The 60,948-nt window shown below is 37.1% G+C and overlaps 1 protein-coding gene and 1 pseudogene across 4 annotated transcripts; both read left to right on the top strand.

Annotated features, from left to right (window-relative positions):
• The first annotated feature begins 276 nt into the window (after nt 1-276).
• Nucleotides 277-56,166, top strand: TMEM144 (transmembrane protein 144). Of its 4 annotated transcripts, XR_004682410.1 has the most exons (15): nt 277-826; nt 4,991-5,162; nt 7,333-7,455; nt 9,401-9,500; nt 11,134-11,214; nt 17,378-17,459; nt 19,368-19,444; nt 21,425-21,543; nt 23,937-24,056; nt 25,143-25,240; nt 28,500-28,553; nt 51,066-51,140; nt 52,747-52,796; nt 54,021-54,801; nt 55,700-56,166. XR_004682410.1 is itself a non-coding variant. In XM_035022830.1 (14 exons), exons 3-13 carry the CDS (start codon nt 7,335-7,337, stop codon nt 52,771-52,773), a joined length of 954 nt encoding a protein of 317 aa, XP_034878721.1. In that variant the 5' UTR covers nt 5,074-5,162; nt 6,644-6,755; nt 7,333-7,334; the 3' UTR covers nt 52,774-52,796; nt 54,021-56,166. The 4 variants fall into 4 exon arrangements, 3 of the variants coding, with proteins under 3 accessions (XP_034878719.1, XP_034878720.1, XP_034878721.1); XM_035022830.1 differs by lacking the exon at nt 277-826 and adding an exon at nt 6,644-6,755 and having other exon boundaries at nt 5,074-5,162; nt 54,021-56,166; XM_035022828.1 differs by lacking the exon at nt 52,747-52,796 and having other exon boundaries at nt 54,021-56,166.
• Nucleotides 12,882-14,339, top strand: LOC118022477 (annotated as a pseudogene).
• Nucleotides 56,167-60,948: the final 4,782 nt, after the last annotated feature.

Below are 60,948 nucleotides of genomic sequence, written 5' to 3'. Positions count from 1 at the left end.
CAGCTGGTCGGCTGTGTGGTCCAGGTGTTTGTATTTTAAAAACTAAACAAAACAGAAAATCTCAAGTTTCAGAGGCCTAGAATATATGTTCTTACATGGTACTCAGTACCTATTAGATAAATACACAGAAAAAAGGGTCTGGGTGCATTTAGAAAGGATTAGCGATTACAAGTGAAATCCTGTGATGGCACAGAGATGTTAGTGACATTAGTAGTTCAGATCAATCTCTTGATGGTGATCACAAGTTCAGCTTTAGACAGCCTTTTATGATTGTACGAAATTCCCTGGCCTTTTGATTCATCCATCAACAGTACAAACACTACCTAGCTCTGTGACATTTAGAGGGTGGCACGCACGGAGCTCCCTGAACAAACATCTCTTCAAATACACAAAAGCCTTTCTAGTTTGCTGATTGATTGACACACGGTCTGAGGACGCCTCCTCAGGGTCACGTGAGTCACAAGACCAGGCACTCCTGCGCTGCAGCTGGAGGAAGGCGTTTCTCAACCTGCTGCCCTGGCCTCCAGGTCTCCTTTATTGTAGCGCTCCGCCTCCTCCCGCAGGTCTGTCCGTAATTGTCCCCGCAGGAAATAATGGCTTGCCGGGCAGCCAGGTCGCGCCGAGGCACGACCTGGGTCACAGGTGCTAGATAGAGCCCTCCCTTCTCCCACCCAGTCATAGGTCATTTGTCCCGGCAGGAAGTAAAGGCCGACCGGGCTGTCCCAGCAGCTGGGGGAATAGGCGGGTGCAGGCTCCGCAGCGGCGCAGTGGAGACTGATCGAGTGGGTGCTGAGCCCGAGGAAGTTTCAGCGTCAGCCCGAGCGCAGTGAGTACAAGCAACTCAAAGGAAACCCAGTAGCTTTGCAGCGGAGTGTCTCGTGATCTTTTTCAGAATGCGCTGATGATTAAAAAGAAAAAAATCAAAGCTCAGAATAAGTATATTCAAGCGCTGAGAATTTTAGCCAAGATGCTGGCAGAGGTTGCCAGCAGAGTTGAGGAAATTAACATGAAACTAAAACTGAAAGTTGCCTTAGAACAAGCATTATTGATCAGAACGTGCCAAGTACTAACAAAAAAAGTTCTACATAGAAGTTTAAATTGACAGGAAAAATTGAGAGAAAAAAACATTTACTAATAAATGAAATAAAAGTACAAAAATAAAAATGAATGAATGTAGTTTAATAAAATCTCAGAGGACACTTGAAAGCAAGCCTTTCAAAACTACTTTTATTTAAGTGATTTGAGACTTGTTAGTTCAACAAGTCCGCACTAAAAAGAATTGGGAGTGATGCGCTAAAAGTGATATTGCTTTACTTTTGCATATAAATTTTATTGATTTAGAAAGATAGATTCTTCTTTAAAGGTAGTGCATAATGCCAGCTTGCCAGCCCACACTGAAATTAGATCACTTGCTTTCTGAAACATACCAGAGCTATATGCAATAAATTTCATTTATTTACTGGTAATAACTTTAATTAACATTGATAATGTTCAGTCAGCAGGCAAAATGCAGTTCATGCACTCTGATTAGCACTTCAAATTATTACTTCAATTGGAATGAAATCTAAGAGGTTTAGGGCTGTCAATAGTCTTTAATAAAGCCATCTTTTCACTAAAATAATTTGCCACTTCTGAAAGTTAGGCATTCTCTTATCAGTGTGCTTATACAGGTTTTGTTTCACTCTGCTTATTCTAATTTAAACGAAAAAAAAAAATTTCTTAGCTATCACTAAATCATGTGTCTTCTTAGTCCAGTGATATCCTTCCCAGATAACTCCTGTTCCTCTGACCTACTATAGTTTTGATATCTTAGCACCAGTACACCCGCTTGACTCTTGAGCAATAGTCCATGTGCAGGGCTAAAACTTTCTTTGCGCCTAACAGTAAGACTTATTTTTATTGAAGTAGTAGTATTGTGTCAGCGTTTCAATATGTCTCAGAGTCTCTTCCTCAACTACATCCCCAAAGAGGATATTGTCTGACTAGCATTTGTTTTGGTTTGTTTTAAGAAAGCACATACAATTTCAAATAGATGTTTTTCGTACGAAGATTTTTTGAGTAATTTTGATGTTATCCCTGTTTTCAGTTAAATTGTTCTTAATAATGCCAAAAAATATGTATTGTAGGTAGTTCTATATTTAATATTCTCTGCAAGAACACATAAGGAACAAAACATGGAAAAATGAAACACCTTTATTTTTTTAAGATTTATTTATTTATTTGAGAGAGAGAGAAAGCGCACCAGCGCGAGCATGGGCAGGTGCAGGGAGGGGCAGAGGAAGAGGGAGAGAGAATCTCAAGCAGACTCCCCACTGAATGTAGAGCCCCATGCAGGGCTCGATCCCAGGACCCTGAGATCATGACCTGAGCTTAAAACAAGAGTCAGACGCTTAACTGACTGAGCCACCCAGGTGCTGCAAAATACCTTTAAAGTAAATATTGCAAAATAAAATAACAAGGAAAGGTGATTTCAGATGTACTTTATTCAACACACATCCACAAGAAGTCATCACAACATTAAATTTGGAGGGAAAAAAAGACTGGATTGATTATCTTCCATTCCGGAAGGCTTAAGGAGATGAAGTGAACCTAAAAGTCAATGTACAAAATATGATTTCAAAATGGTATTATGAAAAGACTCTGATTACCTCCTGTGATAAAATGACTCGTGTTATTTTTTTCTCATGTAGATTATACAACTAAAAGAGTGAATTTGTTCAATAGCCTTTTCTAATGTTATGAAAAATGTCTGATTCTTGGCTATTTGTGGTTTGGGTCCTTTTCTTCACAGGGAACCAGAACTTTTTAATAAGCTTAGCAGTGCTGTCCAATAGAACTTCCTGTAATGGTGGAAATGTTCTATAATCTGCACTGTTCAGATAACCACTGGCTATATGTGACTATCAAACATTTGATATTTAATTAGTTTGACTAAGGAACTGATTTTTTTTTACTTAATTTTTTTTTAAAGATTTTATTTATTTATTTGTTAGAGAGAGAGAGCATGGGCGAGAGAGAGTGAGCAAGAGTACAAGCAGGGGTAGCTGCAGGCAGAGGGAGAAGCAGGCTCCCCGCTGAGCAAGGAGCCCGATGCGGGACTGATCCCAGAGCACTGGAATCATGACCTGAGCTGAAGGCAGCCGCTTAACTGACTGAGCCACCGAGGCGTCCCTTTTTTACTTAATTTTAATGAAAATTTAGTTATCCACATGTGGCTAGTGGCTATGAAATTGAACAGATGGCTAACTGCCTCACATTGTTCTGCTGACCAGGTGATGGTATTGTGCATCATACCCACTGTCGATCTTGTACTTTAGGAGATTCCTTTTTTTTTTCCTTCCAAATTTTTATTTAAATTCTACTTAGTTAACAGATAGTGTAGTATTGGTTTCAGGAGTAGAATTTAGTGATTTATCACTTACATATAACACCCAGTGCTCATCATAACTAGTGCCCTCCTTAACGCCCAACCCCCATCTAGCCCATCCCCCACCACCTCCCTTCATCAACCCTCAGTTTGTTCTCTATCCTCAGAGTCTAGGAGAGGGATGCCTGGGTGGTTCAGTCAGTTAAGCACCTGACTTCGGGTCAGGTCATGATCCCAGGTCCCGGGGACCAAGTCCTGCATAAGGCTCCTTGCTCAGCGGGGAGCCTGCTTCTCCCTCTGCCTGCCACCCCACCCCTCTTGTGCTCTCTCTCTCTGACAAATAAATAAAATCTTTAAAAATATATATTAAAAAAAAAAAAAGTCTAGGAGATTCCTGAAGGGATACTTCAAGGACCTAAACCTTGAAGAGATTTAAAAAATTCTTGAAGAGATCTTTAATGGATTCTTCTATCTGTTCAGTTATTTTTCTTTTTAAGTCATAAAGATATAAGGTTTCACGAACTACTTAAAGTAATACACACCATGAGGGTACTACTGATGAGGAAAGTGCCTTTCCCTCTAGGTAATCCTGAGTATGTAGCAGCAATAAAATCTACATGTGCCCTTAAGCTCCTACCTGAAATTTTTAAAAAGCTTTTGCTTTTGAGGCACTGATAGTTCTTTTTTTATGTATTTATATAAAAAAGGGGTAGAGGGAGAAAGAATCTTAAGCAGTCTCCATGCCTAAGCAGAGCCCCAAGCTGGGCTCGATCTCATAACCCTGAGACCTGAGATCATGACCTAAACTGAAAGCAAAAGTCAGATGCTTAAACTGAGCTGCCCAGGTGCCCCAGACTGGAAGTTCTGAAAGTCTTCACACATGCTCTCTCATTTGATTGTCACAACAACCAATTGAAGTAAATTGAGTCCTGGTCAATAAATCTTTTCATTATACCAATCCACCTACACAGGAGAATTTTTTTATAATATAATAAGAATTATCTGCAGGGGGCCTGGGTGGCTCAGTTTGTTAAGCATCCAGCTATTGGTTTCAGCTCAGTTTGTGATCTCAGGGTCCTGGGATGGAGACCTGCGTTGGGCTCCGAGCTCAGCGGGGAGGCTGCTTAAGGATTCTCTCTCTCCCTCTCCCCCCCACCAACTTGTTCTCTCTCTCTCTCTCTCTCAAATCAGTGAATGAACCTTAAAAAAAAAAAAAAAATTATCTCCAGATCTTGGAAGAAGTTAGGTTTTCAAGCTCTGAAGACAAAGTTTGTTTTTGGGTTTTTTTAAATTGTAGATTAATGATCAAAAACTATTTGTTGGTAAAATAAAAGAAAAAACAAATGAATAAACATGGAGTGTGAACATAATACATAATTTCATAGTGTCCTAACATTTTACCTGGAAGAAGGAATCTTAGCATACTTTCAAAAAGCTCAATAAATATCATGTAGAAATCAGTTTGTTCACAGATTCACAACTTCTTTTTTTTAGTTTAATTATTATTTTTTAATTTTTTAATTTTACTTTTTTTATTTTATCATGTTATGTTAATCACCACACATTACATCATTAGTTTTTGATGCACAACTTCTTAATGGTTTTGTTTTTCTTTTATTTCAGAAGCTCTTGAAAAGGACATCAAGTGTAAAGTGAACCGGGTCACTCTCAGACAGTGCTGGAACCATGAGCAGTAACGGAACAGACCCAACTATTGGTTTCATCTCCTCTTCTGTAGCTGTCCTTTTGTTCGGCTCAAACTTTGTACCACTTAAAAAATACGATACTGGTGATGGTAATTATTTTTCCTTCATGGTTAACTTTAAATTACTTTTAAATGTGAAGTTCTCTTTTTTGGTGGTGGTCTTTCTTTTTTTTAATGATGGCTACAAATTTTCTTGTACCTGGCGCCAAATGAATAGAGCTTATGATAAATCATTCGATAATGCTCATGCCAGTTGATCTGAGATTTATTCAGTATGGAATAGTCTGAAGGTGTGTTTCATGGTAAAGCTGGGAGAGTGACTGTCAGGAAAGCTTATTAGCCTTACCTGTTATGTTTACAAAGAAGAAAGTTAGTTCTACTAATACACACTTGTTTTGAAAACATGAATTTCAAACACGCTTCGTATAATAAAGAACAGTTTGAGCACAACGTGAATTTTGTGCTTATGTGGCATTTTGACTCTGATACAACACTAGGTGAGCACAGACAACCACACCCAGATGAATAAAGATGCTTGGGAAAGCACGAGATGCGCTTGCACACACGCCCCTCAACATCCCGCAGCTCCCTCAGCACCACACCTGTTCACATCTGGTGTTAGGATCCCCCCATCCACCAGCTTCACAATAGCTCACAAGCTGCCACACTTCTGATTCCCACTCCCATAAGCAACCTTCAAGTCTTTTTCAGGTTGAGGGTGCCATATTTATTGTAACGCTTGTGAATTTCTTAACCACTTAGCCAGTGTAAAACGGTACTTTTTTTTTAAAATTAGGTTCCTGTCTTTTTTTTTATTAGGTTCCTGTCTTTTTTTTAAATATGTTGTTGATGAAATGTTTTTTGAGCGTTGTTCCCTTTTCCCCCATAAAAGCTCTGTGGTTTTTATTATGTGATTTTGCAAAGTGCGGTGCTTTTAGGAACACAAGTGACACATTATAGTTGACCTGACCATAATGTGAACTTCAGGGAAAGAGAAGCAAGAGGCTTTTTTTTTTGGTTTTTGGTTTTTGGTTTTTAATCCACCTGCCTATAATACGATAGCCAGGAGAAGGAGATGTTCCAATGTTATGCTGAACACCTGGTGGGAAGCAGTTACTTTATCACCTCATTTCCTTATATCTTGCTACTACTTAAACAATAGAATTACAAATCTTTTTCTTCCAGAGCCTTTCTTCTCTTTTTCTTTGGAGTTAGGATGGAAATGGAAACTACTAAAAGAAGAACAAAATATATACTAAGGGGTAGAGGAACTGGCTTTTAGGAGTCTCTCAACAACTGTGATCTTAGACAAGTCTTATCAGCTCTTTTGTTCTCAGTTTCTCATTTGTGAAATGGAGAACTTGTAAGATGAAGTTCGCTTTCACCTCTGTGATCTTCCTTTTTTGTCCTAGAGGCTGACAGCCATTTTTTTTTCCCTCTCGTCCACCATGAGATTGAATTGAAATAGGCAAAAATCTTCCACAGGTAGAGTCAGAAGTGCTACACTGAGTATTTCTTCCTATATCGACTTTTTCTTTAATCTTTTAATCCCTAAACCCTTGATGGAACAGAAGCCTCAGGTACACATAGACCTCATATCACCATGTCATCTTCAGCTAACTGGCAAACGGCAACCCGGAGCCCAGAAAGAAGACTGCCCTGACCCAGAATGCTAATTCTCAGGTTTGTACTGTCTGGCTCATCACAGGCATTCAACTCTAAGTGTGAGAGGTCTGCATGTGCCCATAAGTGGCTTTGTTTTTATCCCGAAGGTGGCATAAATGATCCCAAAAGGCTTAAATTACTCTTGTGCTATTCTGAAGTTCTTAATGCCCCATGTTTTGGTGAGAGATGGCGCTCGGTGTGGCATTCAAATAAAAATATATAGACTTGGTCTTGCTGGTACTCTTTGGTAGAAGATTCTAGATTTGTTTAATTAGTGAAACAAACAAAAGAACTTTAACCAGGAATGCACTATGCTTGGCATGCTTTGGAGTAAACAGCGTAGGTTTAAATTCCAGCTCTACAAACCGTTAGCTGTTGAGACAAGTTGCTTCATCTCACATTCATTTTCTCCATCTTTAAACTACGGTTGACTATGACGCATAGTAGTTGTAAAAATTATAGTAAGTGTGCAAAGTACCTGCATATAGGCTTTCAATAAGTTGTGACCATTCCTATAATAACTCTTTGGTACTCCTAAGCTTTAATTTACTCAAATCAGTTTGAACCACTGAAACCAATTTCTTTTTATTTCCAGGAATGTTTCTCCAGTGGGTGCTTTGTGCCGCCATATGGTTGATTGCCCTGGTGGTCAATCTGATATTACATTGCCCTAAATTTTGGCCTTTTGCAATGGTTGGGGGCTGCATTTGGGCAACAGGTAATGCATGATATAATTTATTCTGTAATCATTTAATACTATGGTCAAAATTACTGGTTCATAATAAAAGGAGATAGCACAAACAGCAATTCTGAATAATCCTTAGGCATAGATACTAGAAATTAGTTTAGTTTCTTTCATTCAGATGCTCGATAAGTATTTTGGGTACATTTCCTGACTTTTTTCTCTTAATGATTTCTTTCTTAGTTCCTGATAGAAAATTATAGCAAAAATGTTTCAGTTGCTCTCTATCTGTTCAAGCATAACTCATATATTAGTTTAAGTGCTCCAGCCTTTCTTTCTCTATGTTAATCGGAAAATATTTTTTAAATAGTAGTCTCTACTAATATAGTATTTAAGACGTGTTCTTAAAAGTAGGAAAACAGACACATTGTCATTTCAAAAGCACTGGCAAAAAAACAAAAGCAAACAAAAATCTTCCCTTTGTTGCTTTATCAATACCTTGAATTATATCACTAGAATTTATACCTTTGTTTGACTGGTCAGGATGGTTTTCCTTCTATTAATATAAATATATCCCAGGAGAATTCTGTTCTCTTTAGCAAAAAGAATTCCAAGTATCAAGGATTTTTAGAGGTTAATTTGATTAAAAGCAAATAAATTTTAAAATGTTAAAAACTTATTGGGTACCCACTTAATTTGAATCTCTGCAGAATTAAATGATTTAGTGAAGTCCTGACTTGGAGGACAAAAGAGTTCATTTTTAAATTTCCACTGGGATTTAAATTATTATACCTCACTTGGTATGATTATGTTTATCGTGTCTACTGGGGAGAGGGAAACAGAAAGCTCCATGTAGCCTAAGATCTTTATAACAATATAGTATTTATAATTACCCAGCAGATTCCATTGGGATTCAGTGGGGGAGGGCTGTAATTTGAGAAATGTTGCTATGGATGGATGCTATAGGTCATAGTAACTGAGTGGAAATGGGGAGTAGAGGGAAGGGAGCAGCCAATGATAATGTAGGGATTTTATCACTGAGGGATGAAAATAGAGAGAAGTATGTGTCCAAAAAGAAAAATGATGAGTTCAGTTTGGGATCTTTTGAGACTGAAGTTCCTGATGTTCCCACAGTGGGGGACATCTGGTTGGAGGTCTCTTGGTGGGAACAGAGCACTAAAACTCTGGAGAAGGTCCTGGCTAGAGCAATGGCACTGGGAGCATGTGTCTCTAATTGACAGCTGAAATCCTGAAATTAGGTCAAGTGCCCAAAGAAGACTATATATAGCAAGAGGAAGAATGTGTTCAAGGGAAAAATTTAGGGGGCACCTAAAATCCGGAGAGTATGACAAGAAAGAGTAGGCCGTGAAAGAGAGAGACAGGAGGGAATCAGGAAATGAAGGCATCTTGGAAGCCACCAGAGGAAACCTTTCCGGAGAAGGTTGTAGGACTGAGGCCAGACTGCTAAGAGGTTAAGAACTATAAAAAAATAATCATGCATTTGGCCTTGAGTGACCTTTCAGAGCACAAAGCAATGAATGCAGGGTTCTAGAAGATAAGTCAATGAGCATGGAAGAGCAAAGTCTGGGGCCATATTGGGTCAAAGACGTCTGTCAGTGCTTGGCTCTGGTTCAAGTCTAAGAGGACAGTCACTACTAATTTTATCATTGACAGTTTCTGCAAAAAGTTTTAGAATAGAGACCTATGTTAAGGATAAAGAGCATTGGTGCAATTAGGCAAAGAGCTAATTCATCATTTTTCTTTGTAGGATTTTGTTTTATGCCTAGTTCTTTTAGGAATCATAAACCTGAGTTTAATACCAAAAAAAAACGTAATTCTTTTATTTAAAAACTGAGGAATTGTGCTTTCCTAACTTTGTCCAAATCCCATAAGCTTCATTTGAAGTTAAAAATTAATTCAATTTATACATGTATTTTTGTATTAGAAATAACATATTTTTTCCTGTATGTTACATCTCCAGGGAACATTGCTGTTGTCCCAATTATCAAAACCATTGGTTTAGGCCTTGGAATCTTAATCTGGGGATCATTTAATACCTTAACTGGCTGGGCAAGCTCAAGGTAACACAAAACAATTTCAACTAAGATTCTCTACACTGATGTAAGGCAAGTCCTAGGGATTGGGTTAGCTGAGAGGAATACCCTGGTTTTTACCCTCACAGAGATTACAGCTGGTAAGACATACACGTGAAATATGCTACTTTTAATTATTATTTGCCCTAAATTCTAATATCTGATCTAGATATTTGGTTAAGATACAGTAAGGAATTATCTCCTTGGAACAGAAGAAGGAAGAGAGGAAGGGAACTGATGTGTATTTTCCCTTTTTATTGTGTGACAATTTGCTGGACCTGTTATATGCATCATTCTCCTCTCATTTTCACAAACATGAGGTAAGCACTACCTATAATTATAAGAGAGCTGAAAGACAGGGAGATTGGGTAACTTGCTGAATATCACAGAATGAATAAGCTAGGCTTCAAACACAGGTCTTCTGGTTCTAAAGCACATATTCCTCCTGGAGCCTGGGCCAGGGTCAGCAAAATATGGCTCACCTTCCCAGCCATTTTTGTAAATAAAGTTTTATTGGAACACAGCCAAACCCATCCATTTCATATTGTCTCTGGCTGCTTTTACACTACAGTGGCAGAGCTGAGTAATTGCAAGAGACCATCTGGCCCACAAAGCCTAAAATATTTACTCTCTGGCCCTTTAAGGAAAAGTGTGCCAACCCCAGCTCTAGGGGGGTCCAGCAAGTTCACCACAAGCCCCATGGTGTCCATTTATATTTAAAGTTACATGAATAAAATTTGATAAAATTAAACATTCAGTCCCACAGCTGTACTGCCCATAGATCAAGTGCTCAATAGCCATAGACGACTAGAAACTACCCCATTACACAGTGCACCACAGAAGACCCCCATCAGCGTAGGAACTTCTGTTTGACTGTGCTGCACTTGTTCAGCATGAAAATTAACATTCAAGTTGAGTTTGGGGAAAAGGAGTGGAAGGGAGGAGGTCACCCTTACCTTACTTTTTGGGCTCCTCTTCCCTCTCAAAGCATTATAACAACCTCAGTAAGGACAAAATGAACTAACCTCCGATCTGTTCTTTCCTGGCCTTTCCCCATGCTTCCACCAGCTTCTTACAAGTGCTATTTTCTTTTGCTTTTTCTACTTGCCTCTTTCATTCTTGCCCTGAATGGTTCACAGTAATTGTTAGTAACGATTGCTACAATGTCAAGGCATGAAAAAATATATATATATTTATAAGGTGATGCCGAAAAGTGGTGATCCTTAACCAAGCAGTTACTTAAAAGTCTGTCTCAATAAATACTATGCAAAATTGCAGCCAATTAAGTAGCATTCACTTAGCCACTAATCTATTTTGTCTTCCTTCTTCCTTAATAAGAAAGGAACACTCACAAGTACTTTTACATATACTAACTCATTTAAAATATCTTCATAAAAAGGAAGGGATATATATGTATAATAGTTATACCTATCTTATAGGTACCCCATTTTAAACATGGGGAATTGAGGCATGGTAAAGAGTTAACTTGTTCAAGTCACAATTACTAAGAGAGGGATTTAGGATTTGAATCCAGGAATCTGACCCTGAGTCCATGCTCTTGAACACTACGATGAACACGTTTTCAAAAGTACCTACTTTGATGTAACTTTCTCAATTCCAGGTTTGGCTGGTTTGGAATGGATGCAGAAGAAGTATCAAAACCGGTGCTGAATTATGTTGGAGCTGGATTATCAGTAGTGAGGTACAGAGTCGTTTCTGATTTAACTGTTCTTCCAAACATTTAGAAAACCTTTTAGAGATCCCAATGTGTTTACATTTTTTTAAACCCATATTTCATAAAAGTGACATGATTTGTCCTCAGATTCTTCATTTACATGCACAGATTTGGCTTTCAAGGACAAAAAGGGCCAACTCTGGGGTCCCAAGCCCTGGCTTTAGTTCTCAAAAGCTCTGAGACCCCCGGAAGACCGTTGAGCTGCTTTGAAGCTCGCTTTCATTTATCTGTGATCTTTAGAAAAATCATAGTACCTAGCTCATAAATTAGAATCAAATGGCACATTATTTTGCAAACTAAACAATACTGTGTAAAGAAATGTTATGCTGTCTCCCCGATGCCTCTGGAATAGCCCTTGATTCTCTCCTCTTATCGCCTCTCATTACGCACTTCCTCTTTGCCCGCCAGTTTCCACATTCCTATCCCCTCATCTCTTCTTCTTATCCCAGTCAGATAACTACTCTCTCACGTATGAAAACACGTATCCACTTAAACACGTGTTTTTGGGATGTATCTGTGTCTAGCCGTATGCACCACATGAATGAGGATGAAAATGACTTTAAATCTCTATATGGCAGTGTTCAATCAATAAAACTCCAGCAGGAATTAGGTCACTTTAAATTCAGTCCCCTTTCCCTTCTAGACTCCATTTATATTCCCTGTCAGTGCTTCACATAATGGATAGCCCTGCCTGGAAAGACTTTGGTACTTTTTTATTCTGCAGGGAAAGAACACTATATTTCTCTTCCTCCTGCAATGATGGCTTTTCCCCAGCCACATTCAGGAACAATCTCTTTGTCATGGAAATGTTGCCTAAGAGAGTGGTCCTAGGCCAACTGGAGAAGAAATAACATAGATTATTCTAAAAAAGCAGATTCCTGACATTTTTGGTTCGAGGCAATTTTATGTATTTTGCACAACTGACAGGGCATCCTAGCTTTGAATAGCACTCTCAAAAACAATTTCTTTATGCCCCCAAATTGTAATGTAGCATGCCTTCTTTTTGACTTAATAGTAATTTAAGGCCAGTTTACTCAGTCCGTCAGGCATTGTTTTTCTCCATATTTCTTCTTTCTTTAGAACGTGTACATTCTCAAAAACTGCAAATTATTCATGTCCTACCCACTTCTACCCGTATGACCTTGGGCAGATTACTTAATTTCTCCAGGCCTTGGTTTCTTCATCTGGGGCTAAAGTGAGGAAAATAATTATGCCAGCCTTATAAAATATTTTGAAGATGAAATGAAAAGAAATATGCTAAGTGCTTTGTATACTGCTAGGTATATGGCTAATGCTCTATAAATTGGGTAATTTTTATTATAATAATCATTATTTGTATCAATAGCTAGTTCATGCTCAATTGCTGGTTTCCCTTTGGGTGTGTGTTGTTCAGCTCTGTGGTAAACTAGTGCACTTGAGGATCACGCAGCTTGGTTTGGAGCTCGGTCTGTGGCACAGAAATGCAATGATCTCTTCCTGTAGTGCATTCTGGCTTCCTTCTATGTTTCTTTACCAAGAGGACCTTCTGGAAACTTTTATTTCATTATTTTAACTCCGTTAAATCAGTTTGTTCAAAGGGCATTCATTGAATAAGCTTGGAGTTTCGTGGCCATTAGTATAAGGAAATTTGGAATATGGTCACATTTGTTTGGTCACCTTCTGTTGCTTTTCTTTTTAAAATTGAAATTATTGATCTTATCCTCTGTACAGTCCAGTTTTTAAAGGATAGGCGAGACTGTTTCTAGCCTTACATTTTTCCTATATATGGTATCAGTCAGTTTCTACAACTAAAATCACTCTAAGGGGGCGCCTGGGTGTCTCAGTCGTTAAATGTCTGCCTTCGGCTCAGGCCATGATCCCAGGGTCCTGGGATCGAGCCCCGCATCGGGCTCCCTGCTCTGCCAGAAGCCTGCTTCTCCCTCTCCCAGTTCCCTCTTTTGCTGTCTCTCTCTCTGTCAAACAAATAAATAAAATCTTAAAAAAAAAAAAAGAGTGAAAAAGCGACATAACTATGTTCAGAAAGTAGCTGAGCTGCTGTTCAGCTGTTTATTTCTGGGTATAAAGTGAATATGACTGGTCTTGTTTTAGCTGAATCAGCTGACTTTAAAACTGAACTAAATCAATCTGATATGTTTGATCAGAGGTTGCAATCAAAAGTTTTAAAATTAGTTGATATTTCCTATGGTTGTGAAATGGATTCAGCCAAGCTATTATCTACTGAAGTCCTCTCCGACGTGAAATTCATTCAAGAGAAGATTTTGATGAAATCAGCTAGGACACGGGCAAGTCCTATTTTGGATCGAAGACACACTAAAGACTTTAGACATGGAAGCTGTAGAGATTCTCATAGTCTATGAAAATCTGGATATAATGAGATACAGGCTTCATTGCCAAAGCATAGAAGAGGAGAAAATTATCTAACTCTAGAACAAAAGAAGGATAAATCTCATTTCACAGACAAAGAGACAGGACAAGAACACGAGCTGATTGAGAGCACACCCCTGCTGGAATGGTTTGCTAACAACTATAACAAAATTTTGGTGCTACGTTGGAAATTGTCACAGATAAGTCACAGGAAGGATCTCAGGTTGTGAAAGGATTTGGTGGAATTAGAGGTTATCTTGCGGTACCAAGTAGATTTCCAGAGAATGGACTACCAAGGAGGAGAAGATGAATTTTTTGACCTTGATGACTACTAGGTAGTCGACGTGGGTCCGGCAAACGTGCCTCACCCTACAGCATCCAACCCAAGAAGCATACCTGTGGTGGAATCCAAACAGATCCCTGCCTTAAAATTGGGACATTTCCAAAACTTAATCCATGAGCACTGGATATTGAAAAGAAAACCGAAACAACACCAGACCCAATCCTGCACTTTGATTTGTGATGGTGTCAGTGCAACAGCCTAGAACTAAGTTCCTAAAATGCCCCTTTGGACTAATTTAGAAAAGAATCCCAGTTTTTACTTTTACTTGATGGTGAAATTGGTTGCTCTTAAGTTTTATGAAAAAAAAAATGATTTTTTTAATCTTCATCCATAGAGTCAAAAATACTTTAACTACTGTAAACCTTCAAAAGTTAATAGAAATGAGATCATAAAAAAAATTTCACATCTACTTTCCCTAGTTCCATTTTTCCTCTTGCCAGTATAACCTGCTTGTATCTGCTATCAAATCAGTCATCACTCTTCTAATTAAGAACCTTGGAAACTCCCATTGAATTCAGAATAAATCTGTCTCCTTAATCTGGTATGTCCTCCACAGTCACAGATTCAACCCTTCTTCCTAGATCAGCCTTCTCCCTATATTGTCAAATCATTGATCCAGGATTATTTATCGGACCATACCCCAGACACTTCCCCCAGCCCAAAGACCTTTTCCTCAGCTTCCTTGGCCTCCCTTAAATATCAGTTGAGATTTTCCATCCTGGGTTGTTTTCTTGATTTCCTTTCATTCCTAATTAGAATAAGTTGCCCCCAAATTTCCATGGCATCTTGAACTTCTTCTATTATGGAAGGGTCTGTTTTGTATTATTCATACAATTCCTTTATCCTTGAACTGTGAGATCCTGAAGGACAAAGTCTGTTATTTTCTTTGAATACCATCTCTCCTACCATCACCATCAGACTTTGTCACACAGTGTTTGACACTTAATAGGTGCTCACTAAAGCGTGTTAAATTAAGTTGTCTGGGTAAACACATACACAGAATTTCTACTAATTGTAAGATGTATAAGGTTACAAATCTAAGGGAAACTGGAAAGGTCAAAAATGTAGAGAAGCACTCCTGGGTATAACAGTTGATTTTTTAAAAACTTTCCATGCTTTTGACAATATTCATAGACTTTATCATGGACCTTTGTGTCTGACACACTGTACCAAGTTCTGTAAGTCTACAGCCCAAAAGACCTTGTGATCTATTTGGTCATATGTTCATACACATAAGATAAATTTCATTACCTTGTCCTAACTTAGTGCCCTGTACCCCCTCTTGACCTAACTGGGCTGACTTACCTATTTTGTGACAAGCACTAGCCACACAAGCTCAAAACCACTGATTTCTTAGCCCTGATTTTTTTTTCTCACGCTCAAAACCCCCTCTCCCATCCAATAGGCTCTTTATTTCCTAACATGTTTTGAGATTTTACCAGTTCCCAAAAGTACACTAAGAATTTTGCATGCATTATTATTTAATTCTCATCACAGCTCGGTAAAGTGGGCACATCCCCATTTCTTTAGATGGAAAAAGTTGAGGCTCAGAGAGCCTAAGTGATTTGCAGGAGGGTCCTACAGTCATTTGAAGAAACACTCAAAGGCTTTCTCATTGGTACCCTTCAAGTATTTCTGACATACCATCCTGTATTGTTATTAGGAAAACACACTGGTCTATACAGGGTTGAGGGTTTTCATGGTAATTTTGAGAAGAAAATGCAATTGAGATGTCTAATAATAGCTTTGCAAATTAACATGTATATAAGCACACATTTAACTAAGATACACACATTTAGTTAGGTTTTATTGGGGTACAGTGGGTGGCTCAGTCGGTTAAGTGACTGCCTTCAGCTCAGGTCATGATCCCAGGGTCCTGGGATCGAGCCCCACATCGGGTTCCCTGCTCAGTGCTGAACCTGCTTCTCCCTCTCTTCCCCACTCGTGCTCTCTCTTTCTCTCGCTATCTGTCACTATCTCTGTCTCTCTTGCTCTCAAATAAATAAAATCTTAAAAAAATAATTAGGTTTTATGCATTCATTTTTACAGAGTGTTAAGCACTTTGAGGACCTTGAAGAAGATCTTATCTTCCATTGAATTAGAAAATCTGTAGAGAAAAAAGTTTCCAAGGACTTGTGGCAAATGGTCTGGGTTATGCGATGACTATTCTTAGTGGTGTGGGAATTCAGAGAAGAGGAAGAGTCAGTGAGGACTGAGCTGGGAGGGGGAGGTTTCTTGTCACACTCAGCACTTCAGTTCTTCTTTAGCTTGGATAAGAAGAGGGGAGTATATGCTGTGTTCAGCTAAGAAAGAGAAACAAGCAAGAGCAGGTGGTTGTGGAAGATGGCGGCGAAGAAGAGGTCGGAGCAGGGATAGGTCAGAGACGAAAGTCCCTGTAGAGAATTATGTGGAGCAGGTTATGGGGAACATAATGCAGAGGGTAATAAAACTCAAAAAGGATAGTTAAATTCGCTATAGAAGGGAATATGGAACCATACAAGTTTTTAAAGCAAGTAAGAGACTGAACTAAGGAAGCTAAGAAATTTTAAATTTGTATTCAAAAAATCACACATGATAAGCACTCGTCTGCACTTCGCTACCTACGCTATTTCAGCCTCCTCTGTATTTTGAAAACTTATATTGCTTTAACTTTTGAACCATGCAAACATGTTTTTAAAAATGAATGTCAAAGGCATACTACCAGAGTTGTTAGTCTCCTTAAGTTAGTTAATTTAATATTTTAACACATTTTAACCTATTTACATGGTTCAAAAGTCAATGGTAAGCAAAGCATTTGTTACAAAGGTACTGGACATGAATAGACAATGCATTACATGAGAATGTCAAAGGGGGAAAAGTCATCAGGCTCATGCATGTGTCTTTATCTCTTAAAATATACTCTGAAGATCTTTCCATATCAGAGCACAGAGGGTGTCCTCATTTCTTTTTTTGTATCTGTGTAGCATTCCATTGTGTGACCATGAAGAGTGGGTCATCCAGGGGCGCCTGGGTGGCTCAGTTGGTTAAGCGACTGCCTTCGGCTCAGGTCATGATCCTGGAGTCCTGGGATCAAGTCCCGCATCGGACTCCCTGCTCAGCGGGGAGTCTGCTTCTCCCTCTGATCCTCCCCCTCTCATGCTCTCTGTCTCCCATTCTCTCTCTCAGATAAATAAATAAAAAATCTTTAAAAAAAAAAAAAGTGGGTCATCTGAGTGTGGGTGTAGCAGTGTTCTCAGGCCCCAGCGTCTCCTCCATGGGGGTTGTACGGTTCTCTGCTCACCTCAGTGGTCCCTGAAGAGGCAGTGTGACAGTAATCGCCGTAGCATTAGGACTGGATTTAAGCTCTGTTTTCTCACAAAATTCAGGCAGCTTGCTATGAACCAGGGTTCTGAAAAACATCACTAAAATTTATTTTCTTTACAGTGCTTTCATATTTTTGTTCATCAAAAGTGAAATACCAAATAGCACGTGTTCTGTGGACGCCACGCCGTTAATGACGGATCATGTGAGTAGAGTATGAGAAACAATATGGTTGAAACATAAAATTAAGATAAAAGGAAAATGCATAGGTTTGAAATACAGATGAGAAGGTAGTTCTTTTTTTTTTTTCTTTTTTCATTCAGGGCCATCGACAATATGTTTGCATATTTATTATAGTTAGGTCTACATAGCAACCAGTCAAGACTGCCACAGAAAAGCTTCTCAGCAAACGCAAAGGTCTATTTATATCTATTAATGGTAGATCCCAACTAGAAGATGTATATACGACCCCCTATTTTGGAATGGCTTAAGGATTTCTGCAATGGGAGGATCCTAAGTACTGAAGAGGAATATGAAAGTTACTTTAGAAATAGGGAGGAGGCAGGTCTTAAAGTAGGCCTGGGAAGAGCAGTGGGGAATAGCTCAGAGGCAGCCAATGAAAGGAAAAATCAAATCATATGAAAGGAGGAGTAGGACTTAGAGTTTTTTCCTTTTTCTCTTTTGCCACATCCTGTTCCACTCAAAGGTAAAGACAAGAAATATGTAGGAAGTTGCTGTTTGACCTTGAAGAACCTTAATTAGTCTGGCGTAGCAAATCTAGATTAAACAGGGAAAACCTATAAGAGATCTGACAAAGCACAAGGCCCAGTGGCTATATATACAAAAGTGATTTCAGGGCCAGCTCCCATGGCCAGGAGCCCAGACTCCAGTCCTTCCTGTTTCAAGTCTCTCTTCTATCTGCTGTGGGCCCAGTGCTATCCAGCTGCCCTGGGCAACCAGAGCCCTACACCCCGACAGACAGACGCATTGCCTCCCCGGAAGGTGCTGCTTCTACTCCTTACTTCAAAACTAACCTTTTCTTCTCCCTTTTTTCTTCCCCTCTCAAAACCCTTGTCAAATAAAGTGACTGAAACCTTAGTTAAATTGACACTAAAGTTAATAATTAGCTTAAGGATAAGAGAAAAGAGATTTATTAACCCATAGACATCTCTAATCCAGAAAATGTTGCAGAGAGAGAATGGAGGAATTGGGACAGAGTGAACATGTCCAATATTCCTTGCCTCCCCCAGGGATTCAGATACCTCCTGACCAACCACCCTTCATACCAAGGGAGAGAAAAAGAAAAATGCAACTCGGAAAAAGATACATAATAGGTTAACCGCCTTGGATTTTTCTAGGCACGTTGGAAGGATATAAGCAAACCAAGTGTAAAGATACATAAACAGCGTGACTGGGTATTATGCAACCATACATTATGAGCTCCTCGTCATTGAAAGAAAGCATTATTGCTAAACTTGACTTAACACATGACAAAGAATTCAAATCTAGTTCCTTATCTCTTACAAAGGCATTAGGAGTATCACGTTAAAGAAATTTCAGCTAAAAGACAAAGATGATTACATTCAATATTAGAAATATAAATTGGCTTATAATTTTTCCTGACTTAGAATATCAACCTAAAAAAAGAATATTAACCTAATCATGAACCATGGCTGGAAATGTTTTATTAACTAATTCAGTTAAAGAAAACGAAATTTAAAAAGTACCTATCAATCTTAAGTATTCCATAGAAGAGTCTGAGTTTTCCTTGGTTCTAATTTTTTTTTTACAGATTATTAAAATATGCAGATGAAACACAAGCATTGCTAACTTCTGTTACTTTTGATAGGTGTATCAAAATAGCCATATATTAAACTGAAAAAATTTAAACAGAGAAGTCGCCAACTGCCCAACTTTTCTGAATGGAAGAGGAATAGAATCCGAAACATTTGAGTCTGGAGATATGCACAGAATCAGATTGCATAGTGTCATGTGCTCATATTTTAAAGTATGTTTGAGAAAGAAGAGAAAAACATGGAAAATCTTCTTGTCACCATGGTCATTATCAACTGAATGCTGTTTTTGTCTTGGTTTGTGCCAATATTTTCAATAGGTGATCAACAACACTCAAGATTCCTGCCCTGATTATTCCTGGGTGGATAAACTTTCCACAGTACAACAGCGCACAGTGTAAGAAGAGTTTCTGTTATTCTCTTTCATATTTGGTTAAAGCAAGGATTACCGGAGTGAAGTGATGCTCATCTAAGTGCAAGAAGCAAATGGTAACATAAGCTTTGACTCTCATAGTTCCATGGTGGACAGACTTTCTTGTGCCCTGCTGGATTTTTAGGTACAGAGGTCCGCGATCTCAGTGTTTCCAGAAATTTCTAAGTCACTCCAGTATCTCTAGCCAATAAGTAGCTGACAAAAGCATCATTTTGCAACACTTTTGATCCTGAAGTAAAAGCGGTAATACCGGCCACAGCATATAATGGCCTCCACTGGAAGTCCGTACATTCATGTGTTAGACAATTTTATAATCTCAAGATATTCATTTTCAAATATAGTAGAATATTTTGGGTCCATGTAGTTATACCCCTCACTGTCATAGAGACTGAGAGAGTTTGGCTCACCAGCAGTCCTTATATTTTCAAGGTTCTTGTGGGATGTTTTTGGATTAGCAGAGATATGATAATACGTAAGTGGATAGCTTGCATTTTACAATTGATGACTGTTTGGGACTTTTATGTTGTGGCACACATAAGCACTTCAAGAATATAAAGCATTTCCCCTGTTAGTATATACACTAACCTCACAGTGGGAAAGAGGCTATGCCTGGTGCATAATAAATGTTCAATAAATATTTGAGTCAATTGAATGAAAGATTGAGCTCACAAACAAGCTTTGGAAGATAAATATGTTGCTGTTTTTGCTTCAGAGTAAAACAGATCTCTCAAAAAAAAATTTTTTTTTCACAAAGCTTCTCCCTTCTAAGGGAATATTTGTTAAGAAAAACATTTTTGATTGTCTCATGATTAGCCAGACCTGGTCTATTGGTCGGTCTGTGTCTGGGACACCCCTTTCAGGACGATGGAGTCCGTTCTTCCCCATGACACAGGGATTTCCATTGTGGATAGAGCTGATTGCCAGGTTGGCCTTGTGAGTTCCTATTAAAATAGACTTTAAGAATTTATTTTTAAGCTTGGAAAGAAATTTTGTTTGTTTGTTTTATGTTAAAGATTTTATTTATTTATTTGTCAGAGAGAGAGAGAAAGTACAAGCAGGGGGAGTGGTAGGCAGAGGAAGAGGCAGACTCCCCACTGAGCAGGGAGCCCGATGTGGGACTCGATCCCAAGACCCTGGGATCATGACCTGAGCTGAAGGGAGTCACTTAACTGACTGAGCCACCCAGGCGTCCCTGTTTGGGGTTTTTTTGTTGGTTTTTGCCTAAAACTCTTTCCTGTTTCATGCCATTGCCCTTTGTATTAAGTTAAAGGGACTGTTCCAAAATACTAATCATCTCTCCCTAAAATTATTGGGAACACTTACCTCATGCAAAGTCTGAGGAGTCACCTTGACTCTAGTGCTTAAGACGAAATATTTTCTTTTTACAATAGGAAGTGTTTTACCTGAAATATCCAAATTAATTAAGTCAGCACTTCTTGACCACACCCTAGTCAATGAAGGCATAGGCAAGTCCAGGGATTTCGATAGTTGTTTTGAACAAGCATGCATTTAGTACTTTGTCTCTCCTAGCCCTGTGCTGGATATTACTGAGTGTTTAAAAAAGGAGCAAAGGACATGGTGTCCCTCCACAAATAGTTCATATTTAGGGAGCCAAGTCTATTATGCCGACAGTATAATGATAGCAATAGTCACATCTATGTAATGACAATTCATAATGATAATCCATTACAATTTCTGTAAGTCTTATATTTCCAAAACTAGGCAGTAGGGGGCAAAAGTTGCACTTTTAGTTCTGATGCCACTCTGACCCTGCAGGTATTTCTTTGACTTTTGACAGTCACAGAGCTTGAGATAGATGTGTGATTTCCTCATAACTGCCTGTGATTTACACTTTGAAGCATGCTTAAGCTATGATTCCATTTGTGTGTTTGTCAGAAATATTGCTGTGGGCCAAGATTAACAGTGATATATTTGTTTTTTAAGGGGCTGCAGTCTTGCAGTGATATCTGGAATACTCTATGGGTCTACATTTGTGCCCATCATTTATATCAAGGACCACAGCAAAAAAAATGACAGCGTATACGCAGGGGCAAGCCAGTATGGTAAGAGTAAAACATTATTTTACTTTATAAATAAGTTCAATACCTGTTTTTCTACTTAAGAATATAAAAAAAAAAAAGGAATGTGATCACAGTAAATCCTGGTACATAGATTTGATCTTATTTTTCATTGTAAGTGGTGAATTAGAAAACCACTGAAGACTAAAAGTAATAAAGGACCGTTTGAGTCTTTTCATATGATCATCAAAATACAAATATAATCAACTTTATTCTAGTCAGGGTTTATATAGGCTACTTAGATCTGAACACATAGTTCCTGGCTTTACAGTAAGATTTGGAGATTATTTTCCAGTTAGATAATCTCTGAGAAAATATGTATTCTTCTGCTCTTTTAAAAAAAGCTAAAGTGCAGTACATATCACTGTCAAATCAAGTAAAGGTCAAAGTATAACCTTCCTAAAGGTCAAAGTATAGCCTAGTCAGAGGATATTGTTTTTAAAGCATAGAGTACTGCATTGAAAAGCCCAACATAATGCTCCCAGATTATCTCAGTTTCTAGTGATAGATTGAGTCTATCTGGTATAAACTCAACACTCCGTGCAATCACCCTTGTACAGGCTCATCAGGAGATGAAAGAGGGTCTACTTCAGGGGTCCTATCATTTTGTTGAAGCATGGCTTCCACCCATGAACTCATAGAAGAATGAGATCATAGGTAATAAAGTTCTAAATTGGATGATACAGAAAATTAATGTGACCTACGTTCCAATAAGGGAGAAATTTGGAAGGCAGAAGTCATGAGGGAGAGATTGATGACAAAACTGGGATTTGAAAGACTTTGAGTGGATAGACTGCATAGACACCATTGTTTCTTCCTCCCTTTTTATATTCAGTCCAATTAGCATTCAAACCTTTTACTAACTTCTATCTTTTTTTAAAGATTTTCTACAAATACTTTTTGTGTTTTTATTGTTTTCCTCTGTAAAGGATAAGAACCAATAAAAACAGAATAACATAGGATAAATTAAAAGACAAGGAAAAACAAGAGTGAAAAAATAAAATGGAACCAGGAATGAGTCTAAAAATTATAACATATTTGTACACTTGCTAGAAATGAGCCATAAATTTGGCTCTAAGATTTCTTATAGGCACAAGGGAAATCAAATCAGTCCCACAATTCAGTGAACACAAGATAAAAAGAACTAATCATCCAGGAGTACGGTTGTTCTTGGTCCTGGGCTATAATAAATAATGCCAACAATCTCTTCACATAAATAGTACAATCAATTCTTAGAGACCTTTCTTATGACAACTTTAATGCCATCTAATAGGAACACATTTTATTCCACTTTATTAAAAAATAATTATAGGGAGATGCAGTTTTTTATTTCGTTTATTTAACAAACACATAAGTATTACATGCCCTGTGCTAGACACTATTCTAAGCACATTTCAATAATAACTCAGTTGACCTTCATAGCAACCTTATTAGTTAGATACCATTATCATCCTTGTTTTACAGTTGAGAAAATTAAGACTGTGAGAGATCAGGTAATTGGCCCAAGTCTCAAAGTTAGCAAGTAGTGGATTGCAGATCCCACCAGATGGTCTGTGCTTTTATTAACTATGCTGTGCTGTCCCTTGTGGTAGTTCGTACATGTGTTGCTCTTATATGATCCAGAAGTAGGGTTTAAGATTTTTAGAAGAATAGACACACTCGTTGACCTTCAAGCTTTTCTCCTTAAACATGACCACACTCAACCTTTGTCAAAATTTTAGTTGAGAGAAACACTGAGTCCAATGTGACCTTCCCAGCCAAGAACCTGTGGGATACCCATCTGTATGACTAAAGGACGACCTGTATAAACAGTCAGTGGGGTTGGGGTTTCTCAGATATCGAACCATCATCATGTGTCGTTAACTCCCCCCATGTAATGAGGCCTATAGTAAACAACTAAATAAAGCCCTCTTTGAGATAACTTCCTGAATATCCTTCCATGTAGCTGTCATCTGCAACAGAGATGCTGGTCTCCACATAAAATCAGCACTCCCCCATATTTTTCACATCATCCCCACTACAGTCTACTTGGAGATTTGCTACAATTGCCATTAGTAAAATTAATTCTGAAGCCTATTCTTAAAAACAAGATCATATTCACGTAATATTTAGTTTCTTATTTATCTTTCCAAGATAATCAGAAAAACCAGCCTTTTAGATCTGATTATGGTAACTAATTTACTACTTAATATTTCTAAGTTTTAAATATGTTAATTAAAAGTCTGTATAAACAGCATGTAGAAAACTAGGATGATAAAATATAATGGTTCCTTTACTTTTGAGATTAATTTTGGTGAGTTTGTTTTATTTTTAGAACCTAAATATATTTGAAATGAATAAAAGGATACATTTGAGAGTTTTATGATCTGTATTTTCAGATTTAGACTACGTTTTTGCACACTTCAGTGGCATCTTTTTTACAAGCACAGTCTATTTTCTGGCCTACTGTATAGCCATGAAAAATAACCTTAAGTTATACCCTGAAGCAGTCTTGCCAGGTAAGAATATTTACTACAGAAAATCTTCTTACTCTGTGAAGGTATTCTCTACTCACTTAGCTTGAATAATCATCTTCTGGAAACCAAGCCATCCTCTGTCTGTGTGTATGTTCATTCCCTATTGCTTTGGCCCAACTCACCACTAAATATGAAAGATTTAAAATCCATGAAACTTGATATGAAATGCCAGTCATTACAGAACCTGAAACTTGAACAGTGAATCTAAGATGATTTCCTGTGCCAAAATACATTGTATATTGACCATCAGACTTTATTATTTCTTCTTCATTATCTAAGGATGCTTATTAAAAGTCAGAGTCAATAGAACTTTGTAGTTACTTAGGTAAACAAACATTTTCTCTGGAAAATAAGGAGAAATTGTTTTAGAGTTTGAAAAGAGTATATGATAAATGCACATGCTTTGGACTTAATCCATTCGGCACTGGTGGTGAAAAATACATATAATTTCTCACTTATTTAGGAGTTTGCCATAAAGCAACTTGGAATATAAGTCCACAAGTAAAAAATTTTTAAGAACAAAATAAAGCATATATCAGAGATTCATTTTGAATACCTGATTCATTTAGGTCAAAGTATGCCCCTTTATACCATTATAAAAAATGATAGGGTATTTATCGAACACCTAGCTAAAGTATCCTGAAAATTTTATCTTGTATTTTCATTCAAATTCTAGGAGCTTTTTTTTTTTTTCCCCCTTAGCTATAAGCACTCTTCTGAATTTCACATATTTTTATGTTGAAAGTTTAAGGTAAATGGTGTTCACAGAGCATGCCCAGATCCAGTATCTTCCCTAGGTCCCTCTCCACTACCCAATCTTTACATCACCTACAACTTTGGGTATTTTATTTAATGTCAATAAAATGAAAGGTTTGATAATTATACCCACAGGAGTCAAGAACAAAAAAAATGACTTGGTTTCCAAAATGATCATAAAACGATGTTGGCCAAATGTGTCGATGGGAATGCATTGATATGAGCACTTTAATATTCCCACTTTATTTGGAGTGTGGATTTTTCAGGAGAGGAACGGGAGTTGTAAGTGTCCGCTGTTTGCGTGTGTTTCAGGATTCCTGTCAGGAGTTCTTTGGGCAATAGCCACCTGCTGTTGGTTCATAGCTAATCATGCTCTCAGTGCTGTGGTCAGTTTTCCAATAATCACTGCTGTAAGTAGCTGAATGTTTTTCCAAATTTTTGTTTTTCAAATGTAAATCTGATTTTTCTGAAGCATTCTTAGTGAATCACTGGGGACTGTCATGGAGTGCGATTTTTTAGGAGTACAATTTGTGTAACAGATTCACGTAGCTTCACCAACATCCTCTCACCTCATGTCCCTGATTGCTAAGGGAACATCACTAGCCTCGTTTAAGCAGGTCTGTTCATCTTTGATATCCTTGCAGTTTTTGTCTGGTCATTTTACCTAATGTCATTTTGGATACATTGTAATTTGCTGTTTATATATAACATACTTATCTCTGTAGAACATTTACAAATTAAAAATGCTTTTGAGTATATTCTGACAACCTTGTGAGACAGAAAGTACTTCAGACTCCTCATATGGTACTTTGGTATTTTTAAAGGCTTTCAGGAAGTCCTAAAGCAAACTGTTGTCTCTGGATAAGTTATGTGATTAAACCTTAAGTTTTGCTTTGTGCTTACAAAAGGGAGTAATACAATGGGCTAGCTAATTCTTTGTAACTGGTAACATATTATTTCCTCAGAAGAGACCAGTTATTTTCTAGTACTACATTCTTAATAGAATGTATCATATGGGGCCCTTTACAGGGGACATTGAGTAACAATAAATAATATTCCTCAAAAAAAATTACAGTAGACAGAGATTTGGTTTTTCTGTCACTGTTTCTTGTATTAAATTATGGTAAAGACTTAGGATTAAACATTAAATCTTAATTCCGTGGAAATAAATTGCTGAGGTAGGTGAGGTATGGGCAGACGGTCGATGGGAGTAATCACTATGGCTCTTGAAAACTTGCCTGTCAGAAGGATTATTCTTGAACCACTGTGATATAAGCAAAGTCTTCTCACCCACCAGGTATAGCTAGCTTCCTCTGGTGCTTGGGGGATTTTTACCTGGGAAAAACAGGTGTTTCTGGGACTTGAGGGAATTGGGCAAAATTGCTACTAGATTCTTGCTTGGTGTCACCTTTGTTACTCTAGTCAAAACAACCTTTTCCACATACAGAAAAGATTCAGTCTTTTCCTCAAGGATCTTACATTCATCTTTATTTCTTGGAAGAACTGGATTTTTTTTAACATTAGCTTTTTTCATGGAAAACTTCAAACATACCCATCACCCAGCTTCAACAATTATAAATATGATCAATTTTATTTTATCAAAAGAGCAGTTTTATAAAAAAAATTCTAGTAGCACTGTTCTTCCCAGGTACCTATATTTCCACTGTTATATGCCCACTGGTAACTAGACTGTGAAATCCTTGAAAGCAGCATCTATAGTTTATTAGCAAATAACATTTAATTAAAAAGGAAAGAGAAAGAGAGCAGGGAAGGATGGAAGGAAGGGAGGGAGGGAGGAAGGGAGGGAGGAAAAAGAGAAGGGGAGAGAAAGGGAGGAGAGATGGGAGTGGATGGGAGAGGAAGGAAAGAGTGGGGAGGGAGGGAAGAAAAGAAAACTGAAGAAAAAACCCATGTAGCAGGAGCAAGGGCTTGTTACCTCTGCTCCATGTCTTCACTGATAAATCTAAAAGCTGAATCATTTTATCCAGAAGTTCAGCTTCTCAGCATAGCTCAAGCTCACCTTGTTTTCAAAGGCTGATTTACAAATATGTAATTTATATTCACTTTACGAAAGGAAAATATGCAATCCCAATTGCCAAAACAGCTATGTCTCTTATCTAAGATGTCCTTCCTATTTGGCTCTCCGTTGCCTGAATCAAAGAGTATGTACACACTTTGACTTATGCTTGCGTTACTTTTGGCAAAGCACCACTTCCTATAACCACATTACTCCTGGCAATAACCCTTAGACCATGTCTAAACTAATATTTAGGAAATCATCAGCCAAAAGCCTCAAAGGTCAGTGATACCTTTTGGCATTGTTTTCTATCATGTTCTCTGAAGGGAAATAAATTTCCAGATTAGAGAGGATAAAATTCTTGAGTGATTGGCCTGATAACATTAATATTATATCCCCTTTTTCTGTTGTTTCCTTTCATCCTGTCCAATGTCAGTGTGGAATTGCCTAAAGGACCCAGATGCTTCTTGTTTGGTTTGGATTTTGAGGCTTAGGACGTTACGTCATTGATAAAAGACAGTTCCTTTGACCTATTTCTCTGGCGCTTTTGATGTTGAGTTTTCCAGACACTGATAAACAGAGAGTAATATATTTTTATTGCTTTGCTTACATGCCTGGAGTGGAGTCAAACTTTGTTGACCCAGTCATGTAGACAGTTGGAGTAGTGGAGGGGAAAAAACATGTTGGAATTGTTTATGAGAAACTCCTCCAGAGTTTGTGCAGGGCTTGAAAAGGAATCATAAAAATGCTGATACAATACACCTTCTCCACAAACACCATGATTAATCCAAATTCCAATTTTTTTCCTTCTCAGCTAAAAAATGTTAATAAACTTAAATAGCTTCAAGTTTCAAACTACAAAATCATCCTTTCTTTCCACCTCATGTCTTCTCCTTTCCCTTTCCTAGATTATTTCATTCCTGTCTGAATAAACCTATTGTTTATTTTTCCTTACATGCTTTTCTTCCTATAATACTGTCGTTAGCATCCATTGAAGTTTAATGTTAGACATAGTTCATCTTGAGATTGCCTCATGCTGAAAAAAGTTATAAATTATTACCACACTTTCAGGGCGCCTGGGTGGCTCAGTCGGTTAAGCGTCTGCCTTCAGTTCAAGTCATGATCCCAGAGTTTTAGGATCAAGCCCTGCTCCAGGTTCCCTGCTTGGCCAGGATTCCACTTCTCCCTCTCCCTCTGCAGCTCCCCCTGCTTGTGCATGCTCTCTCTCTCTCTCTCAATAAATAAAATCTTAAAAAAAAATTATTCTTACACTTCCTCCTATTAATCCCATTTCTAGTATCCTAAGTTCATTAGAAAAAAATAAACCACTTGCTTATTAAAATTTTATTATAAGTAGATCACATTTATTAAAGTAGATCACATAATAGTATAGCATCGTCAATGTAATAAATATGAAAATCATAAAGAAACAAAAAATCCTCATTTTTTACCAAGTGCTACCTTAGTTTAATGTTGAGTTAGGGTTGAGATTATGAATAGTTTTCCCTGACAATACTGTTACACTGTTTTTACAGTAGAAGGTTATTCAGTGAAAGAATTAGGGCAGCTCTCCAATATACTATATTTATGTAGAGTACAAGTCACAGAAAAAATAACCAATTTAATAGTTGTTGTTTTTTTTTTTATTCAAGGGCCCAGGATTTATAGCTGCAATGTGGGGTGTCTTCATGTTTAAGGAAATACAGGTATGTACAAGAAAGGGCGATTTAGAAAGCAGGTATAGAGCCAGGTAAGAAAGGTATTTCATACTATGTTTGTGTCATTTTCTGAAAACTGTATGTGACCCCTAAGCCCAGGGCAGAAAACACATGAATGGATTTGACAAACTCAGATGTTCAAAATGTTATCATCCCTAACAAGGAAAGAAAATACTAAAGATATGATAATTATTATGAAACATGTTTCTCTCCACCCCAGCCCCCAGTGGGAAAATGCTTTAGTTGACTTTTTTTTCCCTTAAGAGATTTTGGTTACATAATCCACTAAAATATGATAGAGGGAAATTTTATTTAATGTAAAATATGATAGATAAACAAGATGGAAGACTTTTTTATCCTAAAGATTAAAATATCCCTGAGGCAAATGGAATTTGAGAATAGATTTTTCTGTCGGTTCTTATGCCTCCCAAAGGCCTCCACATCAAACCAGCAATTTTATAGGAAAATAGTATGGTAGCAGGTGACTACTACCACTTCCCTTTCAAGTGTAAATGATAGTGATTTAAAACTGCATTTATTAAATAGCTGTAGGATGTGTGTGTGTGTTTTCATTAAAAAACATGTTTTAGGGGCACCTGGCTGAGCGTGGGACTCTTGATCTCGGGGTTGTGAGTTCTAGGTTGGGTATAGAGATTGCTTAAAAACAAAATATTTTTAAAACACTTTTTATTTGTTTTAGAATTTTTCCTATTTACCTTTATTTGAGGAATAATGTGAATAGTATTTTGTAATAGTTTTTACTAAAAATATACATAAATCAAAGACACTCTGTCAAGGTATCATAGATTTAATACTTGCTGTCTTCATATGCAGCTGCAATAACAAATAATTCCTGGTTCTAAAAAGATCTGATGTTCCTAATCTCTGGCAACCAAAAAGCAAACTGTGTACTTGGATAATCCTTAAAATGATTATCCAATTTTAGATTTAAAATATCATTTTATTTATTCTAAGTGAAATGTTTTGATTTAGAAAGCCATAATTTGATAATACTGGATTCTCAAATTTAAAAAATAATAAATTTGTTTAGGAGATATGCACCAAGATCTTAATTTTTGTACTTTTTAAAATACCCAAGACAACTGAAATTGCTTCCATACACATTTCTCATTTATTTTAGTCAGGGTTGCTTTCCACAAAAAATATTTCTATGTCTAAAGCATGCCGTAATCTCTTTACAAATATTTCATCTCCCTCCTAAAGGATAATGATTGCTATTTAAGAATTGGGTATTTATTATCCAGTATAACATCCTGAAGCCTTAGAAAATCACAAGTGAGCATAGCTTATTTGCAGTTAGAGGTAAAAGGAAGCACAAATGAAGAATAGATTTAATGTAAAGGATCTGGAAAATTATTTTAGTCACTACTACTTTAATAATGATACGAACTTAAAAGCCCTCTTCCCTAGTTATAAGAACTTGAGAGAGAGAACCCTTAGCCATTGAGCCTAGTGGTAATTCCTGAGTCCTCTAAAATGATACTAAAAGACATTCAAAGAAAGCTTTTTTTAAAAGACACCTTTAAAAAGATAGCTAAGATCAAATAGAGAAGAATTTTTTTTTAAATAATAAGCCATGACCACGTAGGGCTTAATTCAGGAGTGCCAGGAAAGTTCATAATATGCAAATTAATCAGGGTTATATAATATTAGGTAATCAGAGAAAAACTATGTGATAATATATATTCAAAAGACATGTGCTGAAATTAAAAACCAGTTTTGTTTTGTTTTTTTTTATTTGAGAGAGAGAGCACAAGCAAAGGGGGAGGGATAGAGGCAGGGGGAGAAGCAGACTCCCCGCTGAACAGGGAGACCGATGCAGGACTCCATCCCAGGACCCTGGGATCATGACCTGAGCTGAAGGTAGATGCTTAACTGACTGAGCCACCCAGGTGCCCTAAAAACCAGTTTTTAATTAAGAGAAAACCTCTTAGAAGTGCTACAAATAGGAGAAAGCAGTCTATCAAAAAACAATAGCAAACACATAGTTAAAGTGAAAACTAAAATTCTCTCAATTATCCCTCAATAAAAGAAAAAAGAAAAAAAAGGAGTTCTCTGTAAGTTGAAAGAGATTTCTCCATCACTGTTATTATTCAGTATTTTCTGGAGATCCTAGCCAGTGTGGTAAAACAAAATTAAGAAAGAGAAATAGATGTAGGAAAGAAAATGAGAAAACTGTCATTTGCATGTAACATTATCTTCTTTAAAAATCTAAGTGAGGGGCGCCTGGGTGGCTCCTTCGTTAAGCATCTGCCTTCGGCTCACATCATGATCCCAGGGTCCTGGGATCGAGCCCCGCATTGGGCTCCCTGCTCGGTGGGAAGCCTGCTTCTCCCTCTCCCACTCCCCCCTGCTTGTGTTCGTTCTCTCGCTATGTCTCTCTCTGTCAAAATAAATAAATAAAATCTTTAAAAAAATTAAAAAATAAAAAAATAGTGTATCAGCTGAAAATCTTGAGATCCAATAAGGTCATTTGGTAAGCTGCCAAAATATAAGATAAATATAAAATCAATAGCTTTCTAATATGCCACCAATAACCAATTAAAAAGAGGAAAATAGGGTTACCTGTATGGCTCAGTCGGTTAAGCGTCTGGCTCTTGATTTCAGCTCAAGTCACAATCTCAGGGTCCTGGGATGGAGCCCCACGTGGGGCTCTGCATTAAGTGGCCGGGATTCTGCACTCTGCTTGAGGATTCTGTCTCCCTCTCCCTCTGCCCCTCCCCTTTCTCGTGCTCTCTCTCTCTCAAATAAATAAATCTTAAAAAAAAAAAAAAAAGGAAAATAAATGCTGTTAAAAACTACAAAAATTATAAAATATAAGAAAATAATCAACAAGGAATTTCTAGATTTATAAAATCATTCACTTTACCACAGAAGTTTACTATAGAACATAAGAAAATACCAGAACAAATGGGGAAACTCACCACATTCCTGACGGAGCAACTCTCCGATGTGAGTAGGCGTTTGTTTTCCAGTACATTCAGTGTGATTCCTACAGAATTCCAATGGAGTTCCATCTGGAATTTTGAGAGTGAGTTCTGAAGTTTGGCCAAGTATGTTTGTAAAAATAGAGAGAAGACCAAGCTGGAAGCAAAGAATGACTTTTATTGACCTTCTGGACTTAAAAAGAAACAATTTACAAATCTGTCTGCAAACAAAACTTAAGAAGTATCCAGTGAGACTTATCATTCAGTGCAGGTGCCTAATTGCCTCTTCACAGGTGGTTTAAAGGCAAGTTTTAAATGTTTCACATGCCAACTCGTTTAAGAAAGAGCTATCAACTAAACCCTGAAGCCAAAATCCTATTAGAATTTTTTTAAGATTTTATTTATTTGAAAGAGAGTGAGAAGGGGGGCCACTAGCAGGGGGAGTGGGAGAGGGAGAAGCAGGCTCCCCACCAAGCAGGGAGCCCGACGCCGCACTCGATCCGAGGACCCTGGGATCGTGACCTGAGCCGAAGGCAGACGCTTAACCGACTGAGCCACCCAGGCTCCCCTTGTCAGAATTTTTAAAAAGTATTTTTCTTAGAAACAAGATAAGACCCTAGAGGAAAACAAAAGCAAAACACGTATCTTTACGACTTTTAGGTCCTATCAGTTACGTCTTGAAGCAGTACTCGAAGACACGTATTTGAAAGTCTACAACCTACAGCAATAAGAATTTAATCCGAGAGCCAAGTGCTTTTTGTGCTAAAGAGTTTAATGATTTCAGTTAGTCTTAATGCCATCCGGGCACCAGTTGGAGGCTTTCCACTTCCAATACTCCTCTATGTCTGGTACCTGTTCGTCTTTGGCAAGTTTGCTTTAGAATTTTACTCTTAGCTATTTTAAGCTAGATGTACATTATTATCTTTAGAAACACACTTTCGACACAATGTCTACAGAAATACCAATGCAGGGAATTACAACCACAACAATTTGTAGGTCAGTAGCTACTCCCAGATAAAAAATAAGATGATCTGTTATCTTAGTAGCTGTTTTAAAGATCCAAGTTAAAAACTTTGTGCTTTGGGAAGAATGTTAGCATGATCTTTCTTTTTTTTTTTTTTAAAGATTTTATTTATTTATTTGAGAGAGAATAAGAGAGAGAGAGCACATGAGAGGGGGGAGGGTCAGAGGGAGAAGCAGACTCCCCGCTGAGCAGGGAGCCCGATGCAGGACTCGATCCCGGGACTCCAGGATCATGACCTGAGCCGAAGGCAGTCGCTTAACCAACTGAGCCACCCAGGCGCCCTAGCATTATCTTTCTAAGCGTTAATACTCACCTTTGACAAAGAGAAACTGTTGCTATTGCCCAAATACAATCGGTCTTTGTCTTTAGGAGACTAGGCAGTTTGGACAGATTCTTAACCTCAAAGGGGAAAAATGCTTCTCTCTGAGAACATCATTCTTCTGACTACATAGACAATAAAGGAGAGAGCTCAGCAAAGTAGTCATATAATTAGGTTGCATAAAGTGCTGATAATTGTCTTATTTAAGTCATTGTAGCAAATGTCTAATTCACAAAGGACATTTGGAAATCACCTGATTGTATTCATTCTTTGAGCAAATATTTGAGTGCCTACTCTTCATCAGTACTGGTATCTAGGTAAAGGTTGTAGAATTTAAAACTGACAAGATGTCAGGGAACCTTAAAGCTTGGCAGGAGAGAGAGTGAGTGTGTGTGTGTGTGTGTGTGTGTGTGTGTGTAAATAAGCTACTCTGTACTTGACAAAGCTTTGTGGTGCTTTCATTTGTGGAACTTGTAATAGAGTGACTTCTGGTAGTATTGATCCTCACAGTGAATCAGAAAATTCAGTTGGCCCCAGCCCAACTTAAAAGACCTCTCTCTGGGGCGCCTGGGTGGCTCAGATGGTTAAGCGTCTGCCTTCGGCTCAGGTCATGATCTCAGGGTCCTGGGATCGAGTCCCACATCAGGTTCCCTGCTCAGTGCAGAGCCTGCTTCTCCCTCTCCCTCTGCCACTCCCTCTGCTTGTGCTCTTCTATCTCTCTGTCAAATAAATAAATAAAATCTTTAAAAAAAAAAAAAAAAGACCTCTCTCTGGTCATCAAATAGAGGTCATTTAATCCAGTTCTTCCCAATTCTTTATGAATTTGAAGAAAGAGGATATATGCTTTTTGGAATTTGGACTATGTATTAATTGGCATTAATCTTAATAAGAGATAAAAATAATATTATCGGGCGCCTGGGTGGCTCAGTTGGTTAAGCGACTGCCTTCGGCTCAGGTCATGATCCTGGAGTCCCGGGATCGAGTCCTGCATCGGGCTCCCTGCTCAGTGAGGAGCCTGCTTCTCCCTCTGACCCTCCCCCCTGTCATGTGCTCTCTCTCTCTCATTCTCTCTCTCAAATAAATAAATAAAATCTTAAAAAAAAAAGATAAAAATAATATTATATGATTTGACTGTCAGGAGATCTCAGTGTTGTTTTAGAATTTATATCTAAAGTTAGGGAGGTACTGGTCCTGTTTTACTTTGTGATGTTCAAACCTTGCCTTAGAGCATCAGGACTTATATTTAAAGGGGGACATAGACAGCGTGGCAAGCGTTCAGATGGGAACAGCCAGGGAGCTTCAAAGTATTTCATATGAAACATGGTCAAAGGAGCTAAAATACTGATCCGGAAAAAAAAAAAAAAAAAGCTTTAAGAACATAAGACAGTTACTTTTTAATGTTTGAGGGTTTATCTTGTGGGAGAGAGATTAGAATCAATCTATCTGTACCCCTGGAGATAGATAGAACTTATAGTAAATAGGGGCACCTGGGTGGCTCAGTTGGTTAAGTGTCTGCCTTCAGCTCAGGTCACAATCGCAGGGTCCTGGGATCGAGCCCCACATCAGGCTCCCTGCTCAGTGGGGAGTCTGCTTCTCCCTCTCCCCGCTTGTGCTTTTTTTCTCGTTCTGTCTCTCTCAAATAAATAAATATTTTTTTAAAAAAGGAACTTACAGTAAATAAAATCTCTCTACTTAACACAGAAAGGTACTTCTTTGTTAGGGGCACCTGAGTAGCTTAGCCAGTTAGGCGTCGGACTCTCAATTTTAGCTCAGGTCATGATCTCAGGGTTGTGCGTTGGAGCCTGGTGGTCGGTCAAGCTCTGCACTCAGTGAGGAGTCTTTTTGAGATTCTCTCCCTCTGCCCCTTCCCCCTCTCTAAAATAAATAATATATCTTAAAAAAATAAGATATTTCTTTGTTAATCAAAGATGGACTGGCTACGTTGGGAAGTGGTTGTTAGTGTGTCCCATCTTTAAGACCAGTGCACCTACCCGTAGCTGGGCAAGACAAATTTAGTCTCTCTGTTTCTTCCTCACCCTTCAGATCCATCTCTCTCTCTCCATCTGCACCTTATCGTCTGTGCCCAGGAAGGCTGTAGTTGCCTCCTTCATTATCTCCTTGCATCCATCTGGACCCCTCCAATCTGTTCACCATCTGCAAGAGAAGAGTGGGTTTTATGAAATGTGAATCCCATCTTTTCACCATATCTGGCTGCCTGTTTCTTTAATGCCTTCCTATTACTTGGAAAAATAAAACCCCAAAGTCTACGTGGCCTATGAGACCCCCATAAGCTCGGGCCATAGCCCTCCAACCTGGTTTTGCTCCACTTAACTCTCAGAGCTGTGGTCACATTGACTTCCTTTCAGTCCCTGGCAAGTATCACACTTCCTCTTACAACAGAGCTTTGCACATAAAATGCCTTCTACCTGGAATCCCTACTTGTTTCCCTGCCCGATTAATTGGTACTTACAGTTAGAAGCTTAATTCCTCACCCTCCAAACCAGCCTCGCTAAGATTCCTTTGAAACACCCCTCAGAAACAATAGTGGTCATTTACTTATTAACACCCCTCTCGCTTTGTAACATTCTTTTCTGTGATGATTAACTTCTGTCTCCCATGTTACATGATTATCTCAATAAGGGCACATTTTGCTCACCATTTTAACCCCAGCGTATGTTGATGCAAAGTGGGTGCCCACATGTATTTACTGAGGGGGTGAATTAGGAAGGTTCTAATGGGTTGTCAAGAGAATCTGGGTGATTACTTGGAGGGAGAGCAAAAGGCATACAGGTGGCTGGAGCAGATGGTTAGTAAGGTCCCTAGCAATTTTGATATTCTGTGCTTTCTGCATGTTTGATTCAAATTTTCTTAATTACACTTACCCTGTTTTATCATCCAGGGTCTGCAAAACTACCTATTGATGATATTTGCATTTTTCATCATCTTGAGTGGAGCATTATGCACTGCTTTCTCTAAACTCTAACAATACAAGACTGGCAGATGGCAGCAGTAGGTAAGAGAACCCTGCTGCAGGGCTCTGAGTGATCATGCTGAGAAGAGAGTTCATTTTCTTACAGCAAATGGATCTCAACCCGTCTTGGACTGGATAAATGATTTTTTTTTTCCACAAATGTGAGAATAAAGGAAAACTAAGTTTCGGTCAAGTATAAAAATGGAAAATTCTTCTAATGAACTCTTTATAATGGTAGGACTTTACGGGGTGACGAAAATGTCCACCTTACAGTATTACAGCTGAGAGTGCTCCTTTTACCACAATATTGCTCGGTGTTGCATAAGCAGCAAAACAGTGTGGAGTTCATCTACACAAAGAATTTTGTGTAGATGAAAATTTCCAACATATTACCAAGTTTCCAACATATTACCCTCGTTAATGAAGAGAGGCAGAAAAATGTTGGGGAGAGAAATGGGGAGAAGACCTTACCTTATAATGGAATTAGATTCCAAAGCTATCTAGATCCTTGGCCAGAAAAAGTAAACGTCAGAGTCGGTAACTGAATATGAAAAAGGCCATTTCATTTTTTGCCCAAACTTATTTTTACTTCAAATTAATATTGCTCAACTCTACGTCACCCCCTCATCTTAGCTCAAAATGCTTTTGATTATCTCCAGATAAAATCCATCTTCAGAGAACAAAAATTTCCAACCATTGAGAATATGTGTATAATACATATACAGACATATACAGTTACACATAAATACACACATACATGTCTGTATGATTCCAAACTTGGGGGAAATTCTAGAGTTGCTATAGTGAGGGTCTAGCTTATTAGAGTAAGAATTTGCAGGGAGCAAACACTTCTTTGTATGTAAAATTTATTATTTTTTTTCTGAAATACACTTTTCTAAAATCCCTTTTTAAACTGGAAGTTTTCTTCCACTTTTAACTGGTGGTTTCCATTAGGGAAAAAAAAATAATGGACATGTTATTTTTATATATATATTCAAAAGAGACAGAATACCACTAACCCGAATGGGTTTCATCTTCATTGTATGACTTTGAAGAAGTTCCTGAGCCTCCTGTATCAGATTCCTCATCTATAAAATGGACATAATGATAATGATAATGTTATTGTAAGGTTCAGATTAATTAAAATCTGTAACATGTTCATGAGTATCTGGCACTTGGCAAACATTGTATAATTCTTAGCTATACTTGTTATCTACTGTTTGAGAAAGAAAATGTGTCTATAGATTGGAGAATATTTTGTAAGAGCTATGCCCTCACCACCAACCCATCTAAACAACTAATTATTATTCATTCCTCTATTTGAGTGCAATTTAAGTAATGATACTGGATTCGCTATTTCATTATTGAATTCTTTGTAACACCTTACCAAAACTCATTTTAATTTTAACCTGAAATATTATTATGTTGATAACTTTAAATAAATTGACATGACACAAAAGCTATTTTGCTAACTTAAATATATTTTCAAATTTCATATTGATAGCGTTTAATTATTCTGTAGTGGAGAATGCCAATTTATATGCAAAATTTTAAATGTGAAGTAAGGCAATTGCAGAAGAAAAATGAAAAAAAAAATCTTATTACCACTATACAGTTTCTGCTACCACACAATGCTTTTATTGTTAGTAAGAGGTAAGAGTAGTGTGCGGGGGAAAAAAACAAGCTTTTCAAAATGGTTACCATGCAGAAAACTTATTACGTAGAGGTTAGTCTAAACAGGTGATTACCAAATCTCCACTTTCCTTGCTCAATTTAAGAAGTTAACACCTGTCTCTCTAGAAGTTTTTTTTGTTTTGTTTTTTAATGGGGATTTTTTTATTATTATTCATTTGAGACACAGAGATACAGAGAGAGAGACAGCATGAGCAGGGGGAGAGGCAGAGGGAGAGGGAGAAGCAGGCTCCCCGTCGAGCAGGGAGCCCAATGCGGAGCTCGGTCCCAGGACCCCGGGACCATGACCTGAGCCGAAGGCAGACGCTTAACCATCTGAGCCACCCAGGCGCCCCTCTCTAGAAGTTTTGAGGCTTTGTTTTTCCTTGTCTAGTATGGTCAAATTCTTGTGTTTTAACTTTTTCTTGCTTGGCTTTCTGTCTCTATTTATAGAGAAGGTACTACCTTAAGTAGGGAAGTGGTAGCCCAACTCATTGGGCTGGCATCCAGATTATGGGAATTGTTTATTATCAAAATAAAAACTCCTAATTTCTCAAAATTCCTAATGAGTTTTATGAAATTATTAAGTACAGCATTTCCCTGGAGTTACCAAATCTCCATGTATTCTTCTTGTATTCATTTATTTGTTCTTAGAATTGCTAACTACTAGACCTGTATGTATCAGTATTGGTGAGCTGAAGAACACATTGAGTTAAAAAGGCAAATTGTAGAACCATGTGCACAGTATGATACCATTTAGGTAAATTTTTAAGAATCAAAGTAATTTATATTTTTTCTATAAATACCTATATATGCAAAAAATTAGAAAAATACATATACAAAGTTCATAATGATATTTGACTCCAGTGAGGATGAATGAGATAAGAACGGCAACACTGGGGTCAATGTAAACTTAAGCATTATCTGTAATACTCTAATTTTTATAGCAATGAATTCATATATTTGTTCTTTAATATGTGTTAAAGAGTCAATAGCAAAAGAGCTCAGGACATGTGTCTAATGTTAAAGTAATTAAGACTAGGGGCACCTGGGTGGCTCAGTCATTAAGTGTCTGCCTTCAGCTCAGGTCATGATCCGGGTCCTGGGATCGAGCCCCGCATCGGGCTCCCTGCTCAGCGAGAAGCCTGCTTCTCCATCTCACACTCCCCCTGCTCATGTTCCCTCTCTCTCTGTCAAATAACTAAATAAAATCTTAAAATAAATAAATAAGTAAGTAAGTAAGACTAAGTAAGGAAAATATGGGTGTATTTTATTTTCCTCTTCATTTTTTTTTAGTACTTTTTAATTTCAAAGCAAGCATGCACACACACATGCACACACAAATAAAAGAGATCAAGGCAAAGTTGAGAAATTTTCCAACTTAAAAGTCCCACCGTCTAAAGATAGAATCTAGAAACTCACTTTTCTAGCCTCCATTGCAGTAGGATGTTTCGTTCCTGATTATGTAGCCTCCTCCAAATAGACAAAAGTAATCTAAAATGACAGAAAACAAATTATGGTGGCCTGAGGCATGAGGGTTAACTACAAAGAGTATAGGGAACTTTATGGGTTGCTGGAAGTGTTCTGTATCTAGGTTGTAGTGGTGATTACATGAGTGTATATCTTTGCTCATAACACTGTCCACCTAAGTGGGAGAATTTTATTGGATGCAAATTATACCTCATTAAAGTTGATTAAAAGTCAATTAAAATAGGCTATATTTGTGTGTGTGTGTGTGTTTTAATGAGGCCAAATTTCTTTTTTTTTCACTGTTTAAGGAATTTTTATTAAAGCAAGAATTTTATAATCCAAATTACGTTTCCTTGCTCAGTTATCCATTCTGTTATTTAAAACAGAAGTGACATTCTGAGCTATTCCACAGTAAAGAATTACAAAATTAAAGAAAGGAATGCTTTAAATTTTTGCACTTTACTTAAAAATTCTTTTTCCCAGGGTCTATAAAACATTAATTTGTTTTTATATTTTACTATTTTTGTTGTTGTTGTTTTTAAATCAGTAAGTAATCTAGGACTAGCATTATGTTTGCTAGACCTGGCATTTGCTCGGTACATAAGGTTCAAAGTTTTCTTTCCTTTTTTTATTTATTTTATATTTTGCAATTTTTTTTTCTAAAATGTTTAAGTCTTTCAATGTTTAGATATTTTTCTTCGGTGAAGCACGAGTTTCTTCTCGTGGTCCCTGATCAATTTTAAACAGTTGGAATACCAGTGGCACTGTTAGCTGCTTTCTGGGCAGCGTCTTTAGCTCGGTGGGCTTGTAGTACAGCTACAGCTTCATCTACTTTAGAATGGAGAGACTCTAGAGACTCAAGCAGATGAAGAAGTTCTGAATTATCAATCTCCAACAACATGCCAGTGATTGTACCAGCAAGAGTAGGGTGCATGGCTTGAATTAGAGGAAAGAGCCGTTCATGGTGAATGAGGCCAAATTTCTGAAACAAGGGTTTTAGGTAGCTCACAGAATATCCAGTAGGACCATGGAATTGACCTTGGAGGCTACATAATCAGGAATGACACATCCTATTGCAAGAAAGGATGCTATATTTTGCGAAATTTTTTTTGCATCTTTTGAGATGATCATGTTTTTCTTTTTACCCTGTCAATATGGCAGATTACATCGATTACTTTTCAAATATTAAACCAATTTTGCATTCCACTAGTAAACACTACTTGGTCATGATGTGTTTTAGCCTTTCTCTAAATTGTTGGATTTAATTTGCTTTTGTGTTCATGATGGATATTGGTCTGTAATATCAGGGTAGTGGCTTTAAAATGTTTGCTAAGAATTGATACTATTCTTCCTTAAATGTTTGGTAGAATTCAAAAGTAAAGCTATCTAGGTCTCATTTTCTTTAACATATATAGGTTGATTCAAGTCATCTATTTCTTCTTGAGTGAATTTTTTTAGTTTTTGTCTTTCAAGGAATTTACTCATTTCATATACATTGAGACATTATTAGTATAATATTATTTATAATATTTCATCATTCTCCTTTTCATATCTATAGGATCTATAGTGATATCCACTTTCTCATTCCTGATATTGGTAATTTGTTCTCTTTTTATGAACATTCTAGCTAAAAGTTTATCAATTTTATTCATCTATTCAACAAATTAGCTCTAGATTTACTTGAGTTTGTCCTACCCTGTTTTCCTCTTCAATTTCATTGATTTGTGTTCTTTTCTATTATGTATTCTGTTTCTTATAAGTTTTTAACTTGCTCTTATTCTCCACCCCTTCCTCTTTTTCTAGATCTCCAATTATACATACATATATTCTACCTGCCTTGACCTTCCCAAATTCTTATTTCTATCTACTCAATTCAGGGAGCCTGTCGGGCCCTGTGTTCCCCCTTACAGCACTGCAGCCTGCAAACTCTATCTAGGCAGTAAAATTGAAAAATTACAGTGCTCAACTTATTTGTTTCCCCTTCTGACAGGGATCATGGTCATGTCCTGCCTATGGTTCAGTGTTTCATACATTTTACCCATTTTGCTATTTCTTTAATGTATAAAGATTAACATGGCTCCTATTACTCCATCTTTACCAGAAGTAGAAATTCTCTGATTAGCATTTTGTTACATTTTAATTTCAACTTCTCTTTTGTCACATTTTCATGAACAGCAACATCAAAGAATAATTAGTCATTGTAGTTGGTTGAATATGGCTCCCCAAGAAATATGTCTAAGTCCTAATTTCCAGTACCTGTGAGTATGACCTGATTTGGAAATAGGGTCTTTGCAGATGTAATTAAATTAAGGATCTCAAAATGTGATCATCTTGGATTTAGGATGGACTCAAAATCCAATGACTAGTATCCTTATAAGACAAAGGAAAGAGATTATTTGATACAGAAACACAGAGAAGAAAGCCACATGAAGATGGAGGCAGAGATTGGAGTGATGTAACTACAACCCAAGGAAGGTCAAGGATTTCAGGAAGCCACTGAAAGCTAGGAGGCAGGCATGGAAAGGGGTTCTCCTTCAGATCTCCTAGAAGGAACCAACCTTGCCAGACTTTTAGCCACTAACTGTGAGAGAATAAATTTCTGTTGTTTTAAGCCATCAAGTTTGTGATAATTGTCCCATCCCTAGGAAACTAATCCAATGAGCATACAAAATAAGATGCACAAATGCAACCCATAACCTTTAATACTGGCAATACTACTACTCAGATAAAGATGTTGGCTAAGCTGCAAAGCAAACATAGAGTAAGTAGAAAAATTACATGGTGTGAAGGTCTCAAAAAGTGGCTTTTTGTCTTTAACAGAGTTGAGTATTTCATCTTTAGACAGTACAGGATGGGGCATACCTCTCTTCCTCTATAAAATGAAATGGAATATGTCAGGTGATTTTTGTTTGTTTGTTTGTTTATTTTTAAGGGAAAAAAAATGACCTGGAATGTTGTATAAAGCATTTTAGGCACACATCTCTGTATACAAAAAGCAGTGACAGGAATTCGATAAAAGGAGTAGGATCTTTTTTTTTTTTTTTAAGTTTCTTGATATTGACAGGAAGATTCTTCTTGCAGACAAAGGACATCAGAGCTAACTTGGTTGTTTTTTTAGCTACTGAAGTCTTCATGTGGGAATGTATCTCATTTTCTGTTGAAGACAAACTGGTCTCTCTGGACAAAAGTTTAACTCCTATCTTCTTAAGCATCCTGAGGAAGTGAAAAATAAAATTGAACAGAGAATTTTAATATGTGTTTTGTGGCTTACTTATCACTTGTTTACACTGATGCTAGAGTAACCTTTATATACTTGACTCACATGATTATGGAGGTTGAGAAATCTCAAGATCTGCAGTTGGCAATCTGGAGCCCTGGGAGAGCTCATGATATAGTTACAGTCCAAGTCAAAAACCTGAGAAGGAAAAGCACTGATGGTGGAAACTGCTGTCTGCATCTGAAGGTCTGAGAACCAGGATAGCCAATACACTAAATTCTACTCTGAGTCCAGGTCCTCCAAAGGCAGAAGAAAACTCCCATTTCAGCTCAAAGAGGTTCAGGCTGACAGTGAATTCCCTCTTATTCAGCCTTTAATGAATTGGATGAGGCCTCTGACACGGGAGAGGGCAATTTGTTTTACTTAGTCTACCAATTCAAATGTTAATCTCTTCCAGAAACACTCTCATACACACACCAGGAATAATGTTTAACCAAACACCTGGGCACCCTGTGGTCCCATCAAGTTGACACATAAAATTAACCATCACACGTATGATAAGCCATTTTGTGTAATTAGCTCTTTAACCATAAAAAGAATTTTGAGTTTAAACCCTTAAGTACACTGCTTGGTATTACTATTCCATGAAGATTGTTTTATAATGTGTCTGAGACTATAGTAAAAACATGTTTATTATAAACACACAAAAGAACGTGGAATTCTTGGGAAGTTTTCCTCTGGGTTCTACCTGGTCTGACAGTAATTAGAATTTCACTTGCTTATATTGAGCAAAGGCTTTGGAGGCAGGGAAGTAAGGAACCTAAAAAAATATGGTTAGAACTTTTTTAAAAATTACGCAGTCTGAAGAAGGAAACTCAATATATTCTCTCCATATACATAGTGTATTTCTCAATTGAAACACGACATATAGCTCTGGAAAGAAAAAGTAAAGAAAAAAAAAAAGACTAAGTTGTCACTTACTTGAATGGACACAGCATTATGAGATTGGTGGTCAATTCATTCATGATAAATTTTAAAAATACATAAAATGTTTTATTTTGTATAAAATTCCATAAATTTTGAGTGTAAAAACATGTTAAGACTATGTTCAAAAACTGTTTATATTTGGTTCAAAATATGATATAGTAAGACAAAGAGGTTTTGGGGGATCTTTGAGGGTTAGTTTCATTGAGGCAATTTATTAAATTTGCATGTTGATAGAACATGGACAAGAAGCATTGAAGAGACAGTAATAGCCCAACAAATAGAAAAATTGTAATTGAATATGACATTTACTTTATTGAGGCACAATTTATATACAATAAATGCTCACTCTGATAAATTTTTACAAAGTTAAACACTTGACCTGCCATGACACAAATCAAGTTATAAAGCCTTGCTTCTATCACCCAAGAAATTTCCCTCATGACTCTTTGTGGTCAATTCCCCAGGCCTACACCTTCTACACCACCCCACACCCCGCACACATCATTTTAGGCGATCACTGTTCTTCCACCATTATAAATTTTGCTTGCCCTTACAATATATATAATGGAACCATAAAATATGTTTCCTTAGTGTCTGGTTCTTTTCCCTCTGCGTAATGTTTTTGAGACTCAGATGTTTTGTTGTATGTCAATAGTTGGTCTCTGTTAATGAGTAGTATTCCATCGCCTTTTATGAATATGCCACAATTGGTGTATCCACTCTTCTCTTCATAGACTACGAACACTCCTGCACTAGACTTTCTGTGGATATATGCATGCATTTCTTTTAGACATATACTGAGGAGATGAACTGCTGGGTGGAGGTGAGTAAACATTAAGAAAAGAGGCCCTGATTGATATTCAGGAACTGACTGGCCCAGTACTCTCAGGCCTTGGGGTTCTGTTGAATGGAAGCAGCTTCACAGAACATCACCATCAGACAAGGCCACCCTGTGACCAAGATGGATCAAGAGAAAAACAATCATGTCTGAACATAGACAAAACAGAAATACTGTCTGAGCCACAAAATTCTCCTTCTGGATGAGATGCTCATGACAGCTATGGCCTCTCTCTCGTCTTCCCCCCTCCTAGATAAGATTTATAAAGACACTCAGTCACAGAATTACCCATTTCCTGAGAGCATCCAATCTGGAACAAAGCCCCACATCCTTAAACCCACTCCAAAACCACCTAGCAGAGTCTCAATCCTAATTGTAATTACCAATATACACAAAATAGGGAAAGGAGGAAGATGTTAATGACACCACAGGAACCAAATCAGTAAAATAGTAAGTGTGGGAAACTGCATGGGACAAATGATGATTTGATTCCTTCAACAAATGCACATATGTGTGCACGTGCTCATGTATGTACATATGTATTTCTGTAATCTATATAATATACATTTAGCTGCTTATATATACACGTGTGTGGAGGTGTACATTCAGAGAGAAAGAGAGAAGGGTCTATAGATTTAAAACAACTTCATAGACATGTGAACCAAAAGCAGTATCTGACCTTATTTCAATCCTTATTTCAATAATAAAGCAATTAAAATTTGAAAACTGTCCAAATAAGTTATCTTGAAATATGTTTAGGTTTGATAACAGTATTTTGATTACTTTTTAAAAGTGTCCTTTTTTAGAAATTCAAACAGAATTACTTATGAATGAAATCAAATGAGGTCTGGGATTTGTTACAAAATGCTACAGGGGTGGGGTTAGGTGGGTGGGGCTTTTAATAACAAAGTTGGACTTCATCGATAGTTGCAGAAAGTTGTTGATGGGTGGTGTTATGTTATCATTTGCACATTTGTGTATGTTTGAAATTTTCCCTAATAAAAATTAAAAACATTTTTTAAAGTTAATATCCAGTAGACTAAAAATAGCCTGTCATTTACTTAATTTGCTTTTCCTTTATTACTTGTTTTAACATTTTTCTGTTGAAGTTTTCACCTAGATGAATTGACATTTTGTACAACAATCCTTTGATCTATTAAAATATTAATGTTTTCGGGGCGCCTGGGTGGCTCAGTCATTAAGCGTCTGCCTCCGGCTCAGGTCATGATCCCAGGGTCCTGGGATCGAGCCCCACATCGGGCTCCCTGCTCAGCAGGGAGCCTGCTTCTCCCTCTCCTTCTGCCACTCCCCCTGCTTGTGATCTCTCTCTCTCTCTTTCTCTGTGTCAAATAAATAAAAAAAATCTTAAAAAATAAAATAAATAAATAAATAATGCTCCTCTTTCTAGTTGAAATAAAAGGAGCTTTTATTTCAGCTTAAGTACACTCCAGGTCATTTCTTTGATACAATACATGTCTTCACCTTCTTCTTTACAGTCTCACTTTCCTTAAACCCTTCTTGTCTCTCCCCAAGCTACAAGCATCTTAATCTGAAGATACATTTCTGATTTATCTTTGTAGTTTCACCTCACTGATTTAGGTAGCCAACGCAATTTTTTTTTTTTTAAAGTACACAATGAATGTTTATTGAATGAATTAAAATAAGCTAAATCCCTAAGGCCTTGTTTGGTGCTAAAATTATCTTCTATCACATATTTAGGTTTTATATTGAAAGAAGTTTATTAGAGAAAAATTAAGATACTAAAATTCAAGACCATTTATAATTTCACTGTGTAACTTCTTTTAATAAGAGCTAGCAACCAATTAATACAGTAGATAAAATTTACAAAGTTTAACAGGAAACCATTTTAAATCCTCGATCAGAAAGAACAAAAGTAAAACATAGTTTCTGTCATATCTTCCTTAGTTAAAAACATGTCTTATGATTAGAGTAAGAAGAGGAGCCAAATAAAATTATTTATACATTTTAAGGATTGTTTTTTTGTGAGACTCAAGGAATATATTAGTAAAAATTTTGTTGGCTCTCATAAGAAATTATCCAAGATGATGTTAAAACTAAACAGCCAAGAAAATACAGGCTTTAATTTTCTCTAGATAAAAAAATTAGCATTCCAAGTAATCTCGGAATTAAAAATCTTATATTTCTTAAAGCTGTAATGAAGTATAATATTTATTTTATTTACTTATTTATTTTATTTATTTATTTATTTATTTATTTATTTATTTATTTTGCTTAAGGATCAATACTCTAAGATATGTCTAATGTTTATATACAGTAAACAAAAAGCACTAGGTTTGGTTGCTGGGTTAAGATTCTATATCCTGATATTCTTTGACAATCATGTATGTGTCTGTGTCCCTAAAATTTTCATTTTAATGTGCATGATAAAATAAGGCATTAAATAAGTCATAGCCTACTTCCCTAAAAGGAAGTAGCCTAAGAAATCTAGAAAAATATTCTTTCCTATTATTTCTACATAAATTGTAACATACATGAAAACCTAAATCTGAAGTATATAAACGGTGTCATCCAACACAACTTACTACTTACAGCCCCTGCATTATAGTTGAAAAGTTTAGAACAATTATGACCTCTCCAAAGAGGAGCCATTCAACTTTAATAATTAGGAGAAATGTCGTAGTCAAGTGAGTTGGTTAAAACGAAATATTCACTCAAAGTGAAGCATCTGTTTGCCTCGCCTTTAGTTATTAATGTGTATTAAATAATCATTCATTTAATTCATCTGTAAAAATACATTTTCAATTTTGACCACCAGAGGACAGTGCAGGCTTAATTGTGATAGTCTTTATGTTTAAAAAAAAAAAATGTTTACTTTTTTTTTCAGTTTGGGCTGCCTTTCTCTTCCCTCACCCCTCCACCCGCATCTCTCCTCTGAAATGACTGTACTTTGCCATTTATGGATTTTTTTTAAATCTGAACTAAGAAAGAAAACTATTTTCTATCTCATACCCCATACATCTCAGTTGAATTCTCAGTGTGACATCTGTTTTTCAGTCTTGGGTTTTTATTACTTTTTGACTCTAGTATTTAGTCTTCATCATTTAATTTCCTAGAAGTGGAACGCATCACAAAATAAATCCATTTTTAGAGTTATGTAAACAGAAGAGTGTGTTGCCTGAGAACATTCAGGACATAGGAAAATTCTCAGTCAGTGCTACCCGCAGTGGTGAATGTGGCTGAATAAATACTGAGCTAGCAGCCACATTATTCTCTGACCTAGTGACAGAGACATTTACTAAATCATTAGGCTGAATGGCTTCAGGTTTCTCTAAGATGCTCTAATAATTCTTCCTCAGCTTCATTAGACATTTTAGGTCACAAAGACCTGGGACTATTTGCCCTGCTATTTTTGAAGACCTTTTGGCAACCCAGAGGCGGAAATGTTTTCCCAATAGGCTATTAAGTAATCATTTGCTGTAATTGGATGGATTCTGAATATGGATTCTTATGGCTTCTTAACATCACGGGGTGGACTGGCTAAAGGAAAGTGTGTCCTCAATTCCTATTTCCTGGGTACAGAATGATGTTTTACTAAGGTAGATGTCTGAGGTAAAGTCAGGTACCAAATGATCCTGTTTGTTTCAGCTCTAAAATGCCTAGTGGAAAATTACCAAGAAGCAAATTCCATGGAGATAGGAAAGTTGGACATGTCTAAAATACTCAAATCATAAACTGAGATATTTTCCAGAACCTTCTTCATTTCTATTCATTTACACAACAAAAGTCATTTCGAATCCTGTCTCTTCACTTGTACCATCTTAATTGTGATGCTTCTTATTGAGGACCTCAGTTCTGAAATTCAAAATCACATATATGTGTTGTCTTGGTAATAAAACCATCAACTTTAATATGGGAATGTGACAGATTTCTTAAATATGTGGTAAGAGAATATATAAAAATCTAAATCTCACAATATATTCCAGGAGATTTTTTGTGCATTTTATGTGGGGGGTGGGGGAGCAATTGGAAGACAACTTGGAATTGAACGCTTTCCAGTAGGAGGGATTTTCTGCAGAAACCAGGCTCTCTCTACATGCTGCGCCATTTTATGTAAATGTGGATCTCTTTTCTGTGGCTTTTGCAAAAATTCAAAATGCCTAATTATTTCTGAACTTCAGTGCTTTGTGGAATTGATTTCTCCTCCTGAAAAGATGTTTCAAAATCATAAATCAAAGGAAGACAACGTAATTTCCCTCAGCTTTTGTGTGGTTTTACTGGATTCTGTAGCACCAGCTGTTTGACTTACTATTCATTCCAGCGAACTTTTCAGAAAAGTCTCTCAGAATCCAACAGGGCTTTTCTTTTGGCCCATTCTTAGGCAGTTTAGCTGTGGAAGAGAAAGACAGAGAGAGAGAGAGAGAAAGGAAGGGAGAGGGAGAGAAGCACATCAACATAAACTGTTATTCATATTGGCTGGAGTTTAAACTACACTAAAAGAAATTTCTTTATAGAACAAGAATTTGTTGTTTTTTTAACATAACTTATGATGCCCATCTTCATTCTCACTGAAATGGACATAGATTTTGTTTAAATTGGTTTACCAATAAAATAAGTTTATTTTAAAGCAATAAAAAAAGTATAAAACTGAAAATTAAATAGCACCTTGATTCATTCTCTCATTCTCTCCCCATCTCTCAGTTTCTTTCTTTCACACACACACACACACACACACACAGGCACATGCACACAGTCTTAGAGATTATTTCTTACATTTGTTACTAAAAAAATAAATAAAATGCTGCCATTAATATCTTTGCATGATATTTTGTGCATTTCTGTGTATATGTTTATAAGGCATATTTCTAGTAGAATTATTGTATCACAAGACAGATACACATTTTAAAATTTGACATATATTGCCGTAATACTCTGCAGAAGTTGTAATTGTATTTTAACTCTGCTAACAGATTTCTCTATATATTGCCAAAATGATTTTTATCAGTTTCTTAATTATTTACCAATGTGAGTTGATTAAAAATGGCATCTAAACATCTAAATGTCTAGATGTGTATTAGTTTGTGAGCAGAATTGATCAATTCTGTCTACGTATTATCAACTCCTTGTATTGCCTTCCTTGTGATCTTTCTTCTTGTTCCTATCTCTTGACAATTTTTTCTGGGAAGTTCGGGGACTTAAAATGATAATTAGTAGGATCCTTTTATATATCAAGGGAATGAATCTCTTTGCTTGTGGTGTACTTTTTGGTAAATACTTTTCCTAGTTTATTTTTCATTTTGCTTTTGTTGATGATTACCACGCATACATTTACTTCTTACAAGGTAAAACATACCAAGTGTTCCCTTTTAGCAAATTTTGGTCACAGTATCAAAATAATTCTTATGTATCTCTGTGATTTTTTCCTAACACTTTTATTTTCATATCTTATATTTAAAGTGTTAATTCATATGGAGTTAATTTTAGAGCAAGGGCTGAAGATTTACCAATGTTATTTTTCCAAAAACCTCATAAGTTTTTTCAGCACCATTTGTTGAATAATTCTGCTTTTCTTTGATGTTCTGAAATGTTTTTAATGTACGCTAAATTCCTATAGGTATTTGAGTCAATCTCTGTATCATGTAATCATTTTTTGTGCTAGGACCAAGAGTTGTACTTACTATGTCTTTTTTTTTTTTTAAGATTTTGTTTATTTATTTGACAGAGAGAGACACAGCATATGTCTTAATAGTACATCTTAAAACTGGTTAGTTTATTCACTGTTACTCCTCTTCCCTTTCAGGTTATTTCTGGTTATTCTTATATGTTTGTATTTCAAGATAAATTTAGAGTAAGTCTGTCATGTTCCGTGCAAACAAACAGCAGCAACAATACATCTGTTGGTTTGTTTTTGTTTTTAGGTTTTTGTTTTGGGGTTTTTTTAAGAGGGGGGAGGGGCAGAGGGGGAGAGAATCTTAATAGTCTCCATGCCCAGCATGAAGCCCCACATGGGGCTTGATCTCACAACCTTGAGCTCACGACCTGAGCCGAAATCAAGAGTTGGTCACTTAACCAACTGAGCCACCCAGGGGGCCCCCATCTATTGGTATTTTGATTGGATACCATCTAAATCTGTAAATTTAATTCAGGGACGATTGACATCTTTCAAATTTTCTAGTATTTTGGTTGTGTTACTGCATGGTTTTATATTTTATTATTATTGGTTTAAAGTGCCAGTTTTGGGGAGAAAAAACAGTTTTTGGTTCTATTTATCAATTCTATTATTTGTCTTTTATATTTCTGTTTTTATTATTTTAATCCTCTTTATTTTTAATCTGAGTTAAGTTTTAATTCAATATTTTATTCTATCTCAAAGTATAAATACTTACATCTATTAATTTTTCTATGAATATAGCTTTAGACAAGTCACCTAAATTTTGATATACTAGTTTATATTTTCATTTTCTAGATATTCTGCACTATCAGTTAAAATACTCTGTTTTACACAAGAATAATTAAGATAACATTTTAAAATCTCCAGGTGGTTAGAGGCACGTGGGTGGCTCAGTCGATTAAGCGTCTGACTCTTGATTGCGGCTCAGGTCATGATCTCAGGTGAGATGGAGCCCTGCATCTGGCTCTGCGCTCAGCGGGGAGTTTGCTTGAGATTCTCTCTCTCCCTCCCCCTCTGCTCTTCCCCTATGCACTCTCTCTCTCAAATAAATAAATAAATTTTTAGAATTTCCAAGTGGTTAAAGTTTTTAAATTTTTATTTTTACAATTTTTATTCTTCATAAAAGCAATGTAACCCATATTCTTTCTAGTTATTAAAATTCATTGAAGCAGGTTTTCTGCACTAAGATAGGATCAATTTCTATAAACGCTTAATGGAAGCTTGAAAATAAGATGCCATGACTGTTCTCAGGTGTTTAAATTCTGCATATACAAATCAAATCAACCTTATTTATTGTCTTTTTCACATCCTTTAAACCAAATAATTATTTTTAAAATTTAATCTATCAGTTAATGTTTCCTGAAAGGATTGTTTTTCTGTTCATTTCCTTTTCTATTTCTTGTAGGTTTGCTTCTTGAATCCTGATGTTATACTACTTAGTTCAGAAAAATTTATTCCGGTTAGATCTTTGTTACAGAAGGTAAAGTTTATAAAGTTCCGCTGTGTCTTTTGAATGCACTTTTTGACCTAACTTTAGACGGTTGTTTGTGAGCAGCTTATAGCTGAGCTTTGCTTTTTGATCCAATATAGTCTTTTTATCTAACCAACTAGTTTATCCTATTTATTGTTATCCTTATAAACACTGTTTGGTTTCATTTCTTCCATCTTATTTTATGTTACCTTTTCATTTTTCATAATTTCCCTTTCCCCGTCTTTTTATTTTCTGACCCTCTGTCCTTGTAATTATAAAGTGTATGGGCCCCTCTTCACTTTTCTGGTGTGCTATGGGTGAACCAGTGTGAACCAGAGTCTAATAGAGTCAGCTCGGTTCCTGTTACACAGACGGATCCCAGGCCCCCTGAATCAAGGATCTGAGAGGTGGAAAAGCCGTGGGCTTGCTCTTCACAAGCTTGCCAGGGTTCTTTCGAACTCTACCAAGACTTATTTTGCAAAGTATCAAACATACTGAAAATTTGTGCAACAAACCCAGGTTTGAAAATTTGAAAGAACAGTAATAGAAACACCTGTATACCCCTCACCTAACTCCAATAATTGTTAACGTTTTGCTCCCTTTACCTGTTCTCCCTCTCTCTTATTGTCTCTCTATCTCTCTCGCCTCCCTCCCTCCTGCCCTCCCTCCCTAGAGTTCCTGAAAAGTAAATTCCACCAATCATGAGACAAATCGTGTCATATTATTTTAACTACTTCAGCCTTTATTGTTGAAGACTAGAATGTTGTGCTTCACAATCACAATATTATTAACACAGCAGAAAAGCTTAACATTGATCCAAAACTGTTATCTAATATGACATCTGTGGTTGATTGTTACATTGATGGCCACTGCAAGCCTCTGAGGCATCAACAAAAGGATCCACCGCAAGCAGAGACTAGATATGCGTATGCTGACCGGGGCCCGGCCTCATGGAAGGCCACTGGTGCCGCCAAGGACACTCGTCTGGCCTTCTAGAAAATAAAAGAGCCTATGAAGAGAGGGTTCGAGCCATCCAGTGGTTCCCTCCAGCTGCATGAGCGAGTGCTAACAATATCAACAGAAGAACCTCCCAACCCATCCACGGAACCCTGAGAAACAATATTTAAGCCACTGAATTTTAATTCGATACAGAGCAACAGCTCTTAGTCTATATTTAAATTCCTCTGGTGGTTAAAATAATGTCCTTTATAGCTTCTTATCACTTTTTTGATCCAGATCCACTCAAGACTTACACATGGAATTTAGCCATCATGTTTCTTTACTGCCTTTTTATTTATACCTGTCCCCTGTCCTAGCTGTTTTTCTCTTTAATGATATTGACTTTTTTATTAAAGAATCTAGGCCTGTTGTCTTATAAAATAGTCTATAATCTTGATTTGTCTGATCATTTCCTTGTGAATAACTGCAGTTTAGATGTTTTTGTCAGAATACAATAGTTAATGTGGTAGACTTCCCATTATATCATATCAAGAGAGATGCTGAGTTTGATAATTTTATTAAGGTGTTTCCTACCAGACTTACACATTATTAAAAAAATATTTTGAAAGTTTGTAAATATCCTGTTCCCCAACTAACTTTTACCCATTGGCTATAGCACCCAGTGATGACCCCTGCTGAATAAATTATATCAGTGACTGCAAAAAGGTGATTTTGTAATTCTATCATTAATTGTATATTTTTTACCCAGTATTCTTCTGTGAAAATGAACTTTTCCTGCTTCCTCCCTTCCCTCTTTTTCTATGGACTTAGGAACTTGTTGTTGTTGTTGTTGTTCAACGTATCAAAATCTATTGTAAATGTCATTGTTCTTAATACTTCAGTTCCTCAAAGTTGGCCAGCTGGGAAGGCCCCTCAATGTGCACTTCTTAGCTTTCTGGTACATTAACTCGCCCTGTATTTCTCCCATCCAAACCATTATCAATCCTTTCTTCAAAGAGATTCGTTCCTTTTACTGGGAAATGACATTTAGAAACCAAGAATTGTCTAATTCTCTTGCATACTGGAGAAATCATTTTACTTATCTGTATTTTTCATTTGTAATTTATTTCCCACACTTTTTTCCTATCTAAGGAAAGGTCATGTGTTAGACCTTTTTAAATATCATGGTTTTAATGAGGCTGTTATATTTAGACATGCAATTTGCTTGAGAATATTGTAGGGGAGGGGCTGGGGCTAGTAAATTATAGCTTTAATTCCAGCAATCACTTTCAGAATTTTTTAGGTCTACTGTGTTCCTGTCCCAGTGAGTTACCTCCTTTCATCTTCCATTGTTTCCTGTTTGGAGGGAGAAGACTCCCCCAGCAACAGATGGACATGGCTCAAAGGGAAAGCGTGTAGCTCATAGCTGTTCATCTGATTATTAATCTCTGGTTCCTCCAACTTCATTCAGCAGCCTACTTCTCTGGATTAAGAGTCTAGATCAGACAAAATAAAGAGGACACCTGTGCACTTTTCCGTGCTCTTCTGCGGCAAAGAAGAGGCCCCACAGATGCATTTCCAGCTTTCTCTGTGGCTACCCTCACTCTATTTCTCGGTCTTTCTAATAAAGGATCTGGGTAGAAGCCACAGGATAACTTCTACATGGCTTCACCTAGCACAGCTTATGTGTTAGTTAAGTCTCTCTTGATTTCAAGGGAAAAAGCCCAACACAAACCAGCTTGAGATAAATAGAAATTTATTCATTTATATAAATGGGGAGAGAATAAATAGAATGATATTCAGGCATGACTCAGTTCAGAATCGGTGGGTCCTCTGTCTCTCTCCCTCCTCCCATCTTGTTCCTGTCTCCTCTGCTCCCCTAAGTTTTCTATGACTCGCTTTCAGCCCTACATATCCTTGCTTACTTTTATTTTCCTTATTCTTATAAAGGCTATCTCCACATGGTAGTGAGACTTCACAAGCAGCTCCAGCTACCTACCATTCTAGCTCCAACATCTCTTACGAAAAGCACCTTCTACATCAGCTAGAGACTGAAGAGTCCCAAAAGAGAACGTCAGCCCCATGCTTGCCCTTGGAGCAATCACTAGACTGGGGGAATGGGATACCATGAATGGGTGGACTGTTAATTCCCACATGAGGAGGGAGGAATCTGTGAGTGGCACTCCCAATAGAACACGAACGAAGAGAGAAAAAGACCACTTCATGAAAGAGGGAAGAGGCACATCAAACAAAAATATCATGTACCCACTACAGCTCAGCTTTTATAACAGCAGCACCTCTGGCCCAGAAGATATGAGGCAAGACATTTTGGTATCGTTATCGCTATATCAAATGTTGCAGCATCCGCTAATCCAACATATCGGTGGCTCTTCATGTAGCTTCATGGCATTAGAGACTGACCATGAGAGAGAGCTGGAATAGAAAAAGAAATGGAAAGCTCTGAAAACCGTATCATTCCGTTTAGACTAAGTCACGCTGCCTCTCCAAACAATCCCAGAACCACAGTGGCTCACTCAGCAGGGTCTTTGTCTTGCTCTGAGCTCTGGGGTTCCACATCATCTTCATTCCAGGACCAAGGCTTAAGCAGCAGCTTCTATCTGAAACCTTCTGTTCTCCTGGAAGAGAGAAAAGGGAGAAAGCAGAACCACGTGATGGTGCTTAAAACTTCCGAAGTGACACCATTATTTCCACTCACATTCACCTTTCCCAGGTCAGTGTCCTGGCCAACCCTGATATCAACAGGGCAAAAAGTATACTCATTCAGCAGAGACAGCTGAGTAGAAAAATGCCTGGTAGAAAGTGGTTCAGTAGAGAGAGGCAGCAATTATTTTCTCAGTAATACAATTGACCACAATAATTAGAAGGACAAAGAGAACTGTCTTTTTGAGGAAATGTAAGCTATCTCTGAAGACTCCTAGGACTAATGTGTCAGTAAATTGTAAGGGGATATCATGGCTAGAGTTTCTCTGAAATACCATCCATTGGACCCAAAGAGATATTGTTTATATGCTTGGCCTAGGGAAATATCGAATATACTGAGCTAAGCAAATGTGAAAGGAAGAAGGAGAAGCTGTATATATCCTCCCTATTTCAGGAAAGAATGACCTATGCTTAGGGTGGCCATATTATTTAACCACATAAATTGGGATACTTTGGAGAATAAAAGGGGGAATTTTTGATACTTTACATTGGGCCAACTAGCAAGCCTTAGCAAGTCAGGACCTATAATCACTCTACTTTTATCCCATGATTGCCATAGATTGTAATAATAAATTTTTGTATGTTCTAATTTATTTATTCCCAGACATGGGTCCCCTCATCGGACTCATCAAAATTTTAAAGAGCACTGTTAAAAGTACAGCTTCCTGAGCCTTATCGATAGAATTTAAATCTCCGCATCTGGGTGAATGTGGCTGAATGTGATAACGTCGAAGTATCCCATCACTTCCACTTCTTGCCTCTCCTGTAGAAATATTCTACTTCCTACTCTTCTGGCGTGAAGTTTAGCCATGTGACCTGCATTGGCCAATGAAATGTAATTGGAGTGAAGCTCTGTCAGAGCAGAAGCTTTAAGGCCATTAATGCTTTCACCTTCTCTTTTTTCCTAGGCCAGAAAGATCAGCAATGTTCCATATGGGGCTCCTTTTTCACCCTCGGTCCGCAAAGTGAAGAGGACATGGATCATAGCTACAGCCAGCCTAGAAGGGACTCGCCACATGAAGAAATAAATCTTTTTTGTAAGGAACTATGATTTGGGGTGCATTTGTTTCCACAGCATAACCTAGCAGGATATGTCTGTATCTCACTTGAAAACCCTAATCAGATTAATTATTCATGCTCCATTAATTTTATTCATTGTTCAGTTCTATTTTTTAACTTAAGCATCTCACACAGGACAAAGTACAGATGATGTGTCCAATTGTTATTGACTGTTTTCATTTGATTAGTTGTATTTATAGTACTATTAGATTCCCTACCATTAATTTATCCTAAATAGTTTTGAGGTACTCTTGCATTTTTTTCTGAAAGAAGGAACACATGTACACTGTAGACAACTCGAAAGTAGAGAGTATAAAAAAATCACACACATGCACAAACAGTGAATCATGGAACACTTCATCTAAAACTAATGATGTAATGTATGGGGATTAACATAAGAATAAAAAAAAAGAAATATAAAAAAAATAAATAAATAAAAAATCACACACTATCCCATAAAACTTAGATTAACTACTTTGATATTTTAATTAATTTTCAAGCACTTCCCAAGGATATTTTAGTTATTTGAGCATACTATACAGTATTAAATATAATTTTCTCATTTATTTCTACAAAAATATTTCCTACATTGTCAAATATGCTACAAAAACATTTTAATGAATATACAGTTTTCCAATATGTCAAAGTCATAACTGAGCTAACCCTCTCCCAATTGGTTGTTTCCAATTATTACTAGAATTAATACTGTTGTGAGCACCTTTGTACTGAATCTTGTAAGCATCTCTATTTCCTTATATGAAAGTCTGGGAAGGCGAATTACAGGGCCAAAGAGTATAAACAATTTTAAGACTTTTAATATGTATTGCCAAATTGTTTTAAAGAAAAGTTCTACTAAAAATATATACCCACGTGCATTTGCCCCACTGCACACTTACCAGCATTTTACCTGATAATTATTTTAATCTTTCCAGTCATATAATCAAAACTAGGCTCATTGTTGCAATTTCCATTTCTAATAAACTTGAACATTTTCTTATGTTTGTTAGCCATTTGTCTCTTCATATGCTTTCTGTTTCTGTAATCTTAATGTAATTGGTCCACAGAGAGTTTTATTCAAGGTCTCTATCAACTTGCGAGTGAACTTTCAGAATACATCTCATTCGTAAGTTAGAAGCTATTTATGTTAGCTACATGTTAGAATGGAACAAGAAAGATAACACACTACCAAACTCTCTATCAGCACTATCCAATAGAACTTCCTGCAAAGTTAGAAATGTTCTGTATCTGCACCATCCAGTATGGTAGCCACTAGCCACATGTGACTATTGAGCCCCTGAAATGTGGTTAGTGTGACTAAGGGACTGAATTTTTCAATTTTATTTTATTTCAATTAATATAAATTTTAATTTTAATAGCCACATGTGGTTAATGATTATCATATTTGACATCACAGCTCTAAACAATTTACCCATCTCAGGGAATGGGTCAGCTTAGGCTTCATACTTGACCTACTAAATCCATAAGCAAGAGGGAAAAAAAACAAGATCAAGGGGCAAAGTGCATAGTGTGAGGCAAGCTCAGTATATATAGTTATATACTCAATGCATTTCTGTAGGGTTTTCTTTTTTTTTAATTTTAATTCAAGTTAGTTAACATATAGTGCAGCATGGGTTTCAGGAGTGATTCAGTGATTCATCACCCACACACAACACCCAGTGCTCTCTGTAATGCCCATCACCCATACAGCCCATCCCCCACCCACCTCCCCTCCAGCAGCCCTCAGTTTGTTCTCTATGGTTAAGAGTCTCTTATGGTTGGTCTCCCTTCCTGTTTGTATCCTATTTTATTTTTCCTTCCCTTCCCCTATGTTTGTCAGTTTTGTTTTTTTAAATTCCACCTATGAGTGAAATAGTATGATATTTGTCTTTCTGACTACCTTATTTCACTTAGCATTAAACTCTCTAGTTCCATCCAGGTTGTTGCAAATGGCAAGATTTCATTCTTTTTCATGGCTGAGTAATCCATTGTATATATATACCACCTCTTCTTTATCCATTCATCAGTCAATGGACATTTGGGCTCTTTTCATAATTGATAATTCTGCTATAAACATTGGGGTGCATGTGCCCATGGGTTTTTCAGTTAAAGTGGTCATGCTACCCTTGCATATTCAGCTTACCATATTTCCCATGTACCAGTCTGTGTCCCAGATGCTTTCACATATTAACACGTATCCTCACAATAAGCCTATAATATAGCTACTATCAACTTTTCCTCCATTTTACAGGTTAAACAACTGAGTCACAAAGAGGTCAGCTTGCCTAGGAACATAGAGCTAACAAGTGCCAGAACCAGGGTTCAAGCGCAGCTAGTCTGGCTCCAGAAGCCATGCTTGTAGTCCATCCACTCACTAATATTGCCTGCTGGTATATAATCACCAGGGGAACATAGTATGTATTGTACTTAATGAAATCAGGTATGCTATTGCCTGAAATGCCTCTAACAAGAGGTAAACCTTTTCTCTCACAACTTAGCGTTAATAGGCTCACAATCAAATCCCTGCCTAAAAAACAAGAATTGTTTGTGAATGAAAAAACTCACTACAAGAAAGGCAGTCAACCCATACATGAATCGAACTAGCTCTCAAATCATGTCAAGTATTCGCCTTCACAGAAGACAAATCTAAAAGACTTCACAGTTGGGCCAAAGAATGGCCTTGTTTAACTTCTACTGGGTGAGCCAAAAAGAAGCCGAGCTTTGGCTATTTGTCCTTCTCAGGAATTCTGCTCTACAAGCTTTACGAAATTTGTATTTCTTAATCATTTAAAAGCTTTGCCCTCGAGGGATTGTTTCATTAAAGTTATGTCCTTTCTCATGTGAAACATGTGTTTAATGATTAGAATAACGTATCAACGGACTTTTTTAATCTGTCATTTTCCAAAGCACAAAATTAATCTACCTTAAACTGGCTCAACAGGAAGCCAATCACAAAGGGAATCAAAGTTTTCGAATGGAGATTAAACTTCTGTGAGTGGAAAAATGATTTGAAGAGAGGTCTACCTTTCTTTAATATATAATTCGAAAAGCGGTACCAGCAACATTTTAAAATTTAAAAGATTTCGAGCACTGGGGTGGCTCAGTCGTGAGAGCGTCTGCCTTCGGCTCAGGTCGTGATCCTGGAGTCCCGGGATCGAGTCCCAGGTCGGACTCCCTGTTCAGCGGGGAGTCAGCTTCTCCCCCTGCCTCTGCAGCTCCCCCTGCTTGTGCTCGCTCTCTGTCAAATAAATAAACTTAAAAAAAAACTTAAAAAAAAATTTTTTTTTAATTAAAAGATTTGAAAAAAAAAGAGTACAGTGTCAGAGGAAATTAATATAATTGATTTGCAAACAGCTTGCTTCACTGTGATCACACCTATTCCTTCAGGAGCTAGGCTGCCTATGCCGTCCGCCTATGCAAACTGCTAGGCAGAGCTCTAAAATAGTGCATGCTGTGATGATGTTCCAACTTCTACTCGATGGAACAGGTAGCTGATGAGGGACAACTAATGAGAATGCAAATGATCCTTGGCCCACTTGGACTTAGAATGTTGCTTCAACAAGGTACCAAACCCTACTAGTCTCTTAAATGTGGACAAGTTACAGTTGAGGTTTTGCTTGAACTCTGGAAGCAGAGCTTTGTATTAGAACTTTATATTAGAATTTGTATTAGATTTAATGCAAAGCATCGTGCAGATACTCATGTTCAAGACTATGAACATAACTATAATTTTCAGTACTAGCTAATAGGAAGAACGTACAGCTTGATGCCAGAGAGGTAAAAGTTAAAATCCCAATCCTGCCACCTGGATAATTTAATGTGGTACCAGATAATTTAATTAACTTCTCCAAGCCTTGGTTTCTTTATCGATTATGAAGACCCGCTATTCGCCAGACTGCTGAAGAGCACAGAAGTGGGAATGGCAAAGTTCCCGAGATTTGTCACAACAAAAGGCAGAGGATGAATGCTTAAACTGGGAGCCTGGAACACTAGGTGATATCAGCAGTCATTAGAACCAAGCTGAATTCAGAAAAAGACCAAACTCCAAATTGGTTTAACCAGGTTGCAAGGGACAAAGCAAACAGCAACAACAGCTAGGATGATGAAGTAGTGTCAGATGCATGTCAAAGTCACAATAGAAGAAACATAATGTACCTGTCAGAACTCCAAATAATTTTTTTTTTCTGACTGCCTTGTGCCAGATTCCACATCCTGGACTTTTTAAAGGGTCTGAGAACCATTTCTGACAATCTGAAACTCAGTTTTCACAATATAAAATAAAAATTTTAAACATCAGCCCTGCCTGGCACTTGGTTATTTGGAGGAACAAGGGAAATAAGGCAAATGAAAGCATTATCATGTAAACTAATGTGCTAGAACATTAAGTGCTCATTATTATGGTTCTCATTGCTCTAATCAAGTATACTTAAGAGAAAGGCTTTGCTTACAACATTATCCTAGAAAATATAAATGCAAGTAGCAGTCAAATTAATAGTTATTCTGAGTATCCTTGCTGCATAAGTTAAACAGGATTAAGACATGAAATCATGCACTTGTGTTTATATTGTTTAGGATTTTTATATATTCTATTTCCTCTGATGGATATTTACTTTTATTTGTTTGTTTCATAATACATAGCAACTGAGCTTTCCTTATACTACATCAAAGGTCAACAATCATGTATGACAAAGTTGAACATGGAATAATCATTTGTAGTGACCTACCTGCCTATTGCTTCTAGATACCTCAGTACTGCTTATGAAAGGGTACACGATGTAATGACTGATAAGAATAGGCTCTGATACTTTATAGACCTCTTTAAACTCCAGTCTTGCCGCTTATCATCTGAGTACATTGTAGCATATTATAGCTTTTGAGCTTCAGTTTCTTCTTCATTTGTAAAATGGGGAAAATCATCCCTACCGAAGTTCAAAGAATAAATGAAATACTAGAAAGAGGGTGTCATCAGGTCAATGCTCATGAGCTGCCCCACCTTGTAGGTGTCCACAAATGGCATTGGTCTCAGTGATCCTACAACAGTTGCATTCTGGATTTCAGTCCTGAAAGTGCAGAAACTAAAAGTCGTAGGGACCTTAGACAG

The sequence above is a fragment of the Mirounga leonina genome, unplaced genomic scaffold (genome assembly GCF_011800145.1).
Source record: "Mirounga leonina isolate KUSES-001 unplaced genomic scaffold, KU_Mleo_1.0 Mir_176, whole genome shotgun sequence".
Taxonomy (NCBI): Eukaryota; Metazoa; Chordata; class Mammalia; order Carnivora; family Phocidae; genus Mirounga; species Mirounga leonina.
Note: the sequence above shows the minus strand (reverse complement) of the source record. Positions and strands in the feature narration are given on the sequence as shown.

Excerpts from the sequence above, each read along its gene's own strand:
- TMEM144 (XM_035022828.1), top strand. The coding sequence starts at position 5,054 with ATGAGCAGTAACGGAACAGACCCAACTATTGGTTTCATCTCCTCTTCT. Across the intron at positions 5,163-7,332 it reads AAAATACGATACTGGTGATG|GAATGTTTCTCCAGTGGGTG; the intron begins GTAATTATTTTT and ends TTTTATTTCCAG. Across the intron at positions 21,544-23,936 it reads CGCAGGGGCAAGCCAGTATG|ATTTAGACTACGTTTTTGCA; the intron begins GTAAGAGTAAAA and ends CTGTATTTTCAG.